Raw genomic sequence first — 71,430 nt, forward strand, 5'->3', positions numbered from 1 at the left:
CTTTTTCTTTTAAGTACTCTTTACTCTTTCCAGAATTGTTGTTATACTAATAACTTGTAGGATACATGTTACTCTACAATTACTCTACATTAATTAACCAAAGACGAAAACATGGACAAGAAGGACTAGTTCCATCCTAAATCGTGTTGATGTAAGCACTGGAAGTCATATAGACATGAAAAAAAATGTATATATTTGTTGTGGAACGGTTCATCCATGAAAAAAAGGAAGGAATAACCACTGGAGACTAATTAAGCAATTATCCACTAATTTACTGTACGGCGCAGATGACAAGGACTAGTTCAATGACTCCAAATCCCTTCTATAAAAACTCTTCTTTTCCATGCAAGATTTCCCAACCCTCACTCAGCTCAAGCAGTCTTCCAGAGTAAAAAGCTAAAGACATCCAGCCTAGCTAGCCTAATTAATTAAAACATGAAGGGAATTCATTTCCTTGTAGCTTTTGTCCTTCTGGCTTTGTCTTCCTCCTTTGCTTTTGCCTTCGACCCTAGTCCTCTTCAAGACTTTTGTGTTGCCATCAATGACCCCAAGGATGGTGGTATGATTAACTTCTTTTCTTTCTTTCTCTTTTATTCCGTATATTCTGAATTGTGTGTTCTATTTCAGTGTCACTTTTCCTTTATCTATATATGCGATGCAGTTTATTAGCTTCCATCCATTTAAACAAGATTACTAACTGATATTGATTCACAAACTTAATTTTCCATGCAGTGTTCGTGAATGGAAAGTTCTGCAGAGACCCGATGCTTGCAACCGCAAACGATTTCTCTTTTTCTGGTCTCAACATCCCAGGGAATACATCAAATCAAGTTGGATCAAATGTAACTCTTATAAATGTTGACAAAATTCCAGGACTCAACACTCTTGGTATATCCATAGCTCGTATTGACTTTTCGCCATACGGAGGCCTAAACCCACCACACATTCATCCTCGTGCCACAGAGATTCTAGTAGTCCTGGAAGGCACCCTGTATGTGGGTTTTGTTACATCAAACCCCAATCGTCTCATTACCAAAGTTCTAAACGCAGGAGATGTTTTCGTATTTCCGATTGGTCTGATTCACTTTCAGTTTAACATTGGAAATACTAATGCAGTTGCTATTGCTGCACTGAGCAGCCAAAATCCAGGAGTCATCACAATTGCAAATGCAGTGTTTGGATCCATTCCACCAATTAACCCAGATGTTCTTGCCAAGGCATTCCAATTGGACAAGAATGTGGTGAATTATCTTCAGAAACAGTTCTGGATCAACAACCATTAGGGAGTGGCTGATCATATATATTTAGCAACTTCCATATTGTTTTGTTCTGTATACCAATGTTGTAACACAATACGCCTCTCAGTGTTAATGTTGAGTCCACAATAATACTGCAGATTGTTTATGCTCTCTTTCTAAATTATTCTTTCTAATTGGCTGCAACGTGGGCAACGTTATCTCCAATTTTATTTTAGTCCAATCGCAATTAATATTTGAAAGTGAAATAAAATTACAAAATTAGAAGAAAAAGATCAAATAAAATTTACAAAAAATTAAAATGACTATATATTTTTTTTTACCGTTATTAGGCTAAAATGAAGATTAATAAATAATGAGATTTAAATCATGTATTTTTTTTAAAGAAAAAAAAAGTATATAGATAGTCTGATCACATATTCTCACCAATGGTAAGACTACATCTTAAAATGTAGTAATAAGATTCAAATCCAACACCAATTGCCTTGACTATGACCATAATAACTTGTCACATCATATGTATAATTAATTAAATATGTACCTATAATTTCTGAAATTGGATTGCTTTACTACTCCACTTTCTTCCGCAAAATTTATTATTTTAGTATTTGAAGAAGCAGTCATTAACTACTTTCCAAATTCTATCACCTTTTAAAATAATTTTTATATTGGAAGTTAATTTAATTTTTATTAAAAAAATTAAATTGACAAAAATCCCATTGAAATATTACTTTGATTGTTCTTGAAAATGGAAATAGATGTTCAATCGCATCTTGTTTGAAGTTTATGATCTCAAATTTTATCTCAATAAAAATCCAAATTATTCATCGGGTAACCATAAAAAAAATATAGATTATTTTAAATTGCGAGTCATTGTATGTTAAAATATTGAATTTATTTAAAAATAATAATTTTATTTATTTAATTCTTAGATCAATGTTCAAATTAATTGGATTAAGTCCAAAACATTACTAATCAGTAAATAGATATCTTAAATGAAAATAGAAAAGAATTACTAGGTGATGAATAAACAATTAGAGACGCTTATCTATAATTAAGCAAAATAATTTTCAAATAAAAAATAATTTTAATCATTATATTTCCATTAATGACATTTTTTTTTCAGTTGTAAAATAGTTATCTCATAGGATAAACTTAATTTGTTCCAAAAAGCTATTTGAGACGTAGATATGGCAACATTTTATACAATGATATTTTTCATCCCATTAATATTTTGAGACATTATTTAAAAGCTTTGAAATCTTTTCATTTTGTCTTTAATTTTCATTTTTCTTGTATGGTTTTTTTTTTCTTAGTCTTGCAACAATGATATTCTTTTTTTTTTTTTTCATTTAATTTCATAGACGAACCATTCTAAATAAACATTTGTTTTCTATAAGTTCCAAAATATAATACAATCAGCTTGGAACTAGTCAATTTTTTCAATTTCTTTTTCATATTTCTTTCCTTATTTTTGTTTCTCATTCTGCTCATGGAAAATTTTTAATCATACTAACAAAGACCAACGCTGTGTAGTATATACTGAGTAATCCATGCGATAAAGTCGAACACACCATAGATAGACCTTTTCATTGAATAAAAATTTAAGTTATGGTATGAATTAATCAAGTCAAATATCAACCATTTATGCCCAAATTAAAATATTTGGAAGAAAAAAAAAATCTTTCCAAATTGTAAAGAAATCAATCCATGCATTGACATTGTCCCAACCAAAGACAAAACTTGCCACTGCATTAACTTCCCATATGTTTTTACAAACCATATTATCAATTAAAATAGATGTTAAAATTGCATCTACAAAGGCTTCAACTGGGTTGCCAACAAGAAAATTTCAGTCATTTTCTTTTAATTACTCTTTGCTCGTTCCAGAATTGTTGACATACAAATAACTTGTAGGATACATGTTACTCTGCAATTACTCTATATTGATTAACTAAGACGAAAACATGGAAAAGAAGGAAGGACTAGTTCCAACCCAAATTTTATTGATGTAAGCATAGGAAGGTATTTAGACATGAAGAAAAATGTGTATAGTTGTTGTAGAATGCTTCATCCATGGAATAGAAAAACCAAAAATCAACTGCTGAAGACCATTTAAGCAATTCTTCATTAATTTAATGTAGGACTAGGTCAATGACTCCAAATCCCATCTATAAATACACTTGTTTCCCATGCAGGATTTCCTATCTCCATTCAGATCAAGCACTCTCCCTGAGTAAAAAGCTAGAGACATCCAGCCTAGCTTAGCCTAATTAATTACAACATGAAAGGAGCTCATTTCCTTGTAGCTTTTGTCCTACTGGCTTTGTCATCCTCCTTTGCCTTTGCCTTTGACCCTAGTCCTCTTCAAGACTTTTGTGTTGCCATCAATGACCCCAAGGATGGTGGTATGATTAATTTTTTTTTTTTCTTTCTTTCTCATTTAATCCATACATTGTTGGTTGTGTGTTCTATTTCAGTATCACTTTTCCTTCATCTATGCATGTGATGCAATTTATTAGCTTCCATCCATTTGAACAAGATTATTATCTGAGATTGATTCCCCAACTTAATTTTCCGTGCAGTGTTCGTGAATGGAAAGTTCTGCAGAGACCCGATGCTTGCAACAGCAAACGATTTCTCTTTTTCGGGTCTCAACATCCCAGGAAATACATCAAATCAAGTTGGATCAAATGTAACTCTTTTAAATGTTGATAAAATACCAGGGCTCAACACTCTTGGTATATCTATAGCTCGTATTGACTTTGCACCATACGGAGGCCTAAACCCACCACACATTCATCCTCGTGCCACAGAGATTCTAGTAGTCTTGGAAGGCACCCTGTATGTGGGTTTTGTCACATCAAACCCCAATCGCCTCATTACCAAAGTTCTAAATGCAGGAGATGTTTTTGTGTTTCCAATTGGTCTCATTCACTTTCAATTCAACATTGGAAATACTAATGCAGTTGCTATTGCTGGACTGAGCAGCCAAAATCCAGGAGTTATCACAATTGCGAATGCAGTGTTTGGATCTAATCCACCAATTAACCCTGATGTTCTGGCTAAGGCATTCCAATTGGACAAGAATGTGGTTAACTATCTTCAGAAACAGTTCTGGGTCAACAACCATTAGAAAATGGTTGATAATATATATTTAGTTGCTTATTGTTTTGATCAGTATACCAAGGTTGTAATACAATAAGAAGGCGCTAACACGCCTCACAATGTTGATTTTGAGTCGATAATAATACTGTGCTCTGTTTTCTTTATCTTCCAATGCCGTCATTTTCACTCTTACTTCCCATGTTTTCTTTCTTTAAGTTATTATTCTTTCTAATTGGCTGCAACCTAGGCAACATTATCTCCAATTTTATTTTTTAGACAAACTGCCATTTATATTTGAAAGTGAAATAGAATTACAAAATTAGAATTAAAAAATTGAATAAATTTATAAAAACATTAAAAAGTCATATTTTTGTTTTTTACCATTATTAGGCCAAAATGAAAATTAATAAATAATTAGATTTAAAACTTTGACTTTTTAAATAAAAGGTGGACAAATAGGTTGACCATACACCTAGTGGAAAGTATTACATATTTTACATCCACACACATCGTGAATCATCCTCATTGCACCTATATCGGGCCAAAACTTAGTAATTTCTGTGAATAGGGTTAATTGGACATAAATATGCCGCCACATCAAATTTGTTGACGATAACCTGAAACTCCTCAAATTAAATAAATCTTCCTTACCACCTAAATCAACCCATTAGAAATTTTGTAACGTGGAGTTTCAACTAAAAAGAAAAAGAAATCTATCCATTATAAAAATCCAGCGTAGAGCTCATTTGGACTTATTTTATGAATCTATTGCTGCTTCTTCAAATTCAACACTAACCAGTCTATGAGATAATAACTTCTAATTGCCTTGACTATGATGACCTTGTCTTTGTGATAATAACTTGTCATGACATACGTACAATGAATTAAATATGTTATCTATGTGCCTTTAAATTCTGAAATTGGATTGCTCTACTCCACTTCTGGAAATTTTATTATTTTAGTATTCGTAGAAGCATTCAATAACCACTTTCCAAATTCATGCAATATTCATTATCAACCTTTCAACTGATTTTTATATTGGAATATTATATAATTCTATTAAAAAATTAAATCGACAAAAAAATCCCATTGAAATAATTTTTTTTTTTTAAATTTGACAATTTATTCATAAGAATCATAATATAAGTACAGTATAATCTCTCTCATAAGAGGAATAAAATACAAATATAGACATTTGAAAACTTATGTTCAGATATAACTTTGGTAGAGAATAATAATCTTTTGGATTTTTAGATGGTAATAGAAACCTTGTAATGCTCTCTCAGGAATTACTTCTGTAACCCGCAGAAGAAAAAAAAAAAACCAAATTTTAACGGACGACCATGCTACACTATCAGATTTCATTGATAGAAATTTATTACGCAAACTTGAAGATCCAAAGTCTCAAAATAAAAGAAATCAATCATACACACTGTGTTTTGAACTGTTAAAAAGTCTATCAAAATTGGAAGCAACAAAAATAAAAATGAAACTCCACTAAGAGTCTTAGTGATAGGATTCCCAGTAATGAAAGAGTAAGACCCCAATATTAGCAGAGAACTTTATACATATTTCAAACAAATACAAATATGAGAATTTATTAAAAAAATGATAAAAAAAAATCAATACAAGGACAATTATTGATGGGAAACTTACCACTTGTCGTAAAACAAATTACAAAAAAAAAGAAAAAGAAAAATGATGAACAAGATGGAAAAAGGCATTGAAAGATTACTTTGATTGTTCTTGAAAATGGAAATGGATGTTAAATCGCTAAATCAATATTCAAGTTTATCTCATATTTTATCTCAATAACAATCCAGGTTATTCCAATATTAAAAATTGAATTCATTTTGGGGGAAAAAAATATAATTATAATTCATTTATAGGTGGTAAATGGGTTTGGGTCAGATGGGTTTGAGTTATCATAAATTTTGTCTTTTTAATGCGAGGTTAGGTTAAGTCATCTCAAGTTATTGATGTGGGCCAATCGCAAGTGCACGGGTCTTTCAAGTAGTATAGAAAAAGATATCGTTCCCTTGAAGAGTTGTATTATAAATTGAATCTTTGATATAAAATGAGCTGTACTAAAATTGTAATTCAATCAAACAAGTAAAAGGAATTTGTGAATCTAAAGTTTAAAAAATGAAAATGCAAAACTCAATTCAAGCAAAGATTAATTCAATAATTGACTAAATGAAGAAATTGAGAAATTAATGACGAAAACTAATGAAAATGGATTAAACTAAGCTCTCAAAGTAAAATATCAAGCAACAATTGTAAAAAGGAGATTTTGGAGTTAAGGGTTCATATTTGAGCTATTTTGGAATTTTGATTGGTTAGCCAAATATATGAAAATTATGTGTTTCAAGGAGATCGATTTTCAAATCCTTTGAAATCTCTTTCGAGTGATATAAAGAGTGCTTTGATTAATTAAATCCTATTTTTGCGGAGTTTAAAATTAACCAAGACCTATTAAGTTTTTTAATCAATCTATTAGCCCTCTTAATCTTTAGTCTATTTCTTAATCTAAGCTAATTAAGTTCAATTTCTTGATTATCTATTACTAGGTTCTCTCCTTTCAGTGCTTCAACCAAGGATTAAGAATAAAACTTAATGAGATCCTACACTAAGCATGTCATTAAGCATACAAGTAATGGATAAAACCTCAAAATAATCATAAAATTTGAATTAAACAGTTTAAATCCACAAAATATCTTAAATATTACATATCCAACTCTAGAATCTTAAAGTACTACTCACTATCCATACTTCATATAAGAGATTCTAAGCAAAAGAAGAAATAAAACATGAAAATAAATTAAAACTGAAGAAATTTGATAGAAAAAGTGCAGAAAATGGTGTAGAATGAAGAAGAATCCAAGCTTCAGACAAAGAATGGAGTGTGTTAGTTCCCCTTTCTCTCTTTTCCTTTTGTAGCAAACAGTGATGTAAGAGAGTTTTTATACCCCCTGAAAAAAACCCTAGACTGGCCTAAAAATGGTGTGAGGTGAGGTCACTACACGTGTGGGAAGATTTGCTTCTTCAGTTAATTAATGAGGAAGTGCATACCTTAAACAATGCCAGCACAACATCTTGTGCAGAGTCAAGTCTGGAGTGGATGAGTAAAAATTGGTTTGCATGGCTAGGTAGGTCCCTGTGCACATTTTGGTAAGCTCCAAGGGTTTTCTTTGATATTGCATAGGTAGATGCATAAGTTGTGCTGGTTTCAGTGAATCTTTGCAATTTTTCAGTCTACTGCATAAGCAAGTGCACAAGCTATGCATAAGGATGTGCATCTTTCAGTGAATCTCAATTTGTCTTCCATGATAGTGCACAAGCACATGCACTATGCAATATCTTGTGCAACACTCGACAGGCTCTAGCTATTTAATGGGCTCTTGCATAGGCAGATGCACAGGTTGTGCACCATCCTGTATAATTTTCAGCAACTTACAAAATTTCTTCTAATTTCTATACGCAAGCTGCACAGGCTGTGCAATATGTTATGTAGATTTTGGCAGCCTTCAAAATCTTCAATTTTAGCTTTCATTTTTAGCACTTTTGGACTTAGAATTTACTCTTCACTTGCACAATTACTTTTTAGTCCCTCAAAAATAAATTTATCTACAAAACAAAAATAAAATTACAAATTAACCCAAAATTAATAATTATGAAAAAATAACTAAATAACTAATGAAATTAACAAAAACTAACTAACAAATAGATAAAATGACTATGAAATCTAATCTAAACGACTACATGAAATTCTTGTATCAAATACCTTCAAACTCAAATCTTTGCTTGTCTTCAAGTAAACTTTGAAATACAATGCAATTTTGGGGTCCCTTGTCCAAGAATTATGAGAATCATTCACTAGAGCAATTAAACCTACCTCTAGCTATACCAATAATCTCTATGCCCATTCTTCAAAGTGCAAAGAATTTAACATCTATACAAGCTTTCACTGCTTAGCCTCAAGTTATTTTCCAAGAATCCCAAACTAATTAATCAAAAGAGAAAGTCATACTCAAAAAGAAACTCCAGAACAATCAATAGTCAAAGTGTCTCTATGTAGAATGATAGAACATGATGAATGAATGGATAAATTCCCTATCCCATAATCAAATTCCCTAACTCTATCTCCACTAATGTAGCTGGTACAATTAAGAGATCATAGGACTTTTAAGGATGGTATGGGGCTATAGGGATTAAAATGAGACTAACAAAGAAAGGGCAAAAGAAATGCAAAGCATGAGAATATTTTCACCATGAAGACATAAGGTATACTCTTTTTTTTTTTTTTTTTCTTTTGGATAATCATATATATCATAAAATAGGAGAGAAATACATAATGAGAGTATTTAAGTGCTAACATATCTTACAAAATGCATAGAGATAAGGGACTACTTTGTCACTTTTAAGTTTGTGTCTCGTATTTTCTTTTATGATTATTGTCCCTAAAAATAACTCCCCCAAACTCATTTTCTTTTAATACATGGGTGGTTTTCTTCCAATTTGAATAACAACAATGAAAGGTACATGTATACTAAGCACTTTTTCATAAAGGATAAGCATTTTTTCTCCTTTTTATTTTTATTTTTATTTTTATCTTTCTTATGTACCTATTATTATGAAAAGATATACTCATGAAAAGGTTAGGAGTACTTGGTCTATTGGCTAGGAAATAATGAGATTTCCACGAAAAATTAGGAGTAAATGTAGGCTCAAAGGGGGTTTGCAAGGGTTAATTCTTGTGAAAGGTGGGCCAAAAGGTTAAAATGTGAGGGTTTTAATTAAAGAATGGCTAATCATCTCTTTTTTCAAGTACAAGCTGATATTTAGCCTTGCAAAGTTTAGAAAAATTATTCTAGGATTAGTGAGATATCACTTAACTACCTCTTGCTCAAAAATTCTCCCTAAGCATACCAATCTCTAATTAATTGATTAGTTGACTAAAAGCTAAGATGATATAGGCAAGTATATATCTTTTAAAACTTTACATCTCTTAGGAAATTTTCAATCGGTACACCCAAGTAGAGGTATGCTAAACTAGTTTACTAAATAACTCTCATATTCTAAGGACTTGGCAAAAATTTTATTTTATGAATGCATGATTTCTGAAAATGAGAAATGCATTAACTAAAAATAAAAAATCTATATGCAAACTTTTTATATAGTTGCTATATGAAATATGCACGTATGTATGTAAAATATTTACAATATGAAAGTATGATGTATATATAGTATGAAATGAAATTCATTTAGACTAAATGAGAAAATAAATTTTTTGCAAAATTTACGTACAGCCCCCAAACTTATTTTGGATATTGTCCTCAATGTTAAAGATGTGGAAAGGAAAGAAGAATTACAAAAAGTATACAGATTCCAAACAGATGTTGACAGTTAGCAAAGGGTAACCAGTTCCAGTTGCAAAGAATAAAAAGTAATTCTTAAGTGAAATTGCATAATTAAAGTGAAAATAAGATAAGAAAAATAAAGTGACAAGAAAGTACCTGAAGATGTATTGGAAGAAGTTAAAGATTATAAAGGTGCCTTGGCAACAGAATTAGAGAAAAGGAATAACTAATAGAATATGAATCAATGTTGCATAAGTTGATGCATAGGCTGTGCAGTAAGTTATGCAAAAGTTTGGGTAAAATGATGGATAAGCACAGCTTATGCTTTGTCTTAGATTTTATTTTTTCTCTTAGTTTGGCTTTTTTTTTTTTTGGCATCAATGCTATTCTCTATCTTTTTGTTCTTCAAATTTCATAAATGAACCATTCTGCAACAACTCTAAATACACTTTTTTTTATGGCTTCCAAAATATAATTTGATGGCTTGGAACTATTCAGTTTTCCAATTTCTTTTTCATATTATCTTAATTTTGTTCCTCATTCTGTTCATAGCAAAGTTTTTAATCAAATTAACAAATACCAACTCTTTGTAGCCTGCAATCGGACCTTTTCATTGAATGAAAATTTAAGTTATAGTATTAATTAATCAAGTCGAATATGAACCATTGATGCACAAATTAAAATATTTAGACACAAAAAGAAAAGATCTTTCAAATTGATTTTTACCAATAAAGAAATCAATCCAGGCATTATCCAGTGTAGATAACTTTCAACTACTTTGACCTTGTCCCAACCAAATAGATAACTTGCCACCATAGTCACTACACTGAAAATAATATATTGTAACTAAAAGTTTTGTTTTTAAAAAATATTTATTTATTTTTATGTCATGCTATAGATAAATAATTATTTGGGACACCTACTACTATTTCTTAATGTAATTAGTGATAGATACTAAGATATTATTGGAAAAAAAAAATCTCCCAATGTAATTTTACAAAACACATTGTTCGACTCTAAATCAATTAAAATGGATGCTCAAATTCCATCTACAAAGCCTTTAACTGGTTGCCAACAAGAAAATTTTAGTCTTTTTCTTTAAAGTACTGTTTACTCTTTCCAGAATTGTTGTCATACTAATAACTTGTAGGATATATGCTACTCTGCAATTACTCTATATTAATTACCCAAAGATGAAAACGTGGAAAAGAAGGACTAGTTCCAACCCAAATCGTATTGATGCAAGCATAGGAAGTCGTATAGACAAGAAGAAAAATGCATATATTTTTTGTGGAACGGTTCATCCATGAAAAAAAAAAAAACCACTGGAGACTAATTAAGCAATTATCCATTAATTTACTGTACTGTGCAGATAACAAGGACTAGTTCAATGAATCCAAATCCCTTCTATAAATACACTTCTTTTCCAAGAAGTTTTCCCAACCTTCACTTTCCCTGTAACACCCCTATTTTGTATAGCCTGGTATATTTCACTGTTCCGGTGACCGGTGTCTATCCGGACAATTAAGGGGATTAGAACCACACTTAAGACAACTAGAGAAGCTATAAATACAAATAATTAGTAATTGCCAATTAGTTAAGTATAAATAAGAAAAACAGAATATAAGAAGTTAAACGAGCTGAGAGTCACAGCGATGGGTGACCTTCTCGGGAAGGACTGCGAAGTCATTTTAAACTCAAATTTCAAACTGTAAAATGTGACGCTACGGTCCTTAGGACCCTTATGAACACAGTGAAAAAGAGAAAATCACGAAAAAGAACTGTTAAGTCAGTCAAATAATTAGGTCAGGGAGCCGAAAAAAATATTGAATTATTTGCAAACCGGGATGAACCGGCGAGGGGCAATTTGGTCAATTGACCCCGAGAGCTGACTCTTGACCTAACTGTCAAATAAAATCGGAGAAAAAAAAATTTTGGAATCGAGAATTAAATTAAAGAACTAATAAAAAAAAAGGAAAATGAAAAAGTGTAGGGAGATGACATCATGCATGACATCATGCATGATGCCATAAAGGTAATAATTAATATATTTAATTAATTAGATTTTTTTGGGTCTTCCATAAGACAAATTAAATAAAAGAAAATAAAAGAAAAAAAAAATTAAGTCATCTTCCTTATCCTCATTGCCGCCTCACCTCTCTCTCCCCATTCTTTCACTTTGTTCCACCATTGTTAAGGGAAAGGAAGCTTGAATTTCCCTACTCTATCCCATAAATTCACAAAGTCCCAACACAAAAAATTCTCCTTACATGTTGAGGAAACATTAGAGAGTAAAAAGAAGAAGAAAGAATTGAAGAAAGGAAAGCCTAGAAACCCTGCAAGCAAAGGTTAGTCTTCTAACTACCAATTATCTAATCAAATGCATATTTAGTTATTGAAATGAGCTTAGAAACTAAAGTAATGAAATAAAAACACTTGTAAAGGACTAAACTGAAATTTGGCCAGCATGATGGGGAGTGTGTTTTGCATGGTTTGATGGATTTGAATGAGTTTAGAAACTTTATTTAGTTGAATGGTTAGGATTAAAAGCACTAAATGTGGTTAAATGCATGAGGTTGGTGAATTAGGGTTTTGAACGTTAGGGTTTGTGGACCAAAAATGTGAGAAATGAGTAAATTGTCTTTGACCTATTGTGAAGTGAAAAATGGTCATTTGTGACCAAATGAGTTGTGTTGGAATGGTTGGAATTAAAGTCAAATTCAGAGGGAGTGTGGTCATGCTGCTGGCAACATGACCAAGTCAGCTTTGAAAGACCAAAAATGAAATTTTACAAGTCCAATTGGTATAGAACCAATTGGGGATGAAAATAGACACTAAATGACACAATTTTCATTTAGGAAGCATGAGCAAAAAGTGACCAAAACCTAGTGAACAAATTGACCAAAGTTGAAAAATTGCAGGCTGCCCTATACAAACTGACCAAATAAACAGTGTTTGTTCATTTGGTCATAACTCGAGCTATGCAGGTCAAAATGACCTGAAATTTTACCAGAGGTTAGATGAGATATAGACCTAAAACTTTCATGAAGAACACAAGCCTAAATTCTGCCAGCAACCAAGCCATTTGGCCACCCCAAGTTGGTGACCCAAAACTGCTAGCACCAAAATTGCCTAGAAAATCTGAGTTGTGTCCAATCCGGCAGCTATGGTTCAAATGGCCATAACTTGAGCTACAAAACTCCAATTGTAGTGATTCAAAAAGGAGAATAAACTTAAGACAATAGGAAACATTTTCTGTGAAGAAAGGTTTGCCAAATTCTAACATTAGAGTGACCAATGGAACAGTCCAACTAGGGACACCAAAACTAAAAATTTGACAATTATGCCTAAAGGACTTAAGCTTTGAGAAAATGACAAAAACCAACAAATTTAATGACCAAAATGTGGTATGTGGGTGAAGTTAGAGTTCCCATACCTATTAAGCCTTAAAAAGTCAACAATTTGACTTGAATAGTATAGTGAATAGTAACCCGAAACACAAAAACTTCGAGAACGTCAAATTTAGTACATTAAAGCTAGGTAAAAGTGAAGTTAAATTTATTTTTGGATTTATGCTAAGTTATGGTACTGAAACACTGTGAAACTGTGTGTTTCAGCTGAAAAAGGCTTGGAAGCTCTGAGAGACTGAGTTAAGGCCTAAAGGCGATTCACGTCAGGTCTGTGCACAATAATTATTGTTTAAATATTTTATTCTAAAAAATTTGACTTATGTGATTAATTATGTACTGTGTTGCCATTTTATAATCGCAAATATGACTTTAGAAATTGATCAGATTTCTCATAAATTATTTAAATAAATTGTTTTGAATTGATTTTGTGTTCACACTTAGCCTGACAGTATCACATTATTCCTCCTCCATTTATGGGGTTGAGATCGTTTATTTTCCTCCCTCTCTGGCTTGCCAGTTGAGGTTGAGATCGGATGAGTGCTCATTAGCTAGCTAGCCACCTCCCTCATTGATTTCGATTAATGGGGTTGTAGATTGCTTTGTCGTGGTGTACAACACGAAATTGATCAGAAATTTTGTGTCATGGCTTAAGTTGTGTATGATTTTGGCAACACTGTGTTTATTAAATTATTTGACTAAATTGTGTTATTATGAGCTTTGATAATTTGTGAAATGTGATTGAAAAATATTTAAATTGTGTTTCATCAATGAATGATTTATGTATTGTATTTTAAATTTTTATTGTGCACCACTGAGTATTTTTATACTTAGCGATAGCTTATTTTGCTGTCGCAGATAAGAGCAAGGAAAAAGCAGCAGAGTGAGCTGCTATTGAATTGAGGACCACATTGATCTTTTGTATGGGTATTATTTTATACCCTTATAGTTAATTTTGATGTAAATATTATAACGCTTTATGTATCAATGTAAAGTTGAGCAGTTGTAACTAAATTGTAATAATATTATTTTTGAATTTCCTTCTGTAAATTAATATTTGTACTTGTGAATTTCATACTTTATGCCTTGTGAATGAAGTTATTAAATATTTTGAGATGATAAATTTTGATTTGGATTGTGGAATTATTTTGAAGTGAATTGAATTGAGTTGATTTGAGATTATTTGAAGGTTGGGAGTTGAGAAAATTATTGGAAGTGTTTTATTTTAGGTATTTGAAGAATTGTTTTCTCCAAATACAAACGGAACACTGTCAAAATTTTTATAAAATTTGCGGCAAAATTAAAATGGACAAAAATTTTTACTAGTATTTAAACTTTGAATAAATGGTTTTTAATTCCTACCAGAATGCTCATCACTTCCAAAATGTAAGAAAATTGTTTTAAAATCCCTTGTAGGGTACTTAATGAGTTATCGGTAGGTGAAGTTCAGTAGTTCATTAAGTATTCTACGGGATCATGTTTTGCCTTACAGAGGGGTAAGGTGTGACATTCCCAACCCTCACTCAGCTCAAGCAGTCTTCCAGAGCAAAAAGCTAAAGATATCCAGCCTAGCTAGCCTAGTTAATTAAAACAAGAAAGGAACACATTTTCTTGTAGCTTTTGTCCTTCTGGCCTTGTCTTCCTCTTTTGCTTTTGCCTTTGACCCTAGTCCTCTTCAAGACACTTGTGTTGCCATCAATGAACCCAAGGATGGTGGTATGATTAACTTATTTTCTTTCTCTTTCTTTTATTCCTCATATTCTGAATTGTGTGTTCTATTTCAGTGTCACTTTTCCCGTTATAACAGGCACGCAAATCTAAGCACACACACAAATCGCATAATCACACAGTATAGAAAATAGAAGAAGAATAACACAGGATTTAACGTAGTTCAACCATAAGGTCTGTGACCACAGGAAAGACAAGAGAAAAAAGTTCCACTATGATGAAAAGAGGAAGATACAATCACTCAGAACTCTCAAACCCTAACCCCAGTGTGTTTTCCTATCAGCCCGTGCCCTCCGCTATCACAAGAGATATCACTTTTTATCTCAATCGGGTCACAGCGCAAAACTTTCTGGTCAGGTCATAATTCGAGTCCATGAAAAATATACCCAAAATTTAAGCCACAAAAATAACAATTCTTTCCCTTGGCTTGAATTCCCTCAATCATCAATAAAATAACCACAAACACTCTGTCTTGCCATATGCCCTCGCAAGGGCATTACTGAGCTCTATAAACACCAACCAAGTCTAGGCAATGTCTAAACTTGCTGACTGGGACTCCCTTGGTCATCAAATCTAGTGGATTATTTTTTGTAGAGACTTTCTGCATAACTACAGTCTCCTGAGATATAATGTCCTGAATGAAGTGATATCTGACATCAATGTGCTTAGTTTGCTCATGGCACATCTGATTCTTTGTGAGATGTGTTGCACTCTGGCTGTCACAAAACACTGTTACTTTGTTTTGTATTAACCCAAGATCACCCACCAAACCTTGTAACCATAAAGCCTCCTTTACTGCCTCTGTTAAGGCCATTTATTCAGCCTTTGTGGTAGACAAAGCAACTGTAGCTTGCAATATTGCCTTCTAACTGATAGCACTTTCAGAAAGAGTAAACAAATAACTTGTCAAAGATCTCCTCTTGTCTAAGTCCCTTATAAAATCTGAATCCACATAGCCAACAACCGAATCACTCATCTTGGCCATCTGTAGTACCCTTCAAATACCTCAAAATCCATTTCACTGCCTGCCAATGCTCTTTCCCAGGACACGCTATGCATCTACTCACAACACTAACTGTATGAAAAATGTCAGGTCGGGTGCATACCATAGCATACATGATGTTATCAACAACACTCGAATAGGGAACATTGGACATGTGCTCCATCTCCTCATTTATTTTTAGTGACATGTCTGCAGATAACTTGAAATGGACAGCAAACGAAACAGTCACAGGCTTAGCATCATTCATGTTGAAATGCTTAAGTACTTTCTCAACATAGGCCTATTGAGACAAAAAGAGCTTCCTAACACTTCTATCCCAAGTAATTTCCATTTCCGATATCTTCTTTGTAGTACCCAAATCTTTCATCTCAAACTCATCACTCAACTGCTTTTTCAGAATGTTAATTTGTGACATGCTTTTAGCAGCAATAAGCATGTCATCCACATACAACATCAAATAAATAAATGAATCATCTGAAAGCTTCTTATGATACATACAACTGTTATATGAACTATGATTAAAGCCATTACGCACCATGAATGTATCAAATCTTTTATACCACTGCCTAGGAGACTGTTTCAGACCATATAAAGATTTTTTAGGCAAGCAAACATGGTCTTCCATACCTGGAATGACAAATCCCTCAAGCTGACTCATATAAATTTGCTCCTCCAACTCACTATGCAAAAATGCTATTTTCACATCGTTTTGCTCAAGCTCTAGATCATAAAGAGCAACCATAGCAAGTAAGACTCTGATAGAACTGTGCTTCACAATTGGAGAAAATACTTCATTAAAGTCAATCCCCTCCCTCTGAGTAAAGCCTTTTGCTACCAACCGTACCTTATATCGAGGTGCTTCAACCCCTGGAGTGCCTTCCTTTTTCTTCAACACCTATTTGTAACCTATCACATTTTGTCCCTTAGGCAATGTTATAAGCTTCTAAGTCTGATTCTTGTGAAGAGATTCAATTTCTTCACTTATAGCACCAACCCACTGATCTACATCTAAACAAGAAATAGCTTCTCTATAATTGCTGGGTTCATGCACATCAACTGTCTCAGTAACTGAAAAGGCAAACGCAACTAGATTTGCATATGCATATCTCTGTGGTGGTCTAATCTATCTTCTCTCTCTACCAGTTGCAATGCTATATGGTTCTTCTTGCTGTTGCTCAGGTGCATCCTCTTATTGATCAAGATTTTGCACCTCATCCTCTGAATCACTGGACTAAACTGCTGAAGTATTAATATCATGCTCCACCTATTCTCTGACACCGTAATCAGATTCTGTTATTGACTTCTTCCTCTGACTATCTAATGAAGCAGACTCATTAAATGTCACATCCCTGTTGGTAATTAATCCTGGATACTTTGGATCATTGCACCATAACTTGTAGCCTTTCACTTCAGATGCATACCCTAGAAGTATGCATTTTCTTGCCCTCGGCTCAAGCTTACCATCTCTTACATGAGCATAAACAGGGCAACCAAACACTCTCAGCTGAGAGTAATCCGTAGGTGAACCGGACCAGATCTCAAAAGGAGTTTTGCACTTAATAGCTGTAGATGGAGATCTATTAACCAAGAAATAGGCTGTATTAATTGCTTCAGCCCAGAAATCCTTTCCCAATCCTGAATGTGAGAGCATGCTTCGTGCTTTATCATAAAGAATTTTGTTCATGCGTTCTACAATACCATTCTGTTGTGGTGTCCTTGTACAAGTGCAGTGTCTCACTATACCATCATTGCTGCAGAATGCATCAAACTCACGATTGCAAAATTCCAACCCGTTATCAGTTATAAGACACTTGGCCTTCTTTTTTGTCTACTTCTCAATCATTGTCTTCCACTTTACAAAGGTTGAAAATGCCTGATCTTTTGTTTTCAAAAAATACACCCACACCATCTGAGAGTAATCATCAATCAAAGTCATGAAGTACCTGATACTGCTCTTGGAAGGGATTCTGTTAGGACCCCATAAATCTGAGTGGATGTAATCCACTGTTCCTCTAGTCTTATGCACTGCCTTTTTATGGAACTTTACCTTGGTCTGTTTGCCAAACACACAGTGTTTACAAAAGTCCACAGATTCTATTTTCTGCCCATCCAACAAATCTCACTTGCTTAACGTAGATAATCCTCTTTCACTCATATAACCAAGACACAGATGCCACAATTGAGTCTGATTCTAATTATTGCTTCTGGTTGTTACTGCCGCTTCCCCTAAAATTGTACTACCCTGAAGAAAATATAATCCTGAAACCAAACTGCTCTTCATAAGTACCATAGAGCCCTTGCACACTTTGAGAACTCTATTCTCTGTATTGTATCTAAATCCATGAGAGTCAAGTGTCCTAAGAGAAATCAAGTTCTTTTTTAGTCCTGGAACATACCAACACTCTATAGTTCTGACAACGACATCAAACATTCTCAATCTGATGTTACCAATTCCTTCCGTAGATAATACATGATCATTGCCCAGAAACACCTTGCCACTCATCTATTTGTAAGTGACAAACCAGTTCCTATGTGGACACATGTTATAAGTAGCATCAGTATCAAGAATCCAGGAATTGTGTCCATGATCTGAACTCACGGATAAAATTTCTCCAGCACTGTCATCACCATCAAAATCGATAAAACTATTAACCACATTCTCAGAAATTTATGGTGGTTTCATTTTTTATTTTTTAACTTGGGACAGTCTCTCCTGTAGTGACCTTGCTCCCCACACTCAAAACAGTTGGCCTTTTTCATTCTTGACTTAGATCTGGCCTCAGATTTCTTCCTATTGGAAGAAACCTCCCATGAATGTGTTCTTTCCTTGCTCACCAAACCTTCCCCCTCAAATCATTCTCTATTATCTGGAAAATTCTTTTTAACTCCTTCGATTTTAAAGAATTACTAACATCGTCTAGTGAAATACTGTATTTCCCATACAACAGAGTATTAACAAAAGTCTCATAAGAGGGTGGCAAAGAACATTACACAATAAGGGCCTGATCCTTACTATCAATCTCAATATCAATATTCTTCAGGTCCATAATGATTGAATTAAATTCATCCAGATGTTCTTTAATGGGCGTACCTTCGCTCATTCAAAGATTGTAAAGCCTTTTCTTCAGATACAGGCAGTTGGTAAGCGATTTGACAGAGTATAACTCTAATTTCTTCCATGTTGTAGACGTTAAGCTTTCAACTGTAATCTCGCATAAGACATTATTAGTTACGCTCATGAAAATCATACTCAAGGATCTCTCCTTCAGATCAGTCTTCTCCACCTTTTTCATACCTTTTGAAAAGTTATCCTAGATTTCCTTCCATAGACCTTGTAGGATCAAGGAAGAATTGATTTTAATCTTTCACAGACTGAAACTTGATCCACTATCAAACTTCTCCATCTCATACTTCATTAAAGACGACGCCATCTATAAACCCTAGGTTCTACGCACAAAGCTCTGATTCCAATTTGTTATAACAGGAAAGCAAATCTAAGACACACACACAAATCGCATAATCACACAGTATAGAAAAGAGAAGAAGAATAACACAAGATTTAACGTAGTTCAACCGTAAGGTCTATGTCTACGGAGAAAACAAGAAAAAAAAAGTTCCACTATGATGAAAAGAGCAAGATACAATCACTCAGAACTCTCAAACCCTAACCCCAGTATGTTGCCCTAATATCTCACAACTCTATCGCAAAGGGTAGAATATTATAATATTTCTATCAGCCTGTGACCTACGCTACCACCACAGATCTAACTTTTTATCCCAATCGGGTCGCAGTGTAAAACTTATGGGTCGGGTCACAATTCGGGTCCATGAAAAATATATCCAAAACTCAAACAACAAAAATAACATTCCCTTTATCTATATATGCGATGAGGTTTATTAGCTTCTGTCCATTTAAACAAGATTATTAACTGATATTGATTCACAAACTTAATTTTCCATGCAGTGTTCGTGAATGGAAAGTTCTGTAGAGACCCGATGCTTGCAACAGCAAACAATTTCTCTTTTTCGGGTCTCAACATCCCAGGGAATACATGAAATCAAGTTGGATCAAATGTAACTCTTTTAAATGTTGACAAAATACCAGGGCTCAACACTCTTAGTATATCTATAGCTCGTATTGACTTTGCGCCAAACAGAGGTTTAAACTCACCACACATTCATCCTCGTGCCACAGAGATTCTAGCAGTCCTGGAAGGCACCCTGTATGTTGGTTTTGTAACATCAAATCCCAATCGCCTCATTACAAAAGTTCTAAATGCAAGAGATGTTTTTGTATTTCCAATTGGTCTCATGCACTTTCAATTCAACATTGGAAACACTAATGCAATTGCTATTATTGGACTAAGCAGCCAAAATCCAGGAGTCATCACAATTGCAAATGTAGTGTTTGGATCCAATCTGCCAATTAACCCTGATGTTCTAGCCAAGGCTTTCCAATTGGACAAGAATGTGGTGAACTATCTTCAGAAACAGTTCTGGCTCAACAACCATTAGAGAGTGGTTGATAATATATATTTAGCAACTTCCATATTGTTGAAACACAAATAGGAGGCACTAATACGCCTCTCAGTGTTGATGTTGAGCCCACCATAATATTGCAGATTGTTTAAGCTGTCTTTTTTAATTATTCTTTCTAATCGGCTGCAACGTGGGCAACATTATCTCCAATTTTATTTTTTAGACCAATTGCAATTAATATTTGAAAGTGAAATAAAATTACTAAATTAGAATAAAAAGATCAAATAAAATTTACAAAAAATTAAAATGTTTATTTTCTTTTTACCGTTGTTAAGTCAAAATGAAAATTAATAAATAATGAGATTTAATTCATGTATTTTGATCATATAACCTCACCTATGGCAGGACCACATCTTAAAATAATTTTATAAATAAGACTAATTAAACGTAAATATATTACCACAATGAAATGTTTAAAATGCCGGTAATGAGATTCAAATCTATGACCCTTAAAGTTGAAGACTCTGTTTGTGAATCTATTATTGGATGCTGCTTCAAATTCAACACCAATAGCCTTGACTATGACCATGTCTCTGAGTTAATAACTTGTCACATCATATGTATAATTAATTAGATATGTACCTATAATGTCTGAAATTGGATTGCTTTACTACTCCACTCCTTCCGCAAATTTTATTATTTTAGTATTTGTAGAAGCAGTCATTAACCACTTTCCAAATTAATGGATTATTCATTATCACCCTTTAAAATAATTTTTATATTGGAAGTTAATTTAATTTTTTTTAAAAAAATTAAATTGACAAAAATCCCATTGAAATATTACTTTGATTGTTCTTGAAATGGATGTTAAATCGCATCTTGTTTGAAGTTTATGATCTCAAATTTTATCTCAATAAAAATCCAAATTATTCATCGGTTAACCATAAAAAAAAATATAGATTATTTTAAATTGCGAGTCATTTTATGTTAAAATATTGAATTTATTTAAAAATAATAATTTTATTTATTTAATTCTTAGATCAATGTTCAAATTAATTGGATTAAGTCCAAAACATTACTAATCAGTAAATAGAGATCTTAAATGAAAATAGAAAAGAATTAGTAGGTGATGAATAAACAATTAGAGACGCTTATCTATAATTAAGCAAAATAATTTTCAAATAAAAAATAATTTTAATCATTATATTTCCATTAATGACATTTTTTTTCAGTTGTAAAATAGTTATCTCATAAGATAAACTTAATTTGTTCCAAAAAGCTATTTCTGACGTAGATATGGCAACATTTTATACGGTGATATTTTTCATCCCATTAATATTTTGAGACATTATTTAAAAGTTTTGAAATCTTTTCATTTTGTCTTTAATTTTCATTTTTCTTGTATATAACTCAGAATTGATTAGTTTTGGATTTTTTTTCTTAGTCTTGCAACAATGATATTCTTTTTTTTTTTTTCATTTAATTTCATAGACGAACCATTCTAAATAAACTTTTTTTTTTCTATAAGTTCCAAAATATAATACAATCAGCTTGGAACTAGTCAATTTTTTCAATTTCTTTTTCATATTTCTTTCCTTATTTTTGTTTCTCATTCTGCTCATAGAAAATTTTTAATCATACTAACAAAGACCAACTCTGTGTAGTATGTACTGAGTAATCCATGCGATAAAGTCGAACACACCATAGATAGACCTTTTCATTGAATGAAAATTTAAGTTATGGTATGAATTAATCAAGTCAAATATCAACCATTTATGCCCAAATTAAAATATTTAGAAGGAAAAAAAAAATCTTTCCAAATTGTAAAGAAATCAATCCATGCATTGTCTTTGTCCCAACCAAAGACAAAACTTGCCACTGCATTAACTTCCCATATGTTTTTACAAACCATATTATCAATTAAAATAGATGTTAAAATTGCATCTACAAAGGCTTCAACTGGGTTGCCAACAAGAAAATTTCAGTCATTTTCTTTTAATTACTCTTTGCTCGTTCCAGAATTGTTGACATACAAATAACTTGTAGGATACATGTTACTCTGCAATTACTCTATATTGATTAACTAGGACGAAAACATGGAAAAGAAGGAAGGACTGGTTCCAACCCAAATTTTATTGATGTAAGCATAGGAAGGTATTTAGACATGAAGAAAAATGTGTATAGTTGTTGTAGAATGCTTCATCCATGGAATAGAAAAAGCCAAAAATCAACTGCTGAAGACCATTTAAGCAATTCTTCATTAATTTAATGTAGGACTAGGTCAATGACTCCAAACCCCACCTATAAATACACTTGTTTCCCATGCAGGATTTCCTATCTCCACTCAGATCAAGCACTCTTCCTGAGTAAAAAGCTAGAGACATCCAGCCTAGCTTAGCCTAATTAATTACAACATGAAAGGAGCTCATTTCCTAGTAGCTTTTGTCCTACTGGCTTTGTCATCCTCCTTTGCCTTTGCCTTCGACGCTAGTCCTCTTCAAGACTTTTGTGTTGCCATCAATGACCCCAAGGATGGTGGTATGATTATTTTTTTTTTTTCTTTCTTTCTCATTTATTCCATACATTGTTGGTTGTGTGTTCTATTTCAGTATCACTTTTCCTTCATCTATGCATGTGATGCAATTTATTAGCTTCCATCCATTTGAACAAGATTATTATCTGAGATTGATTCCCCAACTTAATTTTCCATGCAGTGTTCGTGAATGGAAAGTTCTGCAGAGACCCGATGCTTGCAACAGCAAACGATTTCTCTTTTTCGGGTCTCAACATCCCAGGAAATACATCAAATCAAGTTGGATCAAATGTAACTCTTTTAAATGTTGATAAAATACCAGGGCTCAACACTCTTGGTATATCTATAGCTCGTATTGACTTTGCACCATACGGAGGCCTAAACCCACCACACATTCATCCTCGTGCCACAGAGATTCTAGTAGTCTTGGAAGGCACCCTGTATGTGGGTTTTGTCACATAAAACCCCAATCGCCTCATTACCAAAGTTCTAAATGCAGGAGATGTTTTTGTGTTTCCAATTGGTCTCATTCACTTTCAATTCAACATTGGAAATACTAATGCAGTTGCTATTGCTGGACTGAGCAGCCAAAATCCAGGAGTTATCACAATTGCGAATGCAGTGTTTGGATCTAATCCACCAATTAACCCTGATGTTCTGGCTAAGGCATTCCAATTGGACAAGAATGTGGTTAACTATCTTCAGAAACAGTTCTGGGTCAACAACCATTAGAAAATGTTTGATAATATATATTTAGTTGCTTATTGTTTTGATCAGTATACCAAGGTTGTAATACAATAAGAAGGCGCTAACACGCCTCACAATGTTGATTTTGAGTCGATAATAATACTGTGCTCTGTTTTCTTTATCTTCCAATGCCGTCATTTTCACTCTTACTTCCCATGTTTTCTTTCTTTAAGTTATTATTCTTTCTAATTGGCTGCAACCTAGGCAACATTATCTCCAATTTTATTTTTTAGACAAACTGCCATTTATATTTGAAAGTGAAATAGAATTACAAAATTAGAATTAAAAAATTGAATAAATTTATAAAAACATTAAAAAGTCATATTTTTGTTTTTTACCATTATTAGGCCAAAATGAAAATTAATAAATAATTAGATTTAAAACTTTGACTTTTTAAATAAAAGGTGGACAAATAGGTTGACCATACACCTAGTGGAAAGTATTACATATTTTACATCCACACACATCGTGAATCATCCTCATTGCACCTATATCGGGCCAAAACTTAGTAATTTCTGTGAATAGGGTTAATTGGACATAAATATGCCGCCACATCAAATTTGTTGACGATAACCTGAAACTCCTCAAATTAAATAAATCTTCCTTACCATCTAAATCAACCCATTAGAAATTTTGTAACGTGGAGTTTCAACTAAAAAGAAAAAGAAATCTATCTATTATAAATATCCAGCGTAGAGCTCATTTGGACTTCGTTTATGAATCTATTGTTGCTTCTTCAAATTCAACACAAACCAGTCTATGAGTTAATAACTTCTAATTGCCTTGACTATGATGACCATGTCTTTGAGATAATAACTTGTCATGACATACGTACAATGAATTAAATATGTTATCTATGTACCTTTAAATTCTGAAATAGGGTTGCTCTTCTCCACTCCTGGAAATTTTATTATTCGTAGAAGCATTCATTAACCACTTTCCAAATTCATGCATTATTCATTATCAACCTTTCAAATGATTTTTATAGTGGAATATCATATAATTCTATTAAAAAATTAAATCGACAAAAAAATCCCATTGAAAGAATTTTTTTTTTTTTAAATTTGATAATTTATTCATAAGAATCATAATATAAGTACAATATAATATCTCCCATAAGAGGAAGAAAATACAAATATAGACAATTGAAAACTTATGTTCAGATATAACTTTGGTAGAGGATAATAATCTTTTGGATTTTTAGATGGTAATAGAAACCTTGTAATGCTCTCTCAAGAATTACTTCTATAACCCAGAAGAAGAAAAAAATACTAAATTTTAATGGAGGAACATGCTACACTATCAGATTTCATTGATAAAAAATTTTGATGATTCTTTCTGCAATTACTACATCAGCATCTTCAGCACCTTCAGTTAAATGCTGATCTTCTGGTGCATTGATCTTGGTTGAAGTCACACTGACAATAGAAAATGGATTAAACTGTTTTAAACAAGAAGCACTTAATTTATCCGAGGAAATTTTAAAAAATTTAATTTTCCAAGACATAAGCTGTACCTGGGGTTGTTGGCATCTTTAGATATAGATAAATTCACAGCAGTACCTTTTGTTGCCTCCTCCTTTTAATGTTCTGTCTTTGCTCTGGCTCGGGATCAGTAGAAACATCCAAAGGAGAGTTTTTAACTCTCCTTTTCCTTCCAGCAGGACGTGCTTGTTCAGAAAATGAGGGAGCAATCTCTTCATTAGCATCTTTCTTTGTTTCAGATTCTTTATCACGTTTTCCCTTGGCAGTTTCATCTTCAGGGGGTTCAGGTGTCACCTCTGGTTCACCAATAGCATATCTCATTGGCTGTCTGTTGCCAGAACTCTCGATTGATTTCAGCTTTTGTCCATGATATCCACTGGAAGAATACAATTTGCCAGCAGAAGCCAAAATTGCATCATCATTATTGGATATCAGAGACTTTTCTTCACTCTTCAACAAGGGCTTCTCAGGAGAACTTTTGAATATCAGTTCAGTGCAACGTTTGATCCAAGAGAAACGAGCAGAATCAACAACTGATTTTTGCATAGATGGAGAATCAAGTCTTTTTCCATTGTTTGTAGTATCTTCTCTTTCATGTGAAACCAGATCAGTATCTTTTACAGAGGAGTGACTTCTCAAATATCTTATTGCAGAGATTTTCTGCAGGCTAGACTCCATGTTTGACTGTTGTATCTTAGCCACTTCCATGTTATCCAACATAAGCTTCAAATCTTCCAATCTTTTCAGGTGTTCAATCTGAGCACAAACCCCCTCTCTTTCTGTATGTAATAATTCCCTCTGTTTTTCCAATTTCTGAGTTTGATCCTTAAGTTCCTCAATGGATTTATTCAGCACAGCCCATTCCCTGTCCCTTCGCTCACGGTCTAAATTTATCTCTGTTCTCTCAGAATCAAGCTTCTTCATTTCGAAACCAACCTGCTCCAACTCTTTTGCTGCTTTCTCCTTAAGAGAAACAATATGTTGAAGTTCAATTTTCTTTTCTATCTCAAAGGCTTTCACTTGATCCCTTAAATAACTTTCTATCTCTTCTCGCCTTTTCTCTATAATGCTCTCCAGCTCTATCTTCTGCATTTCAATACCCAACAAGAAATCTGTATGTTCCTTCGGAATTTTGTTGAACCACACTGAATGCTCATACTCCATCTTGTTCATGAATTCCTCCCGTTCATGGTTAAGCGACTCAACATCTCGCTCATGTTGTTCTCGAATTGTTTCCTTCTCTAGTATTAGGCTATCCCGCTCATCCTTGAGTAACCTACAAACAGCTTGCCTCTCCTCAACTATATGCTCATCTTCCATCCGCAGTTCTTCCCTTTTTTCATCAATCAACTCCCATTCAGTTTCAAACTTAGCCTTTTCAACCTTCAATCTGTCTTCTTCAGCCATAAGTTCCAATTTCTGAGCCCTGACCATATCAACCTCTTCTTTAAGTTTCATCTCCAAAACCGAGAGCTCATTTGTTTCACATGCCATAGTCTCAAGTTTCTCCTTTGCACAATCAATTTGTTTCTTTTTGTCTTCTAAGGAATTCAAAGACTCCTGGAGTTCTAACTTTATTTTGTTAATCTCTTCTTTTTCTTGCTGTAGAAGTGCTCTCCTTAATTCACTGTCCTTCTCAGCAGCAATAAGACTTCTTTCTCTCTCATCAAGAATATTCATCTTCTCTGCCACATCTTTCTCCTCATCAGCCAACGTCCTTGACTGAACCTCTAAGTCATGTTCCCTGTCACTCAACATGTCCTCCCGTCGTTTAAGATCCAACTCCCTCAATTCCCAAGCTCGTCTCTTGGCCTCAATTTCATCTTCCACCAATTTGCAGTTCATCTCCAACTCAGCTTCTAATTCTGACTTTCTTGTTTTCAGAACAATCTCATGATTGGCAATAACTTTCCGAATTTCAACCTGCATTGTCCATTCGCAATCTCACAATGAAACATAAATAAATAAAAGAGGTATAAGCATTCATATTGGTAATAAAGCCCATTGTTTACTGCACACCATATATTTATTCCAATAAAAATGGAGGTTAAGATAGAATAACTTACAGATTCCTTGCCTGTCAGTTTTTCTTGAAAATCAAGTAACTCTTGCTCTCTCTTGTTTAGTAGAGCTTCCCTCTCAATAACAGCCTACATTCACCCAAAAGAAAACTGAAATAAATATTTTTTATCAAGAGACTCAGGAACAATTTAATAGGACGGCAATTCACACTGATATTTAAAAAATTGAAAATATAACTGCTTCTCTTTGAGTCGAGGAAGCCACAGTCAGCTCCAAGTTGGATTTCTTGTCATGCAAGTCTCTAAGTTCCTTCTCAATCCTTGTTTTTGAGTTCTCCAACTCCTTTTCCAGACGATTTAGCTCTTGACATTTGCTAGCAACATAATCCTCCCTCTGATTCAGCAAAGCTTGTCCATCAAGTAACCTTTCATGTTCCTGCCACAGAACTTTCCGTCTCTCACTCAAAGTTTGTCTCTCAATAACAATCTCCTTCTCTTTTGCATCACAACTAAGATATGAAGGGATCACAAGTTAACAACATTACTAAAAGAACCTAACAACTGAAAGACCAAAAGCAACCTTTGGCAAGGTTATTGCCATTTTATATGACAAATTATGCATCACTTAGAATTCAAAAACTGGATAAATGTATCAATATGCCTGTTCAGATCATTTTGCCATAATGTAAAATGCCCAAGGTCATCGCCATTTTACATGACTAAAAGCAGTCTAATATTCCCAATCACAATTATTGAAAATCCTAAATACTACTAAAACTCTAAACTTGCTAAACAGAAAATTTACAAGAAAAACAATGAATTTCATAATTAAGAACTATATCAAAATAATCCCAAAATCTAATTTCCCTTGACAGTATCATTCTTTCTCTAATGAGTGAGAGAAAAAAATATGCCAGCAAACTGAAGTGCACCAGAGACCATCACATCCATCTGCATCTGCTCCATTCAAATTTCGTTGACTAACTATAGTTTAGACAGTAAAAGGATGAATAAAATACATACTCAGCTTTGAAAGCGGTGACACGCCTGCCAAGATCATCTTCACGTGCTTCAACTTCCTTGAGCTTTCTTTCTGCAGCTCGACGATACTGGCTAGCTTCTGCTTGTAAAGCTTCTGCAGCAAGCAGTTTTGCCTCAGAATCCATGTATTTTTTCTGCGCAACTTCAACCATCCTACGTGCATCAGCCAATTTACATTCAGCAGCAAACTTGGTTTCAGCAGATTCAGCATGCATCTCATGCAAGGCCTTGGTTTCAGCAGATTCAGCATGCATCTCATGCAAGGCCTTCTCAATCTATAAAATCCATAAGAAAACAATAAGAATTATACGGATAGAGATGACAAAAGAATAAGGAAGAACCTAATGAAAATCTTACACTTGTCATACACTCTTTCTCAACTCCCAAAGCCTTCTTTAAACTTTCTTCTCATTTTCTTGCTTCAGCTAAAGCAGACAAGTGTGCAGCTTGATCACTCTTTTGTTTTAGTTCAGCTGCTTCAGAAGAGGCTTTGATCTGCTCATATTTTGAAGTAAAATCGTTTCTTTCCAATATGAGAAGACCCATGTGGTGTTGAAGGTCAAAGATCTACATTAAGTGACACTGTTCAGAAACACAGTGAAGCAAGAATATCGTTGCCAAATCTAGCTAGAATCTCTCCAGAATTTAAGTCTCTATTACATAATGAAGCCTAACAGAAAAGGGAACATTTAATCCACCTTTCCATTAAACCATTAGTTGCGGGCTTAAAATAAATTAAAAATTCGATTACAACAAGGATTACACCCAATATAAAATCAAACACAAGTATAGCATATTGGCTGACATTTTACTATAACTGGCCGCATGATAATAAGATCTGCTCTGATCATTCTATTTTTCATTTTCCCATAAACCTCAAAGGAAGACGACGCAAGGCCTGAATCAGATGCAACTCTAGAATAAATGATAAAAGTATTAAACATGAGTTTTAAACCATTACGAAACATTTCTCCTGATGAATAATTTTTCAAGTAGTGACTTTTGTAACTCTCCTTGATCCAGTAATGCTGCTACAAATAAGCAAAACAAATTAGACCCATATCTATTAATTGTTGAATAATTATGAACGAGAATGCACTTAACTTCTTCTCTAACAACTAAAATCATTCTTCACATTTTTAGTCCATTTTTAAAGCTAACTATTTGGCCCACCATAATTGATCACTACCCCTAGTTACAATTTATATATGACTGAAATGTCATGCATAACTATTAAGACCACCGGAATATAATTGTGATTGTGAAATTCTCAAAGCCATGATTCATTTATTTATGTCGCTCTTCCCCTATAATCGATTGAAGTTCCAAATTTTCAAAGAAAATTGGTTTCAATAGCTCAAATGTGCAATAGTTTTTGCACAAAAATACCAATAAACTGCCATAAGTATGAAAGACTCAAGGCGCACTAAAGCGCCCAGGGTCCTGGAGCCTTGACGCAATGCCCAAGCGCACACTTGGCAAGGTGAGGTGCAAAAAAAAAAATCATAAAAGTCAAATAAATGTGAATACTCCAATAAACTTCAAATAATAAAAAACTAAAAATAATAATAACTAATAAACATTCAAGTAATAATTTTTTTTTTGGCAAAATTCAAGTACTAATATATTAAAACTTAAATACTCCTTAAATGTCTCAAAATTAAAGTCAAGCAATCGTAAAATAACTACTCTTCTATTTTCATCAAGATTAGCATCATAATCTTCTTCATCTTCTTCTACACCTTCATACTCTTCATACTTATCTTCAAATCAATATCTTCATCATCTTCCTCAACTTTAAGTTCTAAAAGAGTATTATTATTTAGTTCTCAAGTTAGTGGATGATGTTATTCCTTTTTTCCTTGGCATAGATCTTAAAATGGGTGTAGATGCAATATATATTTTTTTAAAGATATAAAGATAATAAGAGAGTGTTAGTATTTAAAATGGAAATATGGGAGATTTGTGGTCCTAGTAGTGATGATTTGATGAGATTTTGGCAACTAACTATCACTAGCAATACTAATTTTGAAATTTTGAAAATTTCCCAGTGTATCAATATCAGGTAGATCAATAAATTTCGAGATGAGTAGTAGTACTTTTTGTCAATGAAATGCTAGCGGAAGGTGGAAATAAAGAAGGCAGGTCATTCTAGAGCGTTACAAATTCTAGAGGAGCTAGAGTTGAAGCCTTGCGGCGCCTCTAATAACTATGTAAACTACTCAGCTAGCAATCAACATTCTTCCTTTTTATTTTTTTTTTTCAAGTCTTTCGATTAGCAGGAGTCTGGATAGTTTCTTACCCCTTCATTTGGTTACAATAAGAAAGAAACAAGATTTTCCACCTATGCATTGTTTCATTTTTATTTTTCAAATTGAAAGAACTTAGAACTAAACTAACTCAATAAAGCAGGATTCAATGTTCAACCTTCAACATCCAAATTTAAAATTTTGGAATTCAAATTTTTTATATACAAAATTATCATTTTTCTCTTATAATTATATATATTTTTTCTTATTCTAAAACATATGAACAACGAAAATTATCGCAAAAAAAAAAAAATTCCAATATGCTAAAAACAGAAAATGAAACTGAAAGAAGCACCAAAATTTCTATGATTAAAGAAAGTTACAAAACGCAAGAAAAACAAACCTCAGATTCAAGTTTCGCGATATAAGCTATGAGAGCAGCTTTGTCTCTTATTCTAATGGAGTCCTCATCAAACCCTGCCTCCTTGAGCCGTTTCCAGATAGTCTCGTCGCTGAGTGGGGTCTTCAAAACCCTGGCACCAGGCGTTATCGATAAAGGTCTACCCGTACTAGGAGTGACTGGGCTCGCCATCTCCGGAGTCCAATCACCAACCTAGTAGCATAAAAACCTAAATTCCGCAATCTGGTAGAGTTGTGTAGTGGAAATCCGTCAACTAAAATTTCCTTTCGCTTTTTCTCGCACTTTCCCGCACTTTCTCTTTCTGCACCTTGCTTTTCTATATCTTTTTCTTTCAACTGAAAAGAGAAGGACCGAGCCACCGACCAGGCATTTGATTTTTTTTACTGTGGACTGAATTAGTGAATACTGAAGACTGAGTTGGCGACTGGTAGAATATTGACAAAGAGAGGGTACAGGGGTCAGGCTAAGCGTCATCGTTTTACGGGATTGACATTTTGTTTTAGCAGCTAGAAATTGGGATTGAAAATTAAAATTTGAGCGTGTAAGGGGAGTGAGCTCATCATTCAAACTTTCCCATTCCCTGCCCCTTCGCTCACGGTCTAAATTTATCTCTGTTCTCTCAGAATCAAGCTTCTTCATTTCGAAACCAACCTGCTCCAACTCTTTTGCTGCTTTCTCCTTAAGAGAAACAATATGTTGAAGTTCAATTTTCTTTTCTATCTCAAAGGCTTTCACTTGATCCCTTAAATAACTTTCTATCTCTTCTCGCCTTTTCTCTATACTGTTCTCCAGCTCTCTCTTCTGCATTTCAATACCCAACAAGAAATCTGTATGTTCCTTCTGAATTTTGTTGAACCACACTGAATGCTCCTACTCCATCTTGTTCATGAATTCCTCCCGTTCATGGTTAAGCGACTCAAAATCTTGCTTATGTTGTTCTCGAATTGTTTCCTTCTCTAGTATTAGGCTATCCCGCTCATCCTTGAGTAACCTACAAACAGCTTGCCTCTCCTCAACTATATGCTCATCTTCCATCCGCAGTTCTTCCCTTTTTCCATCAATCAACTCCCATTCAGTTTCAAACTTAGCCTTTCCAACCTTCAATCTGTCTTCTTCAGCCATAAGTTCCAATTTCTGAGCCCTGACCATATCAACCTCTTCTTTAAGTTTCATCTCCAAAACCGAGAGCTCATTTGTTTCATATGCCATAGTCTCAAGTTTCTCCTTTGCACAATCAATTTGTTTCTTTTTGTCTTCCAAGGAATTCAAAGACTCCTGGAGTTCTAACTTTATTTTGTTAATCTCTTCTTTTTCTTGCTGTAGAAGTGCTCTCCTTAATTCACTGTCCTTCTCAGCAGCAATAAGACTTCTTTCTCTCTCATCAAGAATACTCATCTTCTCTGCCACATCTTTCTCCTCATCAGCCAACGTCCTTGACTGAACCTCTAAGTCATGTTCCCTGTCACTCAACATGTCCTCCCGTCATTTAAGATCCAACTCCCTCAATTCCCAAGCTCGTCTCTTGGCCTCAATTTCATCTTCCACCAATTTGCAGTTCATCTCCAACTCAGCTTCTAATTCTGACTTTCTTGTTTTCAGAACAATCTCATGATTGGCAATAACTTTCCGAATTTCAACCTGCATTGTCCATTCGCAATCTCACAATGAAACATAAATAAATAAAAGAGGTATAAGCATTCATATTGGTAATAAAGCCCATTGTTTACTGCACACCATATTTTTATTCCAATAAAAATGGAGGTTAAGATAGAATAACTTACAGATTCCTTGCCTGTCAGTTTTTCTTGAAAATCAAGTAACTCTTGCTCTCTCTTGTTTAGTAGAGCTTCCCTCTCAATAACAGCCTACATTCACCCAAAAGAAAACTGAAATAAATATTTTTTTTCAAGAAACTCAGGAACAATTTAATAGGACAGCAATTCACACTGATATTTAAAAAATTGAAAATATAACTGCTTCTCTTTGAGTTGAGGAAGCCACAGTCAGCTCCAAGTTGGATTTCTTGTCATGCAAGTCTCTAAGTTCCTTCTCAATCCTTGTTTTTGAGTTCTCCAACTCCTTTTCCAGACGATTTAGCTCTTGACATTTGCTAGCAACATAATCCTCCCTCTGATTGAGCAAAGCTTGTCCATCAAGTAACCTTTCATGTTCCTGCTGCAGAACTTTCTGTCTCTCACTCAAAGTTTGTCTCTCAATAACAATCTCCTTCTCTTTTGCATCACAACTAAGATATGAAGGGATCACAAGTTAACAACATTACTAAAAGAACCTAACAACTGAAAGACCAAAAGCAACCTTTGGCAAGGTTATTGCCATTTTATATGACAAATTATGCATCACTTAGAATTCAAAACCAGGATAAATGTATCAATATGCCTGTTCAGATCATTTTGCCATAATGTAAAATGCCCAAGGTCATCGCCATTTAACATGACTAAAAGCAGTCTAATATTCCCAATCACAATTATTGAAAATCCTAAATACTACTAAAACTCTAAACTTGCTAAACAGAAAATTTACAAGAAAAACAATGAATTTCATAATTAAGAACTATATCAAAATAATCCCAAAATCTAATTTCCCTTGACAGTATCATTCTTTCTCTAATGAGTGAGAGAAAAAATATGCCAGCAAACTGAAGTGCACCAGAGACCATCACATCCATCTGCATCTGCTCCACTCAAATTTCGTTGACTAACTATAGTTTAGACAGTAAAAGGATGAATAAAATACATACTCAGCTTTGAAAGCGGTGACACGCCTGCCAAGATCATCTTCACGTGCTTCAACTTCCTGGAGCTTTCTTTCTGCAGCTCGACGATACTGGCTAGCTTCTGCTTGTAAAGCTTCTGCAGCAAGCAGTTTTGCCTCAGAATCCATGTATTTTTTCTGCGCATCTTCAACCATACTACATGCATCAGCCAATTTACATTCAGCAGCAAACTTGGTTTCAGCAGATTTAGCACGCATCTCATGCAAGGCCTTCTCAATCTATAAAATCCATAAGAAAACAATAAAAATTATACGGATAGAGATGACAAAAGAATAAGGAAGAACCTAATGAAAATCTTACACTTGTCATACACTCTTTCTCAACTCCCAAAGCCTTCTTTAAACTTTCTTCTCGTTTTCTTGCTTCAGCTAAAGCAGACAAGTGTGCAGCTTGATCACGCTTTTGTTTTAGTTCAGCTGCTTCAGAAGAGGCTTTGATCTGCTCAAATTTTGAAGTAAAATCATTTCTTTCCAATATGAGAAGACCCATGTGGTGTTGAAGGTCAAAGATCTACATTAAGTGACACTGTTCAGAAACACAGTGAAGCAAGAATATCGTTGCCAAATCTAGCTAGAATCTCTCCAGAATTTAAGTCTCTATTACATAATGAAGCCTAACAGAAAAGGGAACATTTAATCCACCTTTCCATTAAACCATTAGTTGCGGGCTTAAAATAAATTAAAAATTCGATTACAACAAGGATTACACCCAATGTAAAATCAAACACAAGTATAGCATATTGGCTGACATTTTACTATAACTGGCCGCATGATAATAAGATCTGCTCTGATCATTCTATTTTTCATTTTCCCATAAACCTCAAAGGAAGACGACGCAAGGCCTGAATCAGATGCAAGTCTAGAATAAATGATAAAAGCATAAAACATGAGTTTTAAACCATTACGAAACATTTCTCCTGATGAATAATTTTTCAAGTAGTGACTTTTTTAACTCTCCTTGATCCAGTAATGCTGCTACAAATAAGCAAAACAAATTAGACCATATCTATCAATTGTTGAATAATTATGAACGAGAATGCACTTAACTTCTTCTCTAACAACTAAAATCATTCTTCACATTTTTAGTCCATTTTTAAAGCTAATTATTTGGCCCACCATAATTGATCACTACCCCTAGTTACAATTTATATATGATTGAAATGTCATGCATGACTATTAAGACCACTGGAATATAATTGTGATTGTGAAATTCTCAAAGCCATGATTCATTTATTTATGTCGCTCTTCCCCTATAATCGATTGAAGTTCCAAATTTTCAAAGAAAATTGGTTTCAATAGCTCAAATGTGCAATAGTTTTTGCACAAAAATACCAATAAACTGCCATAAGTATGAAAGACTCAAGGCGCACTAAAGCGCCTAGGGTCCTGGAGCCTTGAAGCAATGCCCAAGCGCACGCTTGGCAAGGTGAGGTGCAAAAAAAAAAAATCATAAAAGTCAAATAAATGTGAATACTCCAATAAACTTCAAATAATAAAAAACTAAAAATAATAATAACTAATAAATATTCAAGTAATAATTTTTTTTTTGGCAAAATTCAAATACTAATATATTAAAACTTGAATACTCTTTAAATGTCTCAAAATTAAAGTCAAGCAATCGTAAAATAACTATTCTTCTATTTTCATCAAGATTAGCATCATAATCTTCTTCATCTTCTTCTACACCTTCATACTCTTCATACTTATCTTCAAATCAATATCTTCATCATCTTCCTCAACTTTAAGTTCTAAAAGAGTATTATTATTTAGTTCTCAAGTTAGTGGATGATGTTTTTCCTTTTTTCCTTGGCATAGATCTTAAAATGGGTGTAGTTGCAATATATATTTTTTTTAAAGATATAAAGATAATAAGAGAGTGTTAGTATTTAAAATGGAAATATGGGAGATTTGTGGTCCTAGTAGTGATGGTTTGATGAGATTTGGCAACTAACTATCACTAGCAATACTAATTTTGAAAATTTGAAAATTTCCCAGTGTATCAATATCAGGTAGATCAATAAATTTCGAGATGAGTAGTAGTACTTTTTGTCAATGAAATGCTAGCGGAAGGTGGAAATAAAGAAGGCAGGTCATTCTAGAGCGTTACAAATTCTAGAGGAGCTAGAGTTGAAGCCTTGCGGCGCCTCTAATAACTATGTAAACTACTCAGCTAGCAATCAACATTCTTCCTTTTTATTTTTTTTTTTCAAGTCTTTCGATTAGCAGGAGTCTGGATAGTTTCTTACCCCTTCATTTGGTTACAATAAGAAAGAAACAAGATTTTCCACCTATGCAATGTTTCATTTTTATTTTTCAAATTGAAAGAACTTAGAACTAAACTAACTCAATAAAGCAGGATTCAATGTTCAACCTTCAACATCCAAATTTAAAATTTTGTAATTCAAATTTTTTATATACAAAATTATCATTTTTCTCTTATAATTATATATATTTTTTCTTATTCTAAATCATATAAACAACGAGAATTATCGCAAAAAAAAAAAAAAAAAAAAAAATCCAACATGCTAAAAACAGAAAATGAAACTGAAAGAAGCACCGAAATTTCTATGATTAAAGAAAGTTACAAAACGCAAGAAAAGCAAACCTCAGATTCAAGTTTCGCGATATAAGCTATGAGAGCAGCTTTGTCTCTTATTCTAATGGAGTCCTCATCAAACCCTGCCTCCTTGAGCCGTTTCCAGATAGTCTCGTCGCTGAGTGGGGTCTTCAAAACCCTGGCACCAGGCGTTATCGATAAAGGTCTACCCGTACTAGGAGTGACCGGGCTCGCCATCTCCGGAGTCCAATCACCAACCTAGTAGCATAAAAACCTAAATTCCGCAATCTGGTTGAGTTGTGTAGTGGAAATCCGTCAACTAAAATTTACTTTCGCTTTTTCTCGCACTTTCCCGCACTTTCTCTTTCTGCACCTTGCTTTTCTATATCTTTTTCTTTCAACTGAAAAGAGAGGGACCGACCCACCGACCAGGTATTTGATTTTTTTTACTGTGGACTGAATTAGTGAATACTGAAGACTGAGTTGGCGACTGATAGAATCTTGACAAAGAGAGGGTACAGGGGTCAGGCTAAGCGTCGTCGTTTTACGGGATTGGCATTTGCAGCTAGAAATTGGGATTGAAAATTAAAATTTGAGCGTGCAAGGGGAGTGAGCTCATCAGTCAAACTTTCCCATGCCGAGCGTCAACGGTTAAATAATCAAAAGAAAATTACGTTAAATATTTTCATTGAAATTTTTATTATTTTTCTATAATTTCAAGTAATTATACTCACATTTTAATATAAATATTAAATTTAATAATTATTAAATTTTTTAAATAATATTAAATTAAAAAAGTATTTCTTTTTAATTTTAATTGGGATGACAATTATTCAAATTTTTAAAAATACTCGATTTGATAAAATCTTAATAAAATAGATTTAATTATCATATAATATAAATTTAAAATAAATTTATATTTAAAAAATAATATTTATGATATATTTAAGTTTTGCACGTTAGATATTTATTATTTAACTAGTTTATATAAATAATTAATTAAATATAAAATATATATTTTTTATAATAGAATTTATAAATTTTTATATATTTTATTTTAAATAAAATAAAATTTAAATATTTTATATAATTATTAAAATTTTAAAATATAAATTATTAATAAAAAATATTTTTATGTAGATTATTAATTAAAATATATAAAATTAAATAAATTTAGGTATTTTTTTAATAGTAATAATTGAATTTGGAATAGATTCAAGTTATAAAGAGTCAAAATTGAAATAGGGTTGAATTTATATTAATCTAGTTTCGAATTTGGGTAGGTAATTTTTATTTTGATTGGGTCCAAAAAATATAATCTATATCTATATCTATATCTATATATAATAGTAAAATATTTCTCATAATTTGTTACGTGGTATTCCCTTTGATATTATTGTCACGTAGTTAATATGGACAGAGTCTAACACTTATCAAACTTTTATTATGTGAAAGTTATAAATTATTTAATAATTACCCTATTGATACTATAATAAGTAAATATATATATTGATTAAAACGTATGATAAAAAAAATAATAAAAATAAAAATAATATAAGAGTATAATATGTAAGTTTAAAATGTTATATTATTTTTATATATTAAAATTAAAAATATATATATAAATTAAAATTAAAAAATATGAATTAAAATGATTTATAATTACATACATTAATATGGAGAATTTCCTAGTTTTTTGATAAACCTACATAAAGAATTAGTTGTGCAAATTGTTTCCACGTTTCCAAATGTAATTGGTAGACCAACTCCAGATTACAATTAACTGAAAAAGCTTACAAAAGTTTTGCACTGTTTCAATCATTTGGCCCAATTTTATATTAAATATTTATTTCAAATTTTTTTTATAACTAATGAAAGCATGTATAATTTAAATATTAAAATTATTAATTTAATAAATTTTATACTAAATTTTTAATTTAAAAATTATTAAATTTATTTTTATATAAATTTGAGTTCATAATTATTCTACTTTAATTTAAGGGTTTTTAGACTTTAAAAAATCTTTTATTACTTAAAAAAAATCTCTTCTCAAATAAATGTGTAAAAGCTTATTCAATTAACTAAAAGCAAGATAATGACAATACCAACATTTTCTTTTATATTAAGCTTATTTTTTTTATTTAAAAATAAAGTGGTCTTTAAGATTAGAGTGTGTATTATTCGGTTATAATTAAATAATCAAACTGAACCGATAAAATTTAATTATTTTTATAAGAGTAAATTTAATTTGATTTAATTTTTTATTAATAATAATAAAATTTTTCGTTTTTAGCTATCGATTCGATTACCTTTGATTTGGTAACTGAACTAATCAAAGTAATCAAATTTTAATTAATTAATATATTAATTATAATTTTATTAACATTATATTATTTATAATTATTATTTTTATAATTTTATAATAATATTTAACTTATAATTATTATCTTATTAATATTAAATTATATTTATTATTTTTTATAAATAAAAAGAATATAAATATATTTTTATTAATATTTTATTAAATAATTAATAATATAAAATATATATTTTATTTTTTTCCGGTTAATTTGGTTATAATCGATAGCCAATCAAATTTTTTCGATTTCAGTTAATTTTGATTTTCTCTCAATTTTAATTGGGTTCAGTTAATATTTTTATAGTCGATTAATAATTTAATTAGTTGAAAATTTAATTCTTTTCGATTCGGTTAACCAAATGCTCACTAATATTTAAAATGTGAGATTTTGAGTTCGAGTTTCAATAACATCTAATTGTAATGTAAATGCAATTCTTCTTAAATTTATCATTGTTATAAAGAACTATTTACATTATTTTGTTTAAGAATTTACTTATTTTTCTTGAACTTAACATGTGAGACAAAATGAACTCACCTATATATCATGCAAAGCATATTGCTAACAGTAATATGATTGGGCATGTGATTTTTGTTTTCCAACTTCTGTATATCTTCAAATTTTTTTTTTTTAAATTCAATTTAGTCCTTATTTTTAAATAGATTTTGGCTATAATTGTGTATAATTGTGAATATTCTAAAAGTTTTGAATTTTTTTTATCTAATAAGTTTAATAAATAATATTTTGAATCTTTAAAATTTATTTTAAAAATTTCTAAGTGTTATATTTATGGTTACTGTTACGGTGTAAATTAACTGGAGAAGCAAGGTAAAAGAGGAATGAGAACATTTTCAAAAGAGAAAATGATTGATAATAATTTGGAATGAACATTCACATTTTTTAGGGAAAAGTAAACTTTTAACATTTAATATTTTAATTTTCGTTTTTTCTTTTTTTATATTTACAAGATTTATATTTTCAGTCTTTTACACTTAGATCTCAAATTGCTAATGCGCCTAATGTCAGCACTAAATTAGCACATGTTTGACGCTATTAATCACTTTATTCTTTAAATGCTAACAGGATTATGTCACATATTTTCAAATAAAGAAAAATCTCAAATCAATTTAATAAAATGCATAAGATACTAATTAATTATAAGAATTTTAATTATAAAAATTAAAATATATATATATATATATATATTTATAAACAATAAAAAATAAAAATTGAAGGATACATTTTATTAATTATAAGAATAAGGAAGAAATTTGAATTGTATGTGTCACATGATAAAAAAAAATTCAATGAATTTAATTTCAACTTTTTTAATTAGGGAATATCCAATTAACAAATCAAGAGCCACATAGGCTCTCATTTGCGGGCTTTATCAATTAGCACTTTTGTTGAGCTTAATTTGGATATTGGTATAACTGTTCTATGAAGAAGTAAGAAACTGCCATCTCACAAGAATATTTAAAACCCAAATCCAAAATCAATATGGAGATAATCTGCTCCTTATTATATTACAACAATGGTCATTGTAACAATAATATAAAAACTTGACAGATATGATGTCAATCACAATGCTGTTTATGTGACTCCTTAACTAATGGTTGTTCTTGTTGGTCTAGAATTGTTTCTGAAGATAGTTCACCACATTCTTGTCGAGTTGGAATGCCTTTGTGAGAACATCAGGGTTAATTGGTGGATTTGATCCAAACACTGCATTTGCAATTGTGATGACTCCTGGGTTTTGACTGCTCAATGCAGCAATAGCTACTGCATTAGTTTTTCCAATATTGAATTGGAAGTGAATGAGACCAATTGGAAACACAAAAACATCTCCTGCATTTAGAACTTTGGTAATGAGGCGATTGGGGTTTGATGTCACAAAACCCACATACAGGGTGCCTTCCAAGACTATTAGAATTTCTGTAGCACGAGGATGAGTGTGGGGTGGGTTTAGACCTCCATATGGTGCGAAATCAATACGAGCTAAGGATATACCAAGAGTGTTGAGTCCTGGTATTTTATCAACATTTAAGAGAGTTACATTTGATCCAACTTGATTTGATGTGTTTCCAGCAATATTAAGACCCGAAAAGGAGAAATCATTTGCTGTTACAAGCATTGGGTCCTTGCAGAATTTTCCATTGACAAAGACTGCATGAAAAATTGCAAAGTTAATACATAATAATTGAGTGAGTAAAGTAAATATATTATGTATCATGCAGGTAGGCTATCAACATAGTATATATTAAGGTATGGTCTAGAGAAGGCACAAACTCAAGGAAATTTAAAGAAGGGACAAGTGACATACCGCCATCCTTGGCGTCCTTAGTGGCCACGCAGAAGTCTTGAAGGGGACTAGGGTCATAGGCAGAGGCAAATGACGAAGCCAAAGCCAGAAGGACAAAACCAACAAGGAAATGAGCTCCTCCTTTCATTGTAATTAGGCTGTGTCTCTGTATAGCTAAACTGATCTCAAAGAGTCTTATAATTAGAGGTGAGGGATGGGATATATATCTTGCATGGATAAAAGATGTATTTATAGATGGAAGTCATTGAACAATTCTTAACAAATTATATTGATGAAGAATGGAAACTGCGGAAAATGGACTAATTCCAAGCCAAATTGTATTGATGTAGGCATAGGATCGAAGTTAAACAATGAAAAAGGTGCATAGTTGTTGTAGAATGGTTCGTCTATGGAATAAAATACTAAAAAAATAAACCATTGAAGACTAATTGAACAAGTCTTCATTTGTTTCCTGTACTGCAGACTAGTTCAATGACTCCCATCTATATATAAATACACTTGTTTCCCTTGCAAAATTATTCACAAGCACCTCTAAGCTCAAGCAATCTTCCTGAGTAAAAAGCTAAAGAAATCCAGCCTAGCCTAATTAACTACAACATGAAAGGAGCTTATTTCCTTGTAGCTTTTGTCTTCCTGGCTTTATCTTCCTCGTTTGCCCTTGCCTTCGACCCTAGCCCTCTTCAAGACTTTTGTGTTGCAATCAATGACCCCAAGGATGGTGGTATGTGATGTGCATTTCTAGATTAATTTCCATCTAATTGCTTTCTTTTTCTTTTTTCCCCATATGTTAGATTTGTTCCATTAATTTGAAGTAGATTACCTGAGATTGTCCCCATTTTTAATTGTTGTTCTTAATTTACTGTTAACCAACGTAATTTTGCATGCAGTGCTTGTGAATGGGAAATTCTGCAAGGACCCAATGCTTGCAACGGAAAATGACTTCTCTTTTTCGGGTCTCAACATTCCAGGAAATACATCAAATCAAATTGGATCAAATGTAACTCTTCTAAATGTTGACAAAATACCAGGACTCAACACTCTTGGTATATCATTAGCCCGTATTGACTTTGCACCATATGGAGGCCTAAACCCACCCCACACTCATCCTCGTGCCACAGAAATCCTAGTAGTTTTGAAAGGCACCCTCTATGTGGGTTTTGTCACGTCAAACCCCAACCGCCTCATTACCAAAGTTCTAAATGCAGGAGATGTTTTTGTGTTTCCAATTGGTCTCATTCACTTTCAGTTCAACATTGGTGAAACTAATGCAGTTGCTATTGCTGGATTGAGCAGCCAAAATCCAGGAGTTATCACAATTGCAAATGCAGTGTTTGGATCTAATCCACCAATTAACCCAGATGTTCTTACCAAGGCATTCCAATTGGACAAGAATGTGGTGAACTATCTTCAGAAACTATTCTAAATCAACTACCATTGGAGAATGCAGTTGATGATTTTTAGAAATTTTCCATATTGTTTTGATCATTATAAATGGTTGTAACATAATAAAGAGGTTCCTTTATGCCTCTCCACGTTGATTAATACATTATAGAATGCAGTTTGTTTAAGTACTTCTGTCTCTCTTAAACATACTAATATATAAAGCCACAATATAAGTGCTAACTCAAGAATGAATAATTCAAAATCATAATTGTGAATGATAATATCATCCTTGTTGCCTAGTCGAAGGCTTTTTATCAATGTAACTATCAATTTTCGCCTGAACCGGACTGACTGGTTTTGGTCAATCAAAGTTTACCGGTTTTGATTCTGAGTTAGATCGGTCAGCTTTCAATTCCGAACCAGACTGCAGCCATGATTATGATCATACAATTCAATGTCATTATGATCCATCCAATCGTCATCATCATCTAGAAAATCTAATAAATGAACCATCTTACTTCAATGTAAGAATAAGAGAAGCCAGATCTGGCAATTTGACATCGATATTGAATCTTCTGTAGTCGCTTACATCTAACTGCAGGAGGCACTAATTTACTTGCCAAACTAATAATTGTTATTGGTGAAATTCATTCTCGGCATTTTTGCAAGTTGTCATTTCACGTTAATTTCCTCTAATTGCCTGAGAAGCTTGTGGATTATGGCACCATAAATGGATAGATACAAGGGCCTGAAATGGAGGGGAACTCATATATAGGAAGCTTTTATTGCTAAGGTCTTCCTGAGATATGCCTGATGATATAGGGCAATAAGCGTTCAAGCCTATGGGTGGGGGGGATGTGGGGTGGTGTGGGTGGGGGATGGGGGTTGGGGGGTGGGGCGGGGTTATGACTAGGTGATTTTTTTTTTTTTTTTTTTAAGTACCTAATATGTTGGCCTATTCTTCAAATCATGTTGAACAAGAACTTTTAAGGCCCTTTAAACTTGATTAACTACACGTCTCCAGTACATAACTTCCCATCCCACATACTCTGGGAGTATTCCAATAGGCAATAGATGTTCAAATTGTGCCTACAAAGTCATTAACTGGGTTCCCAACAAAAAAATTATAGTCTTTTTATTTTCAACTACTCTTTACTCCTTCCAGAATTGTTGATGTGCTAGTAACTTGTAGGATACATGTCACTCTGCAATTACTCCGTATTAATCAACTAAAGAAGAAAACATGGATTAAGGAAGAAAGGACTACCCATATCGTATTGATGTAAGCATGGAATTTATTAGGCACGAAGAAAAATTAGTTGTTGTAGAATAGTTCATCCATAGAAATGAAAAACAAAGATTAACCACTGAAGACCAATTAAGCAATTATTCATTAATTTCTTGGACTGCGCAGATAACAAGGACTAGTTCTTAATAAAATCGGATTTATAAAAAAAAAAGGGTCTACTTCAATAACTCCAAACCCATCTATAAATACACTTGTTTCCCATGCAAGATTTCCAACCCACACTCAGCTCAAGCTGTCTCACAGAGTAAAAAGCTAAAGACATCCAGCCTAGCCTAGTTAATTACAACATGAAAGGAGCTCATTTCCTTATAGCTTTTGTCCTTCTGGCTTTGTCTTCTTCCTTTGCCTTTGCCTTCGACCCTAGTCCTCTTCAAGACTTTGGTGTTGCCACCAATGGCCCCAAGGATGGTGGTATGTGATGTGATTTCTATGATTAACTTTTCTTTCTTTCTCTTTTCTTCTGTAAATTCTGGATGGTGTGTTCTATTTCAGTATCACTTTTACTTTATCTATACATGTGATGTAGTTTATTAGCTTCCATCCATTTGAACAAGACTATTAACTGAGATTGATTTACACACTTAATTTTCGATGCAGTGTTCGTGAATGGAAAGTTCTGCAGAGACCCGATGCTTGCAACAGCAAACGATTTCTCTTTTTCTGGTCTCAACATCCCAGGAAATACATGAAATCAAGTTGGATCAAATGTGACTCTTATAAATGTTGACAAAATTCCAGGACTCAACACTCTCGGTATATCTATAGCTCGCATTGACTTTGCGCCATACGGAGGCCTAAACCCTCCACACATTCATCCTCGTGCCACAGAGATTCTAGTAGTCCTGGAAGGCACCCTGTATGTGGGTTTTGTCACATCAAACCCCAGTCGCCTCATTACCAAAGTTCTAAATGCAGGAGATGTTTTTGTTTTTCCAATTGGTCTCATTCACTTTCAATTCAACATTTGAAATACTAATGCAGTTGCTATTGCTGGACTAAGCAGCCAAAATCCAGGAGTCATCACAATTGCAAATGCAGTATTTGGATCCAATCCACCAATTAACCCTGAAGTTCTGGCCAAGGCATTCCAATTGGACAAGAATGTGGTGAACTATCTTCAGAAACAATTCTGGGTCAACAACCATTAGAAAGTGGTTGATAATATATATTTAGCAACTTTCCATATTGTTTTGACCTGTATACCAATGTTTTAACACAATAAGGAGGCAGTAATACGCCGCTCAGCGTTGATGTTGAGTCCACAATAATACTGCAGATTGTTTAAGCTCTTTATCTCCAAGTTATTCTTTCTAATTGGCTGCAATGTAGGCAACATTATCTCCAATTTTATTTTTTAGACAAATTGCAATTAGTATTTGAAAGTGAAATAAAATTACAAAACTAGAATAAAAAGATGGAATAAAATTTACAAAAACATTAAAAAATATATATATATTTTTTACTTTCATTAGATCAAAATCAATATTAATAAATAATGAGGTTTAAATCATACACTTGTTTTTAAAGAAAAAATGGCGTACAAATATGCTGATCACGTAACCTCGCCTATGTCAGGACTATATCTTGGAATATTTAAAGGAGACTAATTGAACATAAATATATTACCACATTGAAAAATCAATAATGAGATTCGAACTTAAAACTCTTAAAGTTGAAGACTTTGTTTATGAATCTATTATTACATGCTGCTTCAAATCCAACACCAATTGCCTTTGTAACACCCCAAAAATTTTAAATTTTATTATTTTATGAGTAATATTGATATTTTAATTTTATTTAAATTTTAAGAAATTATTTGAGATTTTTCGGATTTTAAAAATCGGGTTCGATTTTCCGAAAATATAAACTTTGATGATTTTTAAAAATTAATTTAAAGATCACGTGGCAAAACTAAAAATATATTTGGAGTTTACGAATTTTTCTGAGTTTTCTGAAATTTTTTTCAGAATTTTTGGATCTCGTTTTCGATCCCAAGGCAAAGTAAAAATTCAAAATTTTGTATTCTGAATCGAACCGGCAATATCGAACCGGACTGGATCGGACCGGTCCAATTGGACCGGCCATTCTTCTTCCTTTTTCTTCCTCTCCCGCACGCGTTTTTCTTCTTCTTCTCTTCCTCTCCCGTTTTCTCTCTCCTCCCTCCTTGCGCGCTACGCGCCTCCTCGCCACTTCACCGGCCGCTCGCCCCCGCCTACCCCAGCTCGTCGGCTGCCTCTTGGAACGCCGGAAAAAGGCGCCCGAAGCGACGTGACGCGCAAGCGCGCCGCTTCGTCTTCCCGGCCGAAATCCGGCCGATCCGGCCACCAATCGGACCGGGTCTTGTGTCGAAATCCATCTACCCGTCGAGAGCTTTCCATAGACACCAAGAACACCGAAATCCATCCAGCGGTTTGTTCAATTTTTGCCCGGAAAGTTTTAGCCCATTTTGACTTTTGGGCTAGATTTCTCGCAAACCGTGAACCTCACAAGAAAACCGAGAGTACCAGAGCGCTCCACTCGTCGAGAGCTTCACGGCGATATAAATTTTAAATTTTCTCGACACCGTTTTTCGATGGGTCCCACGAAACTTCGCAGTGTTTTTCCGAGCATTTAATGAGCTTAGAAAATTTCGTAAAATTTAAGTACTAACCCCCGTGTTGTGGGCTTCGTGTAGGTATCTTCAATTCGCGAAAATTCGACAGTTGTCTAGGTCTGTGAATTTCTTGCCAGACAGACCGGCTACAGGAAAAAGTCTCCAAATTGAATCGAGGTTTTGGCTACCCCATCATTGTCAGACGTCCCGAGCGCGTCCCTGGAGTCGGAATCGGCAAAGGTAAACCCGAACCTTGCTTTTTCGTAATTTTCTAGTGCTTAAATAAGATTAAAAATCCATAAAATATTCGTGGTAGCTCAGAAAATTATGATTCTTCTTGCAATAGCCTAGTAATATTGCTAAGGAGCGCGGGGCAAAGTTTTAGAATTTTTAGAGCTTATTTGGGCAATTTTTGCAAAAATGATCAATTATAAGGACTAAATTGAAATTTTACATATTGTGATGGATGACTGATTTGATGGGCCCAGGAGGGGCTGTGTGATGTGATTGAGTTGTGGATATATGGGTTGTGAATATAGAAGTGTGTTTTGAGCCCTTTTGCAGGTTAGGTAGGTCATAGGTATAGGGGAGACTCTGCCGGATTTTCGGCACGACTTAGGACGTATTTGGTCTTTTCTTAATTTGTATTGAGTCATTTGTATTAAATAATTGTAATGTAATTGTCAGGTGAGCCGAGACAACCTTCTTCCTCCGCTCAGCCGCCACAGTGACCGTTGTCAAGTCTATGAGTAAAATATTAATTTTAATTGTAATTTCGATATTATTATATGTTCAAGCATGCCCATGGATCACTTATATGCATATATTTAAGTAGTTAAACTCTAGGCACGATTTATGTTGCATTCATAACTGTTAAAGTGCCATGGATGTTGTTGTGGTAATTTGGAGCAGTGTGCGTGCGTTGGCATGCGTGTGATGTGATTTGGACTATGGATAGGACGGGTAGTCACGGCTTGAGATCTTCGCTGGGACCCGATCCTTCGGGGATAGTCACGGCTTGAGTTCTTCGCTGGGACCCCGATTTGGTTTATTAAGCGAAAGTCCGGCTTGAGTTTTTCTCTGGCACTAGGTTGGATTTAAGAGAGCTGTATAGGGGATTAGCTCCCATATATTATGATTGATATTACTGGGTGTGTGAGTACTCCAAATTACCTTTTTGCTGTTATGATGTGAAAATATTGTTGATGTTGCATTTCACTCCACAGGTTGCATTAGTTTTAGATAGTTATAGAGATTATGGTTAAAATTGATATTTTACTTCTGAGTCGAACGCTCACTCCTGTTCAATATTTTTCCAGGCCACAGGAGGATATTTTTGAGGTTAACCTACTTTTCTCCCTCGCAGGTCATTTATTAATGTCTGTATAAACCTGTTAACTCTAGAATTTCCGCATGTGTTAGAAATATTTATTTGATTTGGGTCTGTATTATAAATTGTTATTTTGGACCTGTAAACTTAAATTTTATGCATGTTGATGGACTGGATGAGGGAGCTGAGCTCCCATTTATTTTTATGTTGATGTGAGTATGTGGAGGGTGAGCTGAGCTCCCCAATTGTTTATATATTGTGTTTACAGGTCGGGTGAGTCAAAAACTCCCCGTTGAAATGTCCATATTATGGCCGGACTCTGTCCTGTTGATTTCTTCAAATTGGACCCAAATAGGCCTTAGAGTTGGGTTAAGGAATAGTTAGGCTTACTACGGGCCTCGGGGGCTTTAGGCTGGCCCAGGTCCTAGTGCCGGTCCGGCCCATAGGTTGGGTCGTGACAGCCTTGACCATGACCATGTCTTTGAGAAAATAACTTATCACATCATATGTATAATTAATTAAATATGTATCTATAATGTCTGAAATTGGATTGCTTTACTACTCCACTTTCTTCCGCAAAATTTATTATTTTAGTATTTGAAGAAGCAGTCATTAACTACTTTCCAAATTCTATCACCCTTTTAAATAATTTTTACATTGGAAGTTAATTTAATTTTCATTAAAAAAATTAAATTGACAAAAATCCCATTGAAATATTACTTGAAAAAGGAAATGGATGTTAAATCACATCTTGTTTGAAGTTTATGATCTCAAATTTTTTCTCAATAAAAATCCAAATTATTCATCGGGTCACCATAAAAAAAATTTTAGATTATTTTAAATTGTGAGTCATTTTATGTTAAAATATTGAATTTATTTAAAAATAATAATTTTATTTATTTAATTCTTAGATCAATGTTCAAATTAATTGAATTAAGTCCAAAACATCACTAATTGATTGATACACATTCTAAGTGAAACTAGAAAAGCGTAATGATGAATAAACAATTAGAGACGTCTAGTAAAATATTTCTAATTAAATAAAACTATTTTTAAATTAAAAATAATTTTAATCATTATATTTTCATTAATAACAATTTTTGCATTGTAAAATAGTCATCTCATAGGACGAACCTTAATTTGTTCCAAAAAAACTTAGGTAGATATAACAATATTTTATGTGATGATATTTTTTCATTCCCATTAATATTTGGAGACATTATTTAAAAGTTTTGAAATCTTTTCATTTCGTCTTTAATTTTCATTTTTCTTGTATATAACTGGGAATTGCTTAGTCTTGGATTTTTTTCCTTAGTCTTGCAACAATGCTATTCTATTTCTTCTTTTTTTTTTATTCATTTAATTTTATAGATGAACCATTCTACAGCAACTCTAAATAAACATTTTTTTTTTATAGCTTCCAAAATATAATTCAATCAGCTTGGAACTAGTAAGTTTTTCAATTTCTTTTTTATATTTTTTTTCCCTATTTTTGTTTCTCATTCTGCTCTAGTAAATTTTTAATCATACTAATAAAGAACAACTTTGCTTAGCATGCACTAAGTAACCCATGAGGTGAAGTCGAACACACCATAGATAGACCTTTTCATTGAAAGAAAATTTAAGTTATGGTATGAATTAATCAAGTCAAATATCAACCATTTATGCCCAAATTAATATATTTGGAAGGAAAAAAAAAGAACTTTCCAAATTGTAAAGAAATCAATCCATGCATTATCCAGGGTGGATAACTTTCAACTGCATTGACTTTGCCCCAACCAAAGACATAACTTGCAACTGCATATATATATATATATATATATATATATATATATATTTATCATCCCATATGTTTTTACAAACCATATTATCAATTAAAATAGATGTTAAAATTGCATCTACAAAGGCAACAAGAAGATTTCAGTCTTTTTTTTTTTAATTACTCTTTGCTTGTTCCAGAATTGTTGTCATACAAATAACTTGTAGGGTACATGTTACTCTGCAATTGCTCTATATTGATTAGCTAAGACGAAAACATGGAAAGAAGGAAGGACGAGTTCCAACACAAATTTTATTGATGTAAGCATAGGAAGGTATATAGACATGAAGAAAAATGTGTATAGTTGTTGTAGAATGCTTCATCCATGGAATAGAAAAAACCAAAAATCAACTGCTGAAGACCATTTAAGCAATTCTTCATTAATTTAATGTAGGACTAGGTCAATGACTCCAAACCCCAACTATAAATACACTTGTTTCCCATGCAGGATTTCCTATCTCCACTCAGCTCAAGCACTCTTCCTGAGTAAAAAGCTAGAGACATCCAGCCTAGCTTAGCCTAATTAATTACAACATGAACGGAGCTCATTTCCTTGTAGCTTTTGTCCTACTGGCTTTGTCATCCTCCTTTGCCTTTGCCTTCGACCCTAGTCCTCTTCAAGACTTTTGTGTTGCCATCAATGACCCCAAGGATGGTGGTATGATTAAATTTTTTTTTCTTTCTTTCTCATTTATTCCATACATTGTTGGTTGTGTGTTCTATTTCAGTATCACTTTTCCTTCATCAACATGTGATGCAATTTATTAGCTTCCATCCATTTGAACAAGATTATTATCTGAAATTGATTCCCCAACTTAATTTTCCCTGCAGTGTTCGTGAATGGAAAGTTCTGCAGAGACCCGATGCTTGCAACAGCAAACGATTTCTCTTTTTCGGGTCTCAACATCCTAGGAAATACATCAAATCAAGTTGGATCAAATGTAACTCTTTTAAATGTTGATAAAATACCAGGACTCAACACTCTTGGTATATCTATAGCTCGTATTGACTTTGCACCATACGGAGGCCTAAACCCACCACACATTCATCCTCGTGCCACAGAGATTCTAGTAGTCTTGGAAGGCACCCTGTATGTGGGTTTTGTTACATCAAACCCCAATCGACTCATTACCAAAGTTCTAAATGCAGGAGATGTTTTTGTGTTTCCAATTGGTCTCATTCACTTTCAATTCAACATTGGAAATACTAATGCAGTTGCTATTGCTGGACTGAGCAGCCAAAATCCAGGAGTCATCACAATTGCAAATGCAGTGTTTGGATCTAATCCACCAATTAACCCTGATGTTCTGGCTAAGGCATTCCAATTGGACAAGAATGTGGTTAACTATCTTCAGAAACAGTTCTGGGTCAACAACCATTAGAAAATTGTTGATAATATATATTTAGTTGCTTATTGTTTTGTTCAGTATATCAAGGTTGTAATACAATAAGAAGGCGCTAGCACGCCTCACAATGTTGATTTTGAGTCGACAGTAATACTGTGCTCTGTTTTCTTTATCTGCCAATACCGTCATTTTCACTCTTACTTCCCATGTTTTCTTTCTTTAAACTATTATTCTTTCTAATTGGCTGGAACCTAGGCAACATCATCTCCAATTTTTTTTTTTTAGACAAATTGCCATTAATATTTGAAAGTGAAATAAAATTACAAAATTAGAATTAAATAAATTAAATAAATTTATAAAAACATTAACAAGTCAGATTTTTTTTTTTTTTTACCATTATTAGGCCAAAATGAAAATTAATAAATAATGAGATTTAAAACTTTAACTTTTTAAACAAAGGGTGGACATATAGGCTGATCACACACCTACTAGAAAGTATTGCATCCTGAATCATCCTCATTGCACCTTTATCGGGCCAAAGCTTAGTAAACTTCTGTGAATAGGGTTAATTGGATATAAATATGCTACCACATCAAGTTTGTTGGTGAGAACCTGAAACTTTTCAAATTAAATGAATCTTCCTTACCACCTAAATCAACCCATTAGAAATTTTGTAACGTGGAGTTTCAACTAAAAGAAAAAAAGAAATCTATCCATTAAAAATCCAGTGTAGAGCTCATTTGGACTTTGTTTAAGAATCTGTTGCTAGATGCTGCTTCTTCAAATTCAACACTAATCAGTCTATGAGATAATAACTTCTAATTGCCTTGACCATGATAACTATGTCTTTGAGATAATAACTTGTCACATCTTGCGTACAATGAATTAATTAATATGTTATCTATGTACCTTTAAATTCTGAAATTGGGTTGCTTTACTCCACTCCTAGAAATTTTATTATTTTAGTATTTGTAGAGGCATTCATTAACCACTTTCCAAATTCATGCATCATTCATTATCACCCTTTCAAATGATTTTTATATTGGAATATCATATAATTTTAATAAAAAATTAAATCGACCAAAAAGTCCCATTGAAAGATTTTTTTTTTTTAATTTGACAATTTATTCATAAGAATCATAATATAAGTACAACATAATCTCTCTCATAAGAGGAAGAAAATACAAATATAGACAATTGAAAACTTATATTTTGATATAACTTTGGAAGAGGATAATAATCTTTTGGATTTTTAGATGGTAAAAGAAACCTTGCAATGCTCTCTCACGAATTACTTCTGTAACCCGCAGAAGAAATAAAATATCAAATTTTAATAGAGGAACGTGCTACACTATCAGATTTTATTGATAGAAGATTATTACTCGAACTTGAAGTTTTAAAGTCTCAAAATAAAAGAAATCATTTGCACACACTATGTTTTGAACTGCTAAAAAGTCTATCAAAACTGGAAGAAACAAAAATAAAAATAAAACTCCACTAAGAGTGATAGGATTCCTAGTAATGGAAGAGTAAGGCCCTAATATTAGCATAGAACTTTATACATATTTCAAGGGAATACAAATATGAGAATTTATTAAAAAAAAAGAAAATGATAAAAAAATCAATATGAGGATAATTATTGCTGGGAAACTTACCATTTGTTGTAAAAAAAATTTAAAAAAAAAAAAAAGAAAAATGATGAACAAGATGGAAAAAGGCATTGAAAGATTACTTTGATTGTTCTTGAAAATGGAAATGGATGTTAAATCGCAAAATCAAGATTCGAGTTTAGCTCAAATTTTATCTCAATAACAATCCAGGTTATTCCAATATTAAAAATTGAATTCATTTTGAGGAAAAAAAATATAGTTATAATTCATTTATAGGTGGTAAATGGTTTGGGTTAGATGGGTTTGAGTTATCATAAATTTTGTCTTTTTTATGTGAGGTTAGATTAAGTCATCTCAAGTTATTGATGTATCCCAACCATAAGTGCACGAGTCTTTCAAGTAATATAAAAAAAGATATCGTTTTCTCGAAGAGTTGTGTTATAAATTGAATCTTTGATATAAAATGAGCTAGACTAAAATTGTGATTCAATCAAACAAGTAAAAGACATTTGGGAATCTAAAGTTTAAAAAATGAAAATGCAAAACTCAATTCAAGAGAAGATTAATTCAATAATTGACTAAATGAAGAAATTGAGAAATTAATGACGAAAACTAATGAAAATAGATTAAACTAAGCTCTCAAAGTAAAATATCAAGCAACAATTGTAAAAAGGCGATTTCAGAGTTAAAGGTTCATATTTAAGCTATTTTAGAATTTTAATTGATTAGCCATACATATGAAAATTATGTGTTTCTCTCAAATTTGAAATCCCTTTCGAGTGATATAAAGAGTGCTTTGATTAATTAAATCTCACTTTCGTAGAGTTTAAAATTAACTAAGACCTATTAAGTTTTTTAATCAATCTATTAGCCTTCTTAATCCTTAGTCTATTTCTAGATCTAAGCTAATTAAGTCTAATTTCTTAATTATCTATCACTAGGTTTTCTTCTTTCAGTGCTTCAACCAAGGATTGAGAATAAAACTTAATGAGATCCTACACTCAACATGTCATTAAGCAAACAAAAATAGATAAAACCTCATAATAATCATAAAATCTAAATTAACCAGTTCAAATCCATAAAATATTTTAAATATTACATACCCAACTCCAAAATCTTAAAGTATTACTCACTATCCATGCTTAATACAAGAGATTCTAAACAAAAGAAGAAATAAAATATGAAAATAAACTAAAACTGAAGAAATTCGGTAGAAGAAGTGTAGAAATGGTGAAGAATGAAGAAAAATCCAAGCTTCAGACAAAGAATGGAGTGTGTCGGCTCCCCTTTCTCTCTTTTCCTTTTTTTCTTTCTTCTTACAGCAAAAAGTGATGTAAGAAAGTTTTTATACCCCCTGACAAAAACCTTAGAAAGGCTTAAAAATAGTGTGAGGTGAGGTCATTACACGTGTGAGAAGATTTGATTCTTCAGCCAATTAATGAGGAAGTGCACGTGTGAGAAGATTTGCTTCTTCAGCCAATTAATGAGGAAGTGCATACCTTAAACAGTGCCTGTGCAACATCTTGTGCAGAGTCAAGTCTGGAGTGGATGAGTGAAAATTGGTTTGCATGGCCATGCAGGTCCTTGTACACATTTTGGCAAGCTCCAAGTGTTTTCTGTGATATTGCATAGGCAGATGCATAAGCTATGCAGGTTTTGGTGAATCTTTGCAATTTCTCGGTCTACTGCATAAGCAAGTGCACAGGCTGTGCATACGAATGAGCATCTTTTAGTGAATCTCAATTTGCCTTCCATGATAGTGCACAAGCACATGCACAAGTTATGCAATATCTTGTGCAACTCTTGATATGTTTCAGCTATTTTCTGGGCTCTTGCATAGGCAGGTGCACAGGCTGTGCACCATCCTGTATAACTTTTGGGAACTTACAAAATTTCTTCTAATTTCTATACACAAGCCGCACAGGCTGTGCAGTATGTTATGTAGATTTTGGTAACCTTCAGAATCTTTAATTTTTAGCCTTCATTTTTGGCACTTTGGATTTGGAATTTACTCTTTACTTGCACGGTTACTTTTTAATCCCTCAAAAACACATTTTATCTACAAAACAAAAACAAAATTATAAATTAACCTAAAATTAATAATTATGAAAAAATAACTAAATAAATAATGAAATTAACTAAAACTAACTAACAAATGGATAAAATGACTATGAAATCTATTCTAAATTACTACATGAAATGCATGTATCAAATACCTCCAAACTCGAATATTTGCTTGTCCTCAAGCAAACTTTGAAATACAATGCAATTTTTGGGTGTCTTGTCCAAGAATTATGAGAATCATTCACTAGACCAATTAAACCTAGCTCTAGCCATACTGACAATCCATATACCCATCCTTCAAAGTACAAAGAATTTAACATCTATACAAGCTTTCACTGCTTAGCCTCAAGTTATTTTCTAAGAATCCCAAGCCAATTAATCAAAAGAGAAAGTCATGCTCAAAAAGAAACTCCAGAACAATTAATAGTCAAAGTGTCTCTATGTGGAATGATGAAATATAATGAATGAATGGATAAATTCCCTATCCCACAAGCAAATTCCCTAACCCTATCTCCACTAATGTAGCTAGTACAATTGAGAGATCATAGAACTTTTAAGGATGGTATGGGGGCTACAGGGATTAAAATGAGGCTAACAAAGAAAGGGCAAAAGAAATGCAAAGCATGAGAATATTTTCACCTTGAAGACATAAGGTACACTCTTTTTTTTTTTCTTGCGATAATCATATATATTGTAAAATAGGAGAGAAATACATAATGAGAGTATTCAAGTGCTAGCATATCTTACAAAATGCATAGAGATAAGGGACTACTTTGACACTTTTAAGTTTGTGTCTTGTATTTTCTTTTATGATTATTGTCCCTAAAAATAACTCCCCCAAACTCATTTTCTTTTAATACATGGGTGGTTTTCTTCCAATTTAAATAACAATAATGAAAGGTACATTTATACTAAGCACTTTTTCATAAAAGGATAAGCATTTCCTTTATTTTTACTTTTATCTTTTTTTATATGCCTATTATTATGAAAAGATGTACTCATGGAAGGGGTAGGAGCATTTGGTCTATTGGCTAGGAAATGAGATTTCCAAGAAAAATTAGGAGTAAATATAAGCTCAAAGGGGGTTTGCAAGGGTTAATTCTTATGAAAGGAAAGCAAAAAAGGTTCAAATGAGAGGGTTTTAATTAAAGAATGCCTAATCATCTCTCTTTTTAAGTACAAGCTAATATTTCACCTCAAAAGGTTTAAAAAACTTGTTCTAGGATTAGTGAAACATCACTTAACTGCCTCTTACTCTAAAATTTTCCCTAAGCATACCAATCTCTAATTAATTGATTAGTTGACTAAAAGCTAAGATGATATAGGCAAGTATATATATTTTTAAACTTTACATCTCTGAGAAACTTTCAATCCGTAGACCCAACTAGAGATATGCCAAACTAGTCTACTAAATAACTCTCATTATTCTAAGGACTTGGCAAAAATTTTATTTTATGAATGTATGATTCTTGAAAATGAGAAATGCATTAACTAAATATAAGAAATCTATATGTAAACTTTTTATATGGTTGCTATATGAAGTATGCAAGTATGTATGTAAAATATTTATAATATGAATATATAATGTATGTATAGTATGAAATGAAATGCATTTAGACTAAATGAGAAAATAAATTTTTGCAAAATTTACGTACACCCCCCAAACTTATTTTGGATATTGTCCTCAATGTCAAAGATGTGTAAAGGAAAGAAGAAATGCAAAAAGTATACAGATTCCAAACAGATGTTGATAGTTGGCAAAGGGTAACTAGTTCCAGTTGCAAAGAATAAAAAGTAAATCTTAAGTGAAATTGCATAATTAAAGTGCAACTAAGATAAGAAAAATAAAGTGACAAGAAGGTACCTGAAGATGTATTGGAATAAGTTAAAGATTATAAAGGTGCCTTGGCAACACAATTAGAAAAAAGGAACGACTAATAAAATATGAATCAATATTGAATAAGTTGATGCACAAGCTGTGCAGTAAGTTGTGCAAAAGTTTGGGTAAAATGATGGATAAGCACAACTTATGCTTAGTCTTAGATTTTATTTTTTCTCTTAGTCTGGCGTCATTTTTTTTTTTGGGGGGCATCAATGCTATTCTCTATCTTTTTATTCTTCAAATTTTATAGACGAACCATTCTCCAACAACTCTAAATAGACTTCTTCTATGGGTTCCAAAATATAATTCGATGGGCTTGGAACTAGTCAGTTTTCTAATTTCTTTTTCATATTATCTTAATTTTGTTTCTCATTTTGTTCATAGCAAAGTTTTTAATCAAATTAACAAATACCAACTCTATGTAGTATGTACCGAGTAAAGCATGCAATAAAGTCGAAAACACCATAAATAGCCTGCAATCGGACCCTTTCATTGAATGAAAATTTAAGTTATGGTATTAATTAATCAAGTCAAATATGAACCATTTATGCCCAAATTAAAATATTTAGAAGCAAAAGAAAAGATCTTTCAAATTGATTTTTACCAATAAAGAAATCAATCCATGCATTATCCGGTGTAGATAACTTTCAACTGCGTTGACTTTGTTCCAACCAAATACATAACTTTCCACTGCAGTCACCACACTAAAAATAATATATTGTAACTAAAAGTTTTGTTTTAAAAAAATATTTATTTATTTTTATGTCATTTTATAGATAAATAATTATTTGTGACATCTACTACTGTTTCTTAATGTAATTAGTTATAGAGATATTATTGGAACAAAAAAAAAAACTCCCAATATAATTATACAAAGCACATTATTTGACTCTAAATCAACTAAAATAGATGTTCAAATTCCATCTACAAAGCCTTTAACTGGTTGCCAACAAGAAAATTTTAGTCTTTTTCTTTTAAGTACTCTTTACTCTTTCCAGAATTGTTGTTATACTAATAACTTGTAGGATACATGTTACTCTATAATTACTCTACATTAATTAACCAAAGACGAAACCATGGACAAGAAGGACTAGTTCCAACCTAAATCGTGTTGATGTAAGCACTGGAAGTCATATAGACATAAAAAAAAAATGCATATATTTGTTGTGGAACGGTTCATCCATGAAAAAAAGGAACGAATAACCACTGGAGACTAATTAAGCAATTATCCATTAATTTACTGTACGGCGCAGATGACGAGGACTAGTTCAATGACTCCAAATCCCTTCTATAAAAACTCTTCTTTTCCATGCAAGATTTCCCATCCCTCACTCAGCTCAAGCAGTCTTCCAGAGTAAAAAGCTAAAGACATCCAGCCTAGCTAGCCTAATTAATTAAAACATGAAGGGAATTCATGTCCTTGTAGCTTTTGTCCTTCTGGCTTTGTCTTCCTCCTTGGCTTTTGCCTTCGACCCTAGTCCTCTTCAAGACTTTTGTGTTGCCATCAATGACCCCAAGGATGGTGGTATGATTAACTTCTTTTCTTTCTTTCTCTTTTATTCCGTATATTCTGAATTGTGTGTTCTATTTCAGTGTCACTTTTCCTTTATCTATATATGCGATGCAGTTTATTAGCTTCCATCCATTTAAACAGATTACTAACTGATATTGATTCACAAACTTAATTTTCCATGCAGTGTTCGTGAATGGAAAGTTCTGCAGAGACCCGATGCTTGCAACCGCAAATGATTTCTCTTTTTCTGGTCTCAACATCCCAGGGAATACATCAAATCAAGTTGGATCAAATGTAACTCTTATAAATGTTGACAAAATTCCAGGACTCAACACTCTTGGTATATCCATAGCTCGTATTGACTTTTCGCCATACGGAGGCCTAAACCCACCACACATTCATCCTCGTGCCACAGAGATTCTAGTAGTCCTGGAAGGCACCCTGTATGTGGGTTTTGTTACATCAAACCCCAATCGTCTCATTACCAAAGTTCTAAACGCAGGAGATGTTTTCGTATTTCCGATTGGTCTGATTCACTTTCAGTTCAACATTGGAAATACTAATGCAGTTGCTATTGCTGGACTGAGCAGCCAAAATCCAGGAGTCATCACAATTGCAAATGCAGTGTTTGGATCCATTCCACCAATTAACCCAGATGTGCTTGCCAAGGCATTCCAATTGGACAAGAATGTGGTGAACTATCTTCAGAAACAGTTCTGGATCAACAACCATTAGGGAGTGGCTGATAATATATATTTAGCAACTTCCATATTGTTTTGTTCTGTATACCAATGTTGTAACACAATAAGGAGGCACTAATACGCCTCTCAGTGTTAATGTTGAGTCCACAATAATCCTGCAGATTGTTTAAGCTCTCTTTCTAAATTATTCTTTCTAATTGGCTGCAACGTGGGCAACGTTATCTCCAATTTTATTTTAGTCCAATTGCAATTAATATTTGAAAGTGAAATAAAATTACAAAATTAGAAGAAAAAGGTCAAATAAAATTTAAAAAAATTAAAATGACTATATAAATTAAAATTAATAAATAATGATATTTAAATCATGTATTTTTTTGAAAGAAAAAAAAAAAGTGTATAGATAGTCTGATCACATAATCTCACCAATGGTAAGACTACATCTTAAAATGTAGTAATAAGATTCAAATGTAAGAACTTCAAATCCAACACCAATTGCCTTGACTATGACCATAATAACTTGTCACATCATATGTATAATTAATTAGATATGTACCTATAATGTCTGAAATTGGATTGCTTTACTACTCCACTCCTTCCGCAAATTTTATTATTTTAGTATTTGTAGAAGCAGTCATTAACCACTTTCCAAATTAATGGATTATTCATTATCACCCTTTAAAATAATTTTTATATTGGAAGTTAATTTAATTTTTTTTAAAAAAATTAAATTGACAAAAATCCCATTGAAATATTACTTTGATTGTTCTTGAAATGGATGTTAAATCGCATCTTGTTTGAAGTTTATGATCTCAAATTTTATCTCAATAAAAATCCAAATTATTCATCGGTTAACCATAAAAAAAAATATAGATTATTTTAAATTGCGAGTCATTTTATGTTAAAATATTGAATTTATTTAAAAATAATAATTTTATTTATTTAATTCTTAGATCAATGTTCAAATTAATTGGATTAAGTCCAAAACATTACTAATCAGTAAATAGAGATCTTAAATGAAAATAGAAAAGAATTAGTAGGTGATGAATAAACAATTAGAGACGCTTATCTATAATTAAGCAAAATAATTTTCAAATAAAAAATAATTTTAATCATTATATTTCCATTAATGACATTTTTTTCAGTTGTAAAATAGTTATCTCATAAGATAAACTTAATTTGTTCCAAAAAGCTATTTCTGACGTAGATATGGCAACATTTTATACGGTGATATTTTTCATCCCATTAATATTTTGAGACATTATTTAAAAGTTTTGAAATCTTTTCATTTTGTCTTTAATTTTCATTTTTCTTGTATATAACTCAGAATTGATTAGTTTTGGATTTTTTTTCTTAGTCTTGCAACAATGATATTCTTTTTTTTTTTTTCATTTAATTTCATAGACGAACCATTCTAAATAAACTTTTTTTTTTCTATAAGTTCCAAAATATAATACAATCAGCTTGGAACTAGTCAATTTTTTCAATTTCTTTTTCATATTTCTTTCCTTATTTTTGTTTCTCATTCTGCTCATAGAAAATTTTTAATCATACTAACAAAGACCAACTCTGTGTAGTATGTACTGAGTAATCCATGCGATAAAGTCGAACACACCATAGATAGACCTTTTCATTGAATGAAAATTTAAGTTATGGTATGAATTAATCAAGTCAAATATCAACCATTTATGCCCAAATTAAAATATTTAGAAGGAAAAAAAAAATCTTTCCAAATTGTAAAGAAATCAATCCATGCATTGACTTTGTCCCAACCAAAGACAAAACTTGCCACTGCATTAACTTCCCATATGTTTTTACAAACCATATTATCAATTAAAATAGATGTTAAAATTGCATCTGCAAAGGCTTCAACTGGGTTGCCAACAAGAAAATGTCAGTCATTTTCTTTTAATTACTCTTTGCTCGTTCCAGAATTGTTGACATACAAATAACTTGTAGGATACATGTTACTCTGCAATTACTCTATATTGATTAACTAAGACGAAAACATGGAAAAGAAGGAAGGACTAGTTCCAATCCAAATTTTATTGATGTAAGCATAGGAAGGTATGTAGACATGAAGAAAAATGCATATAGTTGTTGTAGAATGCTTCATCCATGGAATGGGAAAAACTAATCAACTGCTGAAGACCATTTAAGCAATTCTTCATTAATTTAATATACCGCGCAGATGACGAGGACTAGGTCAATGACTCCAAACCCCGTCTATAAATACACTTGTTTCCCACGCAGGACTTCCCATCCCCCACTCAGCTCAAGCACTCTTCCTGAGTAAAAAGCTAGAGACATCCAGCCTAGCTTAGCCTAATTAATTACAACATGATCAAAGGAGCTCATTTCCTTGTAGCTTTTGTCCTACTGGCTTTGTCATCCTCATTTGCCTTTGCCTTCGACCCTAGTCCTCTTCAAGACTTTTGTGTTGCCATCAATGACCCCAAGGATGGTGGTATGATTAACTTTTTTTTTTCTTTCTTTCTCTTTTATTCCATACATTTTGGGTTGTGTGTTCTATTTCAGTATCACTTTTGCTTCATCTATACATGTGATGCAATTTATTAGCTTCCATCCATTTGAACAAGGTTATTATCTGAGATTGATTCCCAACCTAATTTTCCATGCAGTGTTCGTGAATGGAAAGTTCTGCAGAGACCCGATGCTTGCAACAGCCAACGATTTCTCTTTTTCGGGTCTCAACATCCCAGGAAATACATCAAATCAAGTTGGATCAAATGTAACTCTTTTAAATGTTGATAAAATACCAGGGCTCAACACTCTTGGTATATCTATAGCTCGTATTGATTTTGCCCCATACGGAGGCCTAAACCCACCACACATTCATCCTCGTGCCACAGAGATTCTAGTAGTCTTGGAAGGCACCCTGTATGTGGGTTTTGTCACATCAAACCCCAATCGCCTCATTACCAAAGTTCTAAATGCAGGAGATGTTTTTGTGTTTCCAATTGGTCTCATTCACTTTCAATTCAACATTGGAAATACTAATGCAGTTGCTATTGCTGGACTGAGCAGCCAAAATCCAGGAGTTATCACAATTGCGAATGCAGTGTTTGGATCTAATCCACCAATTAACCCTGATGTTCTGGCTAAGGCATTCCAATTGGACAAGAATGTGGTTAACTATCTTCAGAAACAGTTCTGGGTCAACAACCATTAGAAAATGTTTGATAATATATATTTAGTTGCTTATTGTTTTGATCAGTATACCAAGGTTGTAATACAATAAGAAGGCGCTAACACGCCTCACAATGTTGATTTTGAGTCGATAATAATACTGTGCTCTGTTTTCTTTATCTTCCAATGCCGTCATTTTCACTCTTACTTCCCATGTTTTCTTTCTTTAAGTTATTATTCTTTCTAATTGGCTGCAACCTAGGCAACATTATCTCCAATTTTATTTTTTAGACAAATTGCCATTAATATTTGAAAGTGAAATAGAATTACAAAATTAGAATTAAAAAAATTAAATAAATTTATAAAAGCATTAAAAGGTCAGATTCTTGTTTTTTTACCATTATTAGGCCAAAATGAAAATTAATAAATAATAAGATTTAAAACTTTGACTTTTTAAACAAAGGGTGGACAAATAGGTTGACCACACACCTAGTAGAAAGTATTACATATTTTACACCCACTCACATCCTGAATAGGTTAATTGGATATAAATATGCCGCCACATCAAATTTGTTGACGAGAACCTGAAACTCCTCAAATTAAATAAATCTTCCTTACCACCTAAATTAACCCATTAGAAATTTTGTAACGTGGAGTTTCAACTAAAAAGAAAAAGAAATCTATCCATTATAAATATCCAGCGTAGAGCTCATTTACACTTCGTTTATGAATCTATTGCTGCTTCTTCAAATTCAACACTAACCAGTCTATGAGATAATAACTTCTAATTGCCTTGACTATGATGACCATGTCTTTGAGATAATAACTTGTCATGACATACGTACAATGAATTAAATATGTTATCTATGTACCTTTAAATTCTGAAATTGGGTTGCTCTACTCCACTCCTTCTGGAAATTTTATTATTTTAGTATTTGTAGAAGCATTCATTAACCACTTTCCAAATTCATGCATTATTCATTATCAAACTTTCAAATGATTTTTATGTTGGAATATCATATAATTCTATTAAAAAATCAAATCGACCAAAAAATCCCATTGAAAGAATTTTTTTTTTTTTAAATTTGACAATTTATTCATAAGAATCATAATATAAGTACAGTATAATCTCTCTCATAAGAGGAAGAAAATACAAATATAAACAATTGAAAATTTATATTCAGATTTAACTTTGGTAGAGGATAACTTTGGTAGAGGATGATAATCTTTTGGATTTTTAGATGGTAATAGGAACCTTGTAATGCTCTCTCAGGAATTACTTCTGTAACCCGCAGAAGAAAAAAAAATACCAAATTTTAATGGAGGTACATGCTATAATATCATATTTCATTGATAGAAAATCATTATGCGAACTTGAAGATCCAAAGTCTCAAAACAAAAGAAATCAATCGTACACATTGTGTTTTGAACTGCTAAAAAGTCTATCAAAATTGAAAGCAACAAAAATAAAAATAAAACTCCACTAAGAGTGATAGGATTCCTAGTAATGAAAGAGTAAGATCCCAATATTAGCAGAGAACTTTTTATATATTTTAAACGAATACAAATAATAGAATTTTTTAAAAAAATGATAAAAAAATCAATACGAGGACAATTATTGATGGGAAACTTACCATTTGTCGTAAAACAAATTAAAAAAAAGAAAAAATGATGAACAAGATGGAAAAAGGCGATGAAAGATTACTTTGATTGTTCTTGAAAATGGAAATGGATGTTAAATAGCAAAATCAAGATTCAAGTTTATCTCAAATTTTTTCTCAATAACAATCCAGGTTATTCCAATATTAAAAATTGAATTCATTTTGAGGAAAAAAATATAATTATAATTCATTTATAGGTGGTAAATGGGTTTGGGTCAGATGGGTTTGAGTTATCATAAATTTTGTCTTTTTAATGCGAGGTTAGGTTAAGTCATCTCAAGTTATTGATGTGGCCCAACCGCAAGTGCACGGGTCTTTTAAGTAGTATAGAAAAAAGATATCATTCCCTTGAAGAGTGGCATTATAAATTGAATCTTTGATATAAAATGAGCTATACTAAAATTATAATTCAATCAAACAAGTAAAAGAAATTTGCGAATCTAAAGTTTAAAAAATGAAAATGCAAAACTCAATTCAAGCAAAGATTAATTCAATAATTGACTAAATGAAGAAATTGAGAAAATAATGACAAAAACTAATGAAAATAGATTAAACTAAGCTCCCAAAGTAAAATATCAAGCAACAATTGTAAAAAGGCAATTTCGGAGTTAAGGGTTCATATTTAAGCTATTTTGAAATTTTGATTGGTTAGCCAAACATATAAAAATTATGTGTTTCAAGGAGATCGATTCTCAAATCCTTTGAAATCTCTTTTGAGTGATATAAAGAGTCCTTTGATTAATTAAATCCTACTTTTGCGGAGTTTAAAATTAACCATAACCTATTAAGTTTTTTAATCAATCTATTAGCCCTCTTAATTCTTAGTCTATTTCTAGATCTAAGCTAATTAAGTCCAATTTCTTGATTATCTATCATTAGGTTCTCTCCTTTCGGTACTTCAACCAAGGATTAAGAATAAAACTTAATGAGATCCTACATTAAGCATGTCATTAAGCATACAAGTAATGGATAAAACCTCATAATAATTATAAAATTTGAATTAACCAGCTCAAATCTATAAAATATTTTAAATATTGCATACCATACTCTAGAATCTTAAAGTACTACTCACTATCCATACTTAATATAAGAGATTCTAAGCAAAAGAAGAAATAAAACATGAAAATAAATAAAAATTGAAAAAATTCGATAGAAGAAGTGCAGAAAATGGTGAAGAATGAAGAAGAATCTAAGCTTTAGACAAAGAATGGAGTGTGTCAATTCCCCTTTCTTTCTTTTCCTTTTTTTTCTTTCTTTTTGTAGCAAACAGTGATGTAAGAGAGTTTTTATATCCCTTGACAAAAACCCTAGATTGGCCTACAAATGGTGTGATATAATACCCCTATTTGTATAGCCTGGTATATTTTACTATTTCAGTAACCGGTGTCGGTCCGAATAATTAAGGGGATTAGAACCACACTTAAGACAACTAGATAAGCCCTAAACACAAATAATTAGTAATTGTCAATTAGTTAAGTATAAATAAGAAAAATAAAATATAAGAGGTTAAATGAGCCGAGAGTCACAGCGATGGGTAACCTTCTCGGGAAGGACTGCGAAGTCGATTTAAACTCAAATTTCGAATCATAAAATGTAACGCTGCGGTCCTTATAACTATTGCGAACACAGTGAAAAAGAGAAAATCACAAAAAAGAATTGTTAAGCCGGTCGAATAATTAGGTCAAGGATCTAGAAGAAATATTGAATTATTTACAAACCGGGTCAAACTGGCGAGGGGCAATTTGGTCAATTGACCACTAGAGTTGACTCCTGACCTAACTGTCAAACAAAATCGGAGAAAAGAAAATTTCAGAGTCGGAAATTAAATTAAAGAACTAATGAAAAAATAAATAGAAAAAAAAAGGAGAAAAAGGAAAAGTAAAAAGTGATGACATCATGCATGACATCATGCATAATGCAATAAACATTATAATTAAAAAAATTATTTTAGGATAATTTTTGGTCTTCCATAAGGATTAAAATTCATAAAAGAAAGAAAAAAAAATCAAAAAGTGTCATCTTCTTCAAGTTTGCCGTGAGCCTTCTCTCTCTCACCCTCTCCCTCTCCAAAAACCACCATTGAAGCTCATTTTTGAGCTTGAAGAACCAAAATCCCACCATAGAAAAATTACTCACCATGATTAGGCTTTGTTTGGACAACTAGAAAGAAGGTCCAAGAAGAAAGAAAGAAGAAAGGAAGAGGTTTGAAGAGGAAAAAAATTTCTACACTAAGGTTAGTAATCCAAACTTGAAGTTTTAGTTGAATTAATTGTGTTTATAGTTGAATAAACCTAGAAAAAATACTTAAAATGAAATGAAAACATCCTTGTAGGACTATATGTAAATTTCGATCAGCTAGGGTTGATATGATTATGCATGTGTTTTGATTCAATTAAAAGTGTATCTAAGCTTGAATGAGTTGAAAAATGGTGTTGGTATGCTTGGAATTAGTTAAATGAAACAAATATGTGAATTAGGGTTTGGACCTAGGGTTTTGGAGGACAAAAATTGGAGAATTGGTCAAATAGTGTGTTTGACCTAGTTTGAGTTGAAAATGGTCATTTGTGACCAATTGTGGTATGTTAGAAGTGTTGGAATTGAATGAAAATTCAAATTGGATGTAGTCAGTTTTCTGGCAGCATGACTAAGGTCCTTTTCAGGGACCAAAACTGAAAATTTACAAACCCAGTTGGTGTGAGGCCAATTAGGAATGAAACTAGACGCAAAATGACACATTTTTCATTTAGGAATCATGCCCAGAAAGTGACTATAGCATAGTGAACAAATTGGCCAAATCCGAATTAGGCAATCTGACCTGTACAAAAATAACCAAATAACAAGTGTTTGTTCATTTGGCCATAACTTGGGCTAGGCAGGTCTAAATGACCTGAAATTTTACTAGTAGAAAGCTGAGATATAAACCTAAAACTTTCATGAAGAATACAAATCCAAGTTATGCCTTTAACCAAGTCATTTAGCCACCCAAAATTAGTGACTTAAAACTACCAGAACCAGTTTTGGTGCCCATAAAATCTGGGTTAGGCCAATCCGGCAGCCATGATTCAAATGGCTATAACTTGAGCTACAAAACTCCAATTGAAATGATTCAAAAAGGAGAATAAAGTTAAGATAATAAGGAACAATTGCTATAAAGAAAACTTAGTCAAATTCTAACAGCAACATAACCAATGGAACAGTGTAACATAAGACACCAAAATTGAAAATTTAAAATTTTGCCTAAAAGACTTAAGTTTTGAGAAAACAACCAAAACTAACAAATTAGGTAACCAAAATGTGGTATGTGAGTGAAATTAGAATTTTCATACCTATTAAGCCTTAGAAAGTTAATATATTGACTTGAATAGTATAATGAATAGTAACCCCGAAACACAAATTTTAAAGAACGTCAAGTTTAGCATATTAAAGCTAGTTAAAAGTAAATTTGAATTTGTTTTTGGATTTATGATAAGTTATGATACTGAAACATCGTGAAACTGTGTGCTTCAGTGGAAAAGAATACTGGGAAAAAACCCGAGGGATCGAGTCAAGGCCAAGAGGCCACTTGTATAAGGTTTGTGCACAACATAGAATTTCTGTAAATTTTCTTCTGCACATCATTTTGAATGAATTGAAATATTGAATTGTGATATCATTGTCTTGAAATGTTTATTATGCTTTTAATTTAAATTGTTGAAAGTTTAATTGTATATATTTGAAATGGTATCAAATGTTTAGTAAATTGTTAAGATAATTTTTAAATCACAGTGTCATGACCATATATTTGAATACCTCACTAGCATGACTAGTGGGGAAAATCAGTTTCGAATTTTGATTCCTTCTCTGGATGAAGTGTTGAGGTGTGTGCCAGTAGAAGAAGAAAAAGAATGGGTTCCCATATATTTGAGCTAGCTAGCCTTGTGATGTGACTTCTCCTTAGCCTCTGGCTATTGAGATGATATTTATTTCGAATGGCATGATATAACTATGTATTTTTATGAAATTTGTTTTGAGACTTTCGAAATGAAATTGTTTGGATTAAAATTTTATAAGTCATGTTTTAAATTTATACTTCATGTTCAGTTTAATTTGTGAATAAATATGATTTAAATTCCACATAAAGATTATCTTAGTATGTTGTGCACCATATTAGTAGTATGCCCCAGAGCATATCATTTAGTATGTATCTTGTACATGTTTTTATTAATAAAAGGCATTCCACTTTTTCGTTTACATAATATATTTATGTGTAATAGAAAAGGTCCATTGATATTTTATTAGAAATTCTATTCTTAAGTTGTTAAGAATATGAGTGACAGTATTTCTAGTACAAAGTATCATAAATAGGTGAGGGATTGGAGAGCTTGTAACAGCTTGCTCCCTTTATCGGGTCTCCAGTTATGTAATGCTTCAATCTATGCCATTGACCTTAAAATTCCCAGATTTTTCACTCCAAATTTCAATTGCTCCATAAGGGAAAACCTTAGAAACTCTATATGGACCAGTCCACCTTGATTTAAGTTTTCCAGGGAACAATTTCAATCTTGAGTTAAACAATAAAACTAAATCACCTTCTTTGAATTCCTTTTTCCTAAGATGCTTCTCATGCCAAACTTTAGTTCTTTCTTTGTAAATACGGGCATTTTCATAAGCATCCATCCTTAATTCTTCAAGCTCATTAAGCTGCAATAGTCTCTTTTCACCAGCTTGCTTAAGATCAAAATTCAAGGTCTGAATGACCCAATATGCTCTATGTTCTAGCTCCACAGGTAAATGACAAGACTTACCATACACCAACCTAAATGGAGTAGTTCCTATAGGGGTTTTGTAAGCAGTCCTATATGCCCATAAAGCATCATCTAGTTTGATAGACCAATCTTTCCGAGAATTGTTTACTGTTTTCTCCAAGATATGTTTGAGCTCTCTGTTAGAAATTTCAACTTGTCCTGAAGTTTGAGGATGGTATGGGGTAGCTATCTTGTGCACTACACCATACTTCCTCATTAAGCTCTCAAATTGCTTATTACAAAAATGAGAACCCCCATCACTAATTATAGCCCTAGGAGCTCCGAATCTGCTCAAGACAAATTTCTTCAAGAATTTCACTACAACTTTAGCATCATTAGTTGGAGTTGCAATAGCTTCCACCCACTTTGACACATAGTCGACTCCAACTAGAATGTATTTATTACCAAATGAAGGAGGAAATGGCCCCATAAAATCTATTCCCCAGACATCAAATAATTCTACTTCAAGAATACCATTTAGGGGCATTTGATCTCTTTTTGACAAGTTTCCACTCCTTTGACATTTATCACATTCCAACACAAATTTCCTCACATCCTTAAAAAGATTTGGCCAAAAGAAACCAGCTTGCAAAATTTTACTAGCTGTTTTAGAGATTCCAAAATGTCCTCCATAATCAGAAGCATGGCAATGATGCATAATACTCTGTGTCTCCTCATCAGGAATACATCTCCTTATTAAACCATTACAACATCTCCTAAAGAGTAAAGGATCATCCCATCTATTAAACTTCACCTCATGCAAAAACTTTTTCTTTTGTTGCCATGTCATACCTAGGGGTAAAACTCCACAAGATAGATAATTCACAAAGTCTGCATACCAAGGTAGTTTAGCAACAAGAGAGAAAAGTTGTTCATCCAAGAAAAACTCATCGATAGGGATTTCATCTAATTCTTCATCATCCAATTTCAGCCTACTAAGATTATCTGCAACTACATTTTCAGCTCCCTTCTTATCTCTAATCTCCAAGTCAAACTCTTGTAGCATCAGAATCCACCTAATGAGCCTAGGTTTAGCCTCTTTTTTACGGAGCAAATACCTGATGGCTGCATGATCTGAAAATATAACCACCTTAGAGTCAATGATGTAAGGTCTGAACTTTTCCAATGCAAAGACAATTGCTAAAAATTCATTTTCAGTTGTTGCATAATTTGTTTGAGCCTCATCCAGTGTTCTACTAGCATAATAAATAGCATAAGCCTTTTTGTCCTTTCTTTGACCAAGAACAGCTCCAATTGCATAGTTGCTAGCATCACACATAATTTCAAAAGGTAGGCTCCAATCAGGTGGTTGCATGATTGGTGCAGTGATAAGAGCTTGCTTCAACCTGCAAAAGGCATCCAAACACTCTTGGTCAAATACAAATAGTGTGTCATTACTTAACAAATTAGACAAAGGTTTGGCTATTTTAGAAAAATCCTTGATAAAGCGTCTGTAGAACCCGGCATGTCCTAGGAAACTTCGAATTCCCTTGACATTGGTAGGAGGAGCCATCTTCTCTATCACTTCAACCTTGGCTTTATCAACCTCTATTCCTCTGTTAGACACCAAATGTCCAAGCACTATCCCTTTCTGAACCATGAAATGACACTTTTCCCAGTTTAACACAAGGTCAGTATCCGCACATCGCTGTAAAACTTTAGAAAGGTTAGCCAAGCATATGTCAAATGAAGATCCATAAACAGAAAAATCATCCATAAAAACCTCCATTATATCTTCAATGAAATCTGAGAAGATTGCCATCATGCACCTTTGAAAAGTGGCTGGTGCATTACACAACCCAAATGGCATCCTCCTATAAGCAAAGGTTCCATATGGACAAGTAAACGTGGTTTTCTTTTGATCATTTGGATGGATAGAGATTTGAAAAAAACCTGAATATCCATCTAAATAGCAAAAATAAGAATGCCTAGCCAATCTTTCTAACATCTGATCAATGAAGGGAAGTGGAAAATGATCTTTTCTAGTGGCAACATTTAATTTTCTGTAATCTATGCACATTCGCCAACTAGTTACCGTTCTGGTGGGAATTAATTCATTATTTTCATTTTTGACAACTGTAATTCCACCCTTTTTTGGGACAACATGTACTGGGCTCACCCAAGTACTGTCTGAGATGGGATATATGATCCCTGCATCAAGCAGCTTTAAAATTTCATTTTTAACAACTTCTTTCATATTTGGGTTCAACCTTCTCTGATGTTCAATAGATGGCTTACAATTTTCTTCCAAAATAATTCTATGCATGCAAAAGTGTGGGCTTATTCCCTTAATGTCATCTATGGTGTATCCTAAAACTTTTATGAATTGCTTCAACACTCTTAACAACTTATCAGCCTCTAAGGTACTCAAGTTTGCATTTACAATTACTGGATAAGTGTTATTAGTGCCAAGAAATTCATACCTGAGCTGAGAAGGAAGTTGCTTAAGTTCTACCTTAGGTGCATCTTCTTCCTTGAATGATGGTTGCTTAAATTTGACTTTTTCCTTTTTTGTGTGTTGAAAAACTGGAGCAGAAATGAATGGTGGACTACCCTCTAAGTGTTGAGCATATGCAGCCACATGAGGGTTGTCATAGTTTATGCCTCCTCCATGAACCAAACAATTTTCAAGTGGATCTTCTGGATATCTTTTTCTGAAGTGTTCTTCAACCAGCTCATCAATGATATCAACTCTCAAGCAAGTATCAGCTTCAGCATGATGCTTCTTCATAGTGTTATTAATATTGAAAACCAACTGATCTTCACCAACTCTAAGGGTCAATTTTTCTCCCTTAACATCAATCAATGCTCCTGCTGTAGCTAGAAAGGGTCGTCCCAAGATAATTGGAATATTAGAATCCTCCTCCATGTCCAAGATGACAAAGTCAACAGGTATATAGAACTTTCCAACCTTTAGAGGCACATTCTCCAAAATCCCTTAAGGATACTTAATTGATCTGTCAACTAGCTGAAGAGAAATGTGGGTTGGGTTAAGATCTCCCATATTGAGCTTCTCATAAATGGAAAGGGGCATAAGGCTTACACTAGCCCCTAAATCACATAAAGCTTTTGTAGAACATGATTCCCCAATGTGGCATGGAATTGAAAAACTCCCTGGATCCTTGAGCTTTGGAGGAAGTTTCCTTTGGAGGATAGCACTACATTCCTCAATTAAGGCTACAGTTTCATGGTCTTCAATTCTTCTCTTGTTTGAGAGAATTTCTTTTAAGAATTTCGCATAAGAGGGCATTTGTGAAAGAGCATTAACAAAAGGCAAATTTATGTAAAGCTTCTTCAAAACTTCTAAGAACTTCCCAAATTGCTTATCAAGCTTGGCTTTGTGAAATCTTTGTAGAAAGGGAAGCTGTGGCTTTTAGGGCTCAGGAGGTATATACTTCTCTTCCTTCTCTTCAATTTTTTC

The 71,430-nt window shown here is 32.8% G+C and overlaps 8 protein-coding genes and 4 pseudogenes across 8 annotated transcripts; 9 read left to right on the forward strand and 3 right to left on the reverse strand.

Moving 5' to 3' along the window:
- Positions 1–325: 325 nt before the first annotated feature.
- Positions 326–1,342, forward strand: LOC131181703 (germin-like protein subfamily 1 member 13). Its single transcript, XM_058150542.1, has 2 exons — positions 326–559; positions 733–1,342. Exons 1-2 carry the CDS (start codon positions 436–438, stop codon positions 1,281–1,283), a joined length of 675 nt encoding a protein of 224 aa, XP_058006525.1. The 5' UTR covers positions 326–435; the 3' UTR covers positions 1,284–1,342.
- Positions 1,343–3,473: 2,131 nt separating this feature from the next.
- LOC110644235 (germin-like protein subfamily 1 member 13) lies at positions 3,474–4,528 on the forward strand. The gene is made up of 2 exons (XM_021796931.2): positions 3,474–3,664; positions 3,842–4,528. The coding sequence occupies exons 1-2, from the start codon at positions 3,541–3,543 to the stop codon at positions 4,390–4,392; spliced, it is 675 nt and encodes a 224-aa protein (XP_021652623.2). The 5' UTR covers positions 3,474–3,540; the 3' UTR covers positions 4,393–4,528.
- A 15,307-nt stretch (positions 4,529–19,835) lies between these two features.
- On the forward strand, positions 19,836–20,377 carry LOC131181405 (germin-like protein 8-11). Its single transcript, XM_058149460.1, has 2 exons — positions 19,836–19,936; positions 20,020–20,377. Exons 1-2 carry the CDS (start codon positions 19,836–19,838, stop codon positions 20,375–20,377), a joined length of 459 nt encoding a protein of 152 aa, XP_058005443.1.
- Positions 20,378–22,697: 2,320 nt separating this feature from the next.
- Positions 22,698–23,720, forward strand: LOC131181704 (germin-like protein subfamily 1 member 13; annotated as a pseudogene).
- A 1,210-nt stretch (positions 23,721–24,930) lies between these two features.
- LOC131181406 (protein CROWDED NUCLEI 4-like) lies at positions 24,931–28,663 on the reverse strand. The gene is made up of 6 exons (XM_058149461.1): positions 28,525–28,663; positions 28,150–28,442; positions 27,365–27,635; positions 27,172–27,255; positions 25,184–27,028; positions 24,931–25,062 (listed from the first exon to the last, which is right to left on the reverse strand). The coding sequence occupies exons 1-6, from the start codon at positions 28,531–28,533 to the stop codon at positions 24,931–24,933; spliced, it is 2,634 nt and encodes an 877-aa protein (XP_058005444.1). The 5' UTR covers positions 28,534–28,663.
- Positions 28,664–31,086: 2,423 nt separating this feature from the next.
- Positions 31,087–36,628, reverse strand: LOC131181566 (protein CROWDED NUCLEI 4-like; annotated as a pseudogene).
- Positions 36,629–40,153: 3,525 nt separating this feature from the next.
- LOC131181407 (germin-like protein subfamily 1 member 7) lies at positions 40,154–41,052 on the reverse strand (annotated as a pseudogene).
- A 352-nt stretch (positions 41,053–41,404) lies between these two features.
- LOC110673614 (germin-like protein subfamily 1 member 7) lies at positions 41,405–42,435 on the forward strand. Its single transcript, XM_021836744.2, has 2 exons — positions 41,405–41,588; positions 41,755–42,435. Exons 1-2 carry the CDS (start codon positions 41,465–41,467, stop codon positions 42,288–42,290), a joined length of 660 nt encoding a protein of 219 aa, XP_021692436.2. The 5' UTR covers positions 41,405–41,464; the 3' UTR covers positions 42,291–42,435.
- Positions 42,436–43,846: 1,411 nt separating this feature from the next.
- Positions 43,847–44,707, forward strand: LOC131181408 (germin-like protein subfamily 1 member 16; annotated as a pseudogene).
- A 5,128-nt stretch (positions 44,708–49,835) lies between these two features.
- Positions 49,836–50,744, forward strand: LOC131181705 (germin-like protein subfamily 1 member 13). Its single transcript, XM_058150543.1, has 2 exons — positions 49,836–49,959; positions 50,133–50,744. The coding sequence occupies exons 1-2, from the start codon at positions 49,836–49,838 to the stop codon at positions 50,681–50,683; spliced, it is 675 nt and encodes a 224-aa protein (XP_058006526.1). The 3' UTR covers positions 50,684–50,744.
- A 6,860-nt stretch (positions 50,745–57,604) lies between these two features.
- On the forward strand, positions 57,605–58,451 carry LOC131181706 (germin-like protein subfamily 1 member 17). The gene is made up of 2 exons (XM_058150544.1): positions 57,605–57,728; positions 57,901–58,451. The coding sequence occupies exons 1-2, from the start codon at positions 57,605–57,607 to the stop codon at positions 58,449–58,451; spliced, it is 675 nt and encodes a 224-aa protein (XP_058006527.1).
- A 2,303-nt stretch (positions 58,452–60,754) lies between these two features.
- On the forward strand, positions 60,755–61,607 carry LOC131181409 (germin-like protein subfamily 1 member 13). Its single transcript, XM_058149462.1, has 2 exons — positions 60,755–60,881; positions 61,015–61,607. Exons 1-2 carry the CDS (start codon positions 60,755–60,757, stop codon positions 61,605–61,607), a joined length of 720 nt encoding a protein of 239 aa, XP_058005445.1.
- Positions 61,608–71,430: the final 9,823 nt, after the last annotated feature.

The sequence above is a fragment of the Hevea brasiliensis genome, chromosome 7, assembly GCF_030052815.1.
Source record: "Hevea brasiliensis isolate MT/VB/25A 57/8 chromosome 7, ASM3005281v1, whole genome shotgun sequence".
NCBI classification, from domain to species: Eukaryota; Viridiplantae; Streptophyta; class Magnoliopsida; order Malpighiales; family Euphorbiaceae; genus Hevea; species Hevea brasiliensis.

Excerpts from the sequence above, each read along its gene's own strand:
- LOC131181703 (XM_058150542.1), top strand. The coding sequence starts at position 436 with ATGAAGGGAATTCATTTCCTTGTAGCTTTTGTCCTTCTGGCTTTGTCT. Across the intron at positions 560-732 it reads CAATGACCCCAAGGATGGTG|TGTTCGTGAATGGAAAGTTC; the intron begins GTATGATTAACT and ends TTTTCCATGCAG.
- LOC110644235 (XM_021796931.2), top strand. The coding sequence starts at position 3,541 with ATGAAAGGAGCTCATTTCCTTGTAGCTTTTGTCCTACTGGCTTTGTCA. Across the intron at positions 3,665-3,841 it reads CAATGACCCCAAGGATGGTG|TGTTCGTGAATGGAAAGTTC; the intron begins GTATGATTAATT and ends TTTTCCGTGCAG.
- LOC131181405 (XM_058149460.1), top strand. The coding sequence starts at position 19,836 with ATGGAAAGTTCTGTAGAGACCCGATGCTTGCAACAGCAAACAATTTCT. Across the intron at positions 19,937-20,019 it reads GAAATCAAGTTGGATCAAAT|AGGTTTAAACTCACCACACA; the intron begins GTAACTCTTTTA and ends TGCGCCAAACAG.
- LOC131181406 (XM_058149461.1), bottom strand. Across the intron at positions 27,029-27,171 it reads AACTGACAGGCAAGGAATCT|GTTGAAATTCGGAAAGTTAT; the intron begins GTAAGTTATTCT and ends TGGACAATGCAG. Across the intron at positions 25,063-25,183 it reads AAAGGAGGAGGCAACAAAAG|TTTAATCCATTTTCTATTGT; the intron begins GTACTGCTGTGA and ends TGTTTAAAACAG.
- LOC110673614 (XM_021836744.2), top strand. The coding sequence starts at position 41,465 with ATGAAAGGAGCTTATTTCCTTGTAGCTTTTGTCTTCCTGGCTTTATCT. Across the intron at positions 41,589-41,754 it reads CAATGACCCCAAGGATGGTG|TGCTTGTGAATGGGAAATTC; the intron begins GTATGTGATGTG and ends TTTTGCATGCAG.
- LOC131181705 (XM_058150543.1), top strand. The coding sequence starts at position 49,836 with ATGAACGGAGCTCATTTCCTTGTAGCTTTTGTCCTACTGGCTTTGTCA. Across the intron at positions 49,960-50,132 it reads CAATGACCCCAAGGATGGTG|TGTTCGTGAATGGAAAGTTC; the intron begins GTATGATTAAAT and ends TTTTCCCTGCAG.
- LOC131181706 (XM_058150544.1), top strand. The coding sequence starts at position 57,605 with ATGAAGGGAATTCATGTCCTTGTAGCTTTTGTCCTTCTGGCTTTGTCT. Across the intron at positions 57,729-57,900 it reads CAATGACCCCAAGGATGGTG|TGTTCGTGAATGGAAAGTTC; the intron begins GTATGATTAACT and ends TTTTCCATGCAG.
- LOC131181409 (XM_058149462.1), top strand. The coding sequence starts at position 60,755 with ATGATCAAAGGAGCTCATTTCCTTGTAGCTTTTGTCCTACTGGCTTTG. Across the intron at positions 60,882-61,014 it reads CAATGACCCCAAGGATGGTG|GTTATTATCTGAGATTGATT; the intron begins GTATGATTAACT and ends CATTTGAACAAG.